Here is a 67,612-nt window from a genome sequence, read left to right as displayed (position 1 = left end):
GTGTGTGTGTGTGTGTGTGTCTCCCCATGTGTGTGTGATCCCTCTTGTGTCCAAGAGGAATCCTTCTCCCAAATCTAGAAGGGAGCAAGGAGGTGCCAAGGAGATGGAGAATCCATCTCCTTCCATCACTTGAGAAGCTGCCCCTGCTTAAGAGTTCTCAACCCCCAGGTTTGAGCCCCAAAAAGAAATGACAACATTGAGGGGTCTTAGCAAGTGGAAAAAGGATGGACCAGTATAACTGACACCTATCAAACAGAGCTGCGGGAGTAGGTAGACAACTTAAAACAAGGTAATTCCAATAAGAATTGAACTCAATAAGATAAGAACATAAGGAGATTTGAGTACAGCACCAAAACGCTTTATGTAACTAAACAAAAATGGAATAATTAAAAAGGGAAATTTTTCTGGTTGAATTAAAGAAGAGTGTGGTCACTGTCAGGAGCCTCATTAGAAGACAACCACGTGGAAGAAATCTCTCGAAGCAAATAGCAAAATGCCAAAAGACGAAAATTAGGAAGGAAAAAAAAGTTCATCTGAGAGCTGAGAGTCCCAGGAGATCTGACATGAGAATAATAGGGGGTTGGGAAGAGTAGGAGGCAGGCATTCTAGTTCCTTCTACCCAAAAAATCCTCCCTGCTGCAATTACCTCTCTTTCTCCCTTTCTCTCTCTCTCCCCCTCTGCCTCTCTCTTCAGTCAAAATTCTAGAAAAGTTGTTTATGCTCTGCTGTCCCCACTTCCTCCCACCCCCTCACTGCTCAGCTACTATGGTCTCATTTCTGCCTCCAACACACCCAGGAATGGCTCACCTTCCCAAATGCGTCCTCAGTGTTAAGGGTGGAGGTTTCTCATTCTCTTCTAACTTGACATTTGGGTCACAGTTGACTCCACTTGTCCTCTTTATTTTATAATCAAGTATTTTTTCCAGGTTTTCCAGATTTATTTTTATTTTTTCCAGGGTTTTTTTTTTTCCAGATTCATTGGCACCTCCTTGCTTCCCAATCTCCTCACTCCCCATTTTAATTAACAGATAAAAGTTGTACAATATTATGATTTGATCTGCATATGCATGATCCCCTTTTCTTCTGGAAGCTTTCTCTTCTCTTGGTTTTCCTGGGATTGCATTATCCTGTAAGGGCGGTCAACTCATCCCAGTCTGCCCAGCACTTGCCATCTTTAACACTGAGAGTCCCATGTCCCAGGAACCCCTCCATCCCAGGCAAACCAGAACCACAACAAAAGCCCATCTTCTCCTGTTCCAGAGTGTCTCAATTTGGGTTCCCCCAAGAGCAAACACTGAGACAAGGATTCAAGTGTAAGTAGTTTATTTTGGAGATAAACTAGGAAACACCAGCAGGAGGGTAAAGAAGTGAGTCAGGGAAAGAAAGGCAGCCAGTACAAGATGTGTTCAAAGATTTGTTATTGAGCAGGCTACCACAGTAGGCAATGAAAGTTCAATCCCGGGGTTGGGGTGGGGGAGGCTCTGGGTAAGTACAGGGGATACACCTCAAACTCATCTCATCTGAGGGGTGTGGGAGCTGGGGGATGTGTACACAGAGTCCAGGCTGTGGTTGAGAGCTCTTCCAGAAAGCATTTCTCTGCTGGCACTTCTCACTTGCCATGTGCCAGAACAGGAGGACTCTGGTGGCAAATGCTGGCCATTAGAAGTAGCTGAAAATGTGAGGATCAAGGACCTAAGTATGCCATGACCACCACATCTGCTGTACACAAGATTCCATTCTTGAACTTCAGCAAGAGTTCATGAACCACCTAAATCTAAATGCCTTCAGGGGCACCCGGCTGGCTTAGTTGGCAGAGCATGTGACTCTTGATCCCAGAGCTGTGGCTTCGAGCCCCACACTGGGTGTAGAGATTACTTAAAAATAAAAAAAATTGGGGCACCTGGGTAGCTCAGTGGGTTAAAGCCTCTGCCTTTGGCTCAGGTCATGATCCTGGGATCAAGCCCCCGCGTCGGGCTCTCTGCTCAGCGGGGAGCTTGCTTCTCTCTCTCTCTCTCTGCCTGCTCCTCTGCCTACTTGTGATCTCTCTCTCTCTCTGTCAAATAAATAAAAATAAAATCTTTTAAAAAATTAAAAATTTAAAAACTTAATAAATAAATGTATGGGGGCACCTGGATGACTCAGTAGGTTAAGTATCTGAACCTTCATTTCAGCTCAGGTCAGGAACCCAAGGTCCTGGGATTGAGCCCTATGTTGGGCTCCAAGTTCAACAGGGAGTCAGCTTGAGGTCTCTCTCACTCCCTCAGCCCCTCCCCCCTGCTTGCTTGTATACTTTCTATCTCTCTAAATAAATAAATCCCTTTTTTTAAAAATTTAAATAAGCAGGGACGCCTGAGTGGTTCAGTCGTTAAGCATCTGCCTTTGGCTCAGATCATGATCCCAGGGTTCTGGGATTGAGTCCGGAAGCAGGCTCCTTGCTCAGAGGGGAGCCTGCTTCTGTCTCTGCCTGCTCTTCTCCCTGCTTGTGTTCACTCTCTTGTTCTCTCTCTCTTTGACATATAAATAAAAACTTTTTAAAATTATTAAATAAATATATGTGTTCATAAGCATTTTTTTCTTCTTCAGTTCCAGATAATAGTAACTACATCTTTCCTGTTGATTAAGTTGAAAACTTTGGGGTAATTCTCATTTTTTTTAAGATTTTTATTTATTTATTTGACAGACAGAGATCACAGGTAGGCAGAGAGAGAGGAAGGGAAGCAGACTCCCTGCTAAGCAGAGAGCCTGATGCAGGGCTCCATCCCAGGACCCTGGGATCATGACCTGAGCTGAAAGGCAGAGGCTTTAACCCACTGAGCCACCCAGGTGCCCCTAGGGTAATTCTTTACTCCTCTCTTTCACACCCCATTATCTGATCCATCCACAAACCCCATTAGCTTTATCTTCAAATGGATTAAATTTCTTCCTAGCTGGTCCCTTTCCTCTCTCACCCGCATTATCATAATAGTCCCAGGAGAGCCACACAGATTATTATCAGTAGACCCAGAACTCCATTCCTAGTCTCCTACCTCAGCCCAGGATGTCTGTTCCACCACACCACCACACTTGTCCCTTCCCATAAGTGCCAGCCAAGATAAGAGCGACAAGATTGGAGTCTCAGGAATAATTCAGGTTTACAGACAATCCCCTGAAAGGCGGCATATGGTGCAGAAAGAGATCAAGTATTGTAGGCACAGACTGAGTCCATATAACAGCTCTGCAACATATTCACTAAATGGTGTGGTGAAAAAATAATGAATACTGTTTTTCTGAAAATAAATAAATTTAAAAAATTAAAAAACTATATTCATGGGTTGTTTTAGCCCAGGTAAAACACACACACACACCAAAAAAAAAAAAAAAAAATGACAATGGGCAAGCCACAGTTTCCCCAGCTATAAAATGGGGTTGGTAATTCTTCCAACCTCACAGAGTCATTGTGAAGATTCAGTGGGAGCTGTTGTGTCTATCTAGCACACCATACATGCTTAATAAACTGTGGTTTTTGTTATTTTTATCTACCAAGAATGCCCAACCTTTGCTCTCCTGGACCCAAAGTGGTAAAGGGAACCTCCCTCACATGTATCTCTCTACCCAAAATTAGACAATCATGAGAGATGTGGAAGGGAGATAGGTTTGAACCAGCTCCACTGTGGAACGCCCCCAGCATGACTCAAAGATGTGACCACAACCCCATTTCCCCATTTCTCAACACACTGGGGGAAGATGAAGTTTCCTCTTCTGAGACGCAGAAACTTCCCCTGACCCAGATAAACAGTCACTTGGACCAATGGCCCCCTTGGGTAGACGGTTTAGAACAGGATGCCCACCCACTCTGCAGTCTGTAGTCTACTTGGGGGGCTAGTTTCAGTACTGGTGAGTTGGGGCAGGTATGGAGGTGGGAGGAGACAAGGAAACGAGGTGAATGCTAATCTCCCCCCACCACCCCTCTGCTCAGAACCTCCTTGCCATGATCCCCGGCTCTTAGTCAATGCAAGAATTCTTCTAGTCATCAAGGATAGTTGTTGATCAATAAATTGATCAGTTTGGAGAATGTCAATCTACCTTTGGATACAATTCTGGGATTGTCCAAAGGGATTTCCATGTTGACTTCTGTTCAGCAGCAGGATAGTACCAGCCTCCTAGGGGGTGCTTCTCATTATCATAATCACTGGAGGAGCACCAGTCAACTAGTGGGTATTAGAGGCTGAACTGCATCTCCCCCAAAATTCATGTGTTGAAGTCCTAACCCCAGTATGTCAAGAATATGACTGTATTTTGAGGTAGGGTCTTTGAAGAGGTAATTAATGAAAATGAAGTCATTACAATGGGCCCTAATCTGATATGACCTTCCATAAAAGGAAGACATTAGGACACAGATACAGACAAGGGGAAGTCCGTGTGAAGACATGGGAGAGGAGGGTCATGTAGAAGTCAAGGAGAGACGCCTCACCAGAAACCAAGCTCTTCAACACCTTGATCTCAGACATCAGCCTCCAGAACAGTGAGACAATAAATTCCTCTCATTTAAGCCAGTCTGTGGTGCTTTATTATGAAAGTCCCAGAAAACCAACACAGTGGCCAAGGACCACACTGTGAGCTGACATTTTGAGTTCTAACATTGCAAGAGCTGATAGCCCAGCAAGGTCCGCTCAGAAGTCAAGTGAATTACTTCCTCAAAGATCTTTACAAACGACAAACAGCCTAAAGGCACAGGCGGGTAGATAGCTCTGCTCAGTCCTGGGAATCTGACCACACACTGGGCGCAGTCCTGCCTTTCAGCTGGTCTGCCTTTCTAGAAGTTTCATAGGACACATCTTGGCAGAGGCCTGATTCTGCCACATAGGTTGGGCAAACCGCATCTGAGACCTTGAGAAAGTTGCCTGTCAAGAATAATTTTTCCCCATCTGCTTCCCAGAAGCTGCTCCACATCAGACAGGCTCTCCTACTGGGAGCCCTGTCCAGGCACACCACGGTCCAGAAGAGTCAGGGAGTTTTCAGCTCCAACTCAGTCATTGTCAGACCCAGAGCCCCCAGGCCAGCACTGCTTCCTAAGAGCCATGATCAGGGACTTGGTGAGTTTCCTCAGACCCCAGAACTTGGAGACAATTTCTAAGACCTCGTCCCTCTCCAGTAAAGTACCTGCTACAGACTGCATTATGGGTCCTCACCCAATTCATTTGTCAAATCTGAACCCACAGTGTGATGGGCCTTTGGGAGGTGATTAGGGCATGGGGGTAGAATTCTTGTGCCCTTATAACAGGGACCCTCGAGAGCTCTCACCTCTTCCAGCATGAGAGAACACGGCAAGAGGGTAGCCATCTATGAGTCAGAAAATGGACCCTCGTTACACACTATACCTTGATCTTGGACGTCCCAGCTTCCAGAATTTCAATAAATAAATCTCTGTTGTTTATAAGCCACTCAGTTTAGTTTTTTGGTGCAGCAATCTGACAAACTAAGACACCATCCTATTGAAGAAGCCCATGGGCATCAGGGTGGTTCAGTCAAGTGTCTGCCTTCAGTTCAAGTCGTGATCCCAGGGTCCTGGGATCAAGTCCCGTGTGGGGCTCCCTGCTCAGCAGGGGAGTCTATTTCTCCCTCTGCCTCTGCTGCTGCTTGTGTGCACTCTCTCTTGCTCACTGTCTCTCCCAAATAAATAAATAAAATATTAGAAACAAAAAATAACAAGCCCTCAAATCCTCACCGTAGAAATGCTCTCACTTGCACCCAAGGGGCCTTGCAATATCCAAGCTCCTGGTTCCATCTTAGCTATATCCATGTTGGCTCATGGAAAGGCGGTCCTCCGTGGAAGGGCAGAAGGTTCTCACCCCTAAGAGCCAAGGAGCACTGGATAAAGAGTCACACCCACCCTCAGGGGTGAGGTTCAACAGGAACATTTCCGCTCACAGATCCAATATGTAGTCTTGTCACAAGAGAGGTCATTCCAGGTGCCACCTTTGTTCATGCTGGCACAGTCCTCATCAAAGAGGTTGTTGGGTTCCTCTGGGTCCCAAAAGCTGGAGGAAGGAAAAGTGGGTATGGGGAGGGATGAATAGGTGGAGCTCAGGGGGGTTTTCAGAGCATGATATGTGATACTGTGACAGCGGATACATTATGTCACACATTTGTCAAAATCAGTAGAATGACGGGGGGAAAAAAAAAAAACAAAAGAGTAAAATGCACCACACTTAGAGTAAACCCTAATGTAAACGATGGACTTTAGTTCATAATAATGTATCCATATTGGTTCATCACTTGTAACAAATGTGCCACACAAAATGCAAGGGGGTAATAATAGAGGAGACTGTGCAGGAGAGAAGGAACATAGGAAACATTTCTCTGTACCTTCTGCTCAAATCTTCTGTAAAAAACAAAGTCTATTAATAAAAGAAAGAATATGGTGGGGCGGGGGAGAGGAGGAAAGGCCTTCATGGTTCACGTCTCTTCCATCCTAATCATCTCTTTGGCTTTTCAGAATTACCTGAAGCTACCACATGATCCCCTTCAGCCCAGCTTGTCCGCCTTAACTCAGCCCCGCCTCCCGCTCGCAGGGGTTAATCTCCTGCTCCTGAATCCCTTTCCCGCATCTGGTCAGTTTCTGCCTCTTACAAAGAATCCTTCCTTCGCCCCTGCAATCCTCCCAACCTTCCAGGTATTGTAGTGTCTTAGATCACATTCCCTTAAAGCAGAGCCTGATTTGATGATTTAGGTGCATGGGATTTATTAAGGGATGTTCTCAGGAGAGGACTGGGAGAAGCAGGATGAGGCAGGAGGGGGTGTGGAGCTGGGATGTGGGTTCAGTCTGATCTAGCCCTCCCTAGCCTGATCCGACAGGGAGCTCGGGAATAGGAATAGCACCACCGAGTTATCTCAGTGTGTGACAAGGGATCCAGGCTTCTTTCATTGGCTATGGGCTGACCCCACTGGGAGTGGAGCAACCTTCTAGCTGAGCAGGCCCCCATCACCTGAGGACAACTCTCTAAAGAGCATAACCCTGAGCCTTTAGCAGTCAGTGCCCCCTGCTGGGGGAGGGCTGCACCAGCCCATATGAGTCGTCTGAGCTGAGCACCCACAGCATCACACTTTGCCTTCTCTATTCACAGAGCGGTGCCTTACTCCAGGAAGTTTGTTTGTTTGTTTGTTTGTTTGTTTGAATATTTATTTATTTATTTTAGAAGGAGAGAGAGAGAGCATGAGCAGGAGAGGCAGAGGAAGAGGGAGAGACAATCTCAAGCAGATTTCAAACTGAGTGTAGAATCAGACAGGGTGTTTAGTCTCACAACCCTGAGATCATGACCTGAGCTGAAACCAAGAGTCAGATGTTTAACCAATTGTGCCACCTAGGTGCCCCATTCTTCCAGGAATCTTTAATAAAAAATGAGATCCCCATCAGGACACTAATATCTCTAATATATAAAGAGTCCTTAGAAATCAATAAGGAAAAAAATCCCAATATAGGGAAGCCTGGGTGACTCAGTCAGTTAAATGTCTGCCTTTGGCTCCAGTCATGATCTCCAAGTCCTAGGACTCAGTCCTGTGTCGGGCTCCCTGATCAGTGGGGAGCCCACTTCTCCCTCTGCCTGCCGCTCCCCTTGCTTGTGTGCAGTCTCTCTCTCTCTCTCTCTGACAAATAAATAAAATCTTTTTTTATTCCCAATATAAAAATATGCCAATGATATGAATAAACATGTCACAGAAAAGTTAATACCTGTGGCTATTAAACATATGAGAAGATACTCCCTCTCAGGCATTATAAGAGAAATGCAACTTAATACTATATTGTGATTCCATTTTCACCTATAATTAAGCTATCAAAAATTACAAAAGCTTGATGAGCTCTTGGAGAAGAAAAGCGTAGTGAAGCCAGTGAAAGAATAAATTGGTATAACCACTATGAGGGGCAGCTTGTTAACATTTACTTAAAATACAAATACATACACTCCTTGAAAAAGTAAAGTATAATGGCTAAGAGTATAGACTTTAAAGATACGTTGGTTGGCAGTGCCACCTGCTAGCTCTCTGACCTGAGGTAGGTTGGTTAACCTCTCTGTACCTCAGACTCCTCATCCTGAAAATAGATAATGATAAGAAAATGGAAAATGACAAGAAATAAGATAAAAATAAAATGGAGTTGATAACAGTACTTTCCTTACAGGATTATTAAAAAGATTAAACAAATGGGTTAATGTATGTAAAGTCCAGAGAGTCAGAGACAGACACAGAGATCCTGTTCATCCTCTTGGCATATCAAAAACTTCCTCTTCCTCCTGCCCTGTCACCACCCTTCCTTTGTTTTTTTCCCCCTTAACCACTGGCCTGGGGACCTGATGTATGTGAGCAGTTGTGCCAAAAGGAGATGTTGCAATGGAGGAAAATTTAAAAGGTACCGGGACCAGAAGCCCTATCCGCAAAAAAGCACCCTTAGGCTTCCACTATCCGCCCTCGCCTAGGATTCTAGAGAATCTTCTGGCTCTAACTGCACAAAGACCCACAGGGAGCAGAGACCCCAAGAGCCCTCAATACTTGCCTCAGAGTGACAGGTGACCCATCCAGCCATTTCCAGTCCCCTTCGTGGTCCCTGTCATTCAGCCCCAGCCAGTATACCCGTGGAGAGCCATGAGCCTTAGCCACAAAGTTCTGCAAGTACAAACTCCATTCAGCCATCAGTTTAATGACATCAAATATAAGTAGTCTAAAAACACCAACGAAGAGCTAGAAATTGTCAGATTGAATTTAAAAAACAAGATCCAACTATATTCTGCCTACAAGAAATCCACTTGAAAATAATGACACAAATAAAATAAAATGATGGGGAAAGATAAACCATGCAAACATCTGGGCTCAAATCCCAGCTCTGACACTCACTAGTTGTAAATGACCACAGGCAAGTTTCTTAAATGTACTGTGCCTCAGTTGCCTCATCTGTAAAGTACAAATAATATGTACTATGTACAAAGCATTTTGCTATCTAACCATGGTAGCCTCAAATCATTGTAATTGCTTACAAAATGCCAATTCTCCTCCACGGGTGGAACTATTTCCCTACCACCTAAAAGCATAGGAGAACCCATGTGACTTGCTTTGTAAGTACAAGTAAGTGGAAGCGTTCAGAGTTGCCTCTTCCATTTTCATCATTGAGCTACGGGGACTGTGTTACTTTAGCACAACATAACCTCTCCTGACTCACACCCTAACCTACAGGGTTGTAGCTATGTTAATGTAAGATATAAGATGTTTGGAATAGAGCCTGGAGAATAGAAAGTGCTAAGAGATAGCCATTATTGTATATCCAGGTTAGAGGAAAAAACTGATACTTAGCATAAGAAACACAAACAGGATTTAAACTCAAGTAGGGCGTGTCCTCACAACCTTGTTATTAAAAAAAAGTCTTAGTGGCTCAAAAGCAATTCCAATTTCTCTCCATCCAGACCAGGGAAGGATATGTGAATTCCAATGATTCTCAAGGGCTTGGAATAGATAGATCACCTGTTCAGCAAAGCTACTGATGATGACCAAGTGAGAATAATTCTCCTGGCAGAACTTCCGGGCTTCATCCCATGACTTGGTGGTTGGGGAGAAGTAGTAACACTTTCCTTCAAAAGGGACCCAACCCTCCGGGCAGGTGACCCTGGTACAATCTGGAGACAGAACAGAATGCTGTCAGAATGGCCCCAGAGCCAGGGTCATGTACATGGTGTGCCATATAAAGTTGTGCAGGCTGTGTACTGCTCAACTCCAGGTAGCACCATTCAGATAGATGGCAGTGTGAATCACCCCCATGGGTTTGTGCAATGTGCCAGCTCTGTCATGCCCCCCATCTCAGGGCAGTTCCCCAAGTTCCACTCACCTAATAACCCCCGTAGTTCTCGGAGGGACTGGTTGGTGTTAGTTCTTATGTGGTCAATGTCTTTCTTCAGGCCAGCTATCCCTGCCATGCCAGTCACTGTTAGCAGAGATAGGCTGGAAGGTTAGAAACCCAAATCCCCATCTACCCACCCACCCACCAATGACTGCAAACACACAAGACACAAGCAAGATCAGTGCTCCCCACTGCACCCTCTTTCTAGTAAGTGGTGCTAGAACTCAAAATGGCATGTGCAGTGCCTAGAGAGGGTCCTAGAGTGGCTCAGGGTCCTAGAGTGGCCCTCGATCAATGCCTAGAAGGCATTGATCTCTGGGAGTTGGGGAAGAGTGGAGATGGTGGACTTCCTGGAGGAGGTGGGTTTTGGAGGGAGATGGTGACTCAGTATCTGTGAACAGAAGAGGGAGGCTCCATTGGCAGGCACCACCTTGGAAGCCAAGGTACAGAGGCAAGTGTTTTGGGGAAGGCTGCTGTGGTAGAGATCAAGGTGAACCTCATGGAGCTAAAGCTTAAAATAGGGTGAGGTCCGATGTCCAGGTCCTTGAATGCTAAGCCAGGAGTTTCGTGTTGGACTCTGGGCAGTGAGAAGCCATCACTAGGTTTTGAGCAGAACAGTGGCTTGATCTGAGATGTTCAGAGAAGGCATGCACATAGAATGGAACAATTTTCAGACTTCAACAAACATGGTGAAGGCCATGTCAACCCAGAAGACTTTGCTACAACTAATGTGTGTATTCTCCCTACTCCCACACAAACATGCCCTCTTCCAGCTTGACACCCTTCCCTCTTACTCACTGCCATTCCTGTCCATCTCCAGGTCTAGTCACTTTTACCTCCTAAAAACTTTCTGCTCCACCCACTTCTCTCCATCCTCATGGCCACAACTCTCATTCAAGCCACCATCCTCCTCCCTTGTACTTATGATGTTGCCTCCTACCACTGGGCCTTTGCATATACCTGAAGCCCTCAACATCTCACTTGATCAATTTTTTCTCTTCTCTCACTCAACTATAGCACTCTTTCCCTAGAGAAGCCCTTATTGAACCTCCCAAAGATAAGGTCAAGATCCCTAATTAGATTTTTTTTAATAGAATGATTTTCCTTTGGCCAATTCATTGAGATTTGAAATTTTATACTCATTTTTTTAAAGATTTTATTTATTAATCTGACAGAGAGAAATCACAAGTAGACGTAGAGGCAGCCAGAGAGAGAGAGAGAGATAGGGAAGCAGGCTCCCTGCTGAGCAGAGAGCCTGATGCGGGACTCGATCCCAGGACCCTGAGATCATGACCTGAGCAGAAGGCAGCGGCTTAACCCACTGAGCCACCCAGGCGCCTTTATTTTTTTTTAAAGATTGAAATTTTATACTCATTTGAGTGATAATTTGGTAAATGGGTCTCAATACCTGACTGTGCTGTCCAACAGAAATAAAATATAAACCACATACATAACTTTAAATGTTCTAATGGCCATGTTTTTAAAGAGTCAAAAGAATCAGACAAAATTAATTTGAATGTTATTTCTTTACTTATCCCAATATATCCAAAGTATAATTTCAATGAGTTATCAATATTAAAGATTCTTGTTATTAACATTGTTAAGATATCTTACATTCTTTTTTGTAGCAAGTCTTTGACATTGGTGTGTATTTCACAATTACAGCACATCTCAGTTCAGAATGACTGCACTGCAAGAGCTCAATAGCCAGTGACTCAAGACTAATGGCCACCATATTGGATGGTGGAGGTCTAGACTCACATGCACAAACACACACCACACACTCCACAAGAACAGGATCTGGGCCTGAGGTGCTCACTACCCTACCTATGCCCCCAAAACCTAACACAAGCCTTGGCAGAGATGGGATTGGAAGTGGTCTTGGAGTTGGGTTTGAGGACTCACATTGAGTGTTCAATATGTGTGGGATGAAGGGACAATTGGAACCACTTACCATTTGCTTGCCATGCCATCTGCTGAAAGGTTAGTATCTTCAGCTCTTCTACCATCTCCTGGTCTATGAGGAAGAATCCATCTTGAGCTTAAGTCCTCCCATGATCAATGCTCAGTTTCTCCCCATGCCCCATCCTCTTCCTACTCACACTTAATCAGGGTCACAGCCAGACCAGTGCAGCCCAGGACCAGGGACACCACCACCAGCAGGCACAGGTACACCACCAGTCTCTCCTCCTGATAGCATCCAGGACACCTGGACTTCTGACTGAGCTGGGACACTGGAGTTACTGGGGGATGAGAATGGAGACAGAGAGACCAGCATTAGTGCTTCAGAGAGTGAGGAAGAGACACTTGAGCCTCTCTCCAAAAGCAGACAGACAGAGATCCATGGTCATGACTGTATCACCAGATGGGGTCAGCAAGAGAGGATCAGGGGGAAAGAACTGTGAAGAAGCCCAGAAGAGCACTTACTGTGCTCTGGGGCCACCCCTTCTCCAAATTATAGCCGCTCTCCATCTCCAAATGAAGCCACATCTCCATTCCTATCTCCATTTCCAAATCCAGCACCATCACCGTAACCTAACACAACTACAACCTAACCTAGAACACTCAAGAGAACTTACTGTATGCCAAGCAACCTGTCACATCCTTGTTATCTTATTGGATCCTTATGACACAGATGTAATTATTATTATTCCCAGTTTGCAAATAAGTAACCTGAGGGCTTGGAGAGGTCATGCATGACTTGGACCCAGTACTGCTTCAAACATTTATGATGCTTTTCTTATACTCTTCAGCAGCCCCTGTCCAAGCTGCTCCCCATTCTAGGACCTTTGCTTCAGAGGCAGAGACTGTTTCCCATACCTTATGCAAGTAGGAGGTGGAACCTGAAAATTATCAGTCAGGCACCCTGCATCCCTCGGGGTCTGGTCTAGACTCAGAGGGGAGGAGCTTCTGAAAGGACACATTTCTCTGCCCCCAGGGTCTCCCTCTGTGGCTAGAGGTCTGACTCAAGCATACATGCGACCATGAGAGGGAAGATAGGGATCCACAGGGAGGACATGAGGACTTACTAGCTAGGGATGGCTGGAACGGAGGATGCTCCAGACTGACACCTGGGAGAAAGGGGGGAAAAGGTTGATTCAAAGTTGCTGGGGAAAAAAAGCTGCTGAAAGACTGTCTTCCAAGATCAACACCTCCCTCATCCCATCTGATTTGTTCTCTAATCAGAATTGGGGAACTGGAGGGAAGACTTCCAGGTGTCTCCTCTCAGGCTTCTTAAAAGGTCTTCCCACTGCTCACCCAGTTGAGATGTTCGGGGGACAGGGGTGAGGTCCAGGCCTAGAAGAGGTCAGAAAGACAATGGTTATGCAGACCAGGGCTTCATCCAGGTAAGCCAAAAGACCCCAGCCCTAGATTCTCACCTTTGATCTTTGGGGACTTGCAGGGAAGTGGGGGGTTCTCCGTTTTATTTCCTGGGGGGGGAGGGGGAAGAATGGTTGCTCAGGCCCAGAGCAGGACAAAGCCAGCACTGGTTTCCTGTACCCCCAGCCCCAGCTCACCTGCCCTCGGAGGCCTGGGTGGAGCCATTGAATCTGCAGAAGAGAAGTTCAGGATTAGAGCTGGCATGAGGGTCGGAAACGTATCAGAGGCAGGGATGGAACCAGGACTGGGATGAAATGGAAAGCTAGGGATAGGGTTGAGCATAAGAATGGAATTGAGGGTAGGGATGGGGACAGGGTTAAGACAGAGTGACCAACCATCCTGGATCATCCAGGACTTGCCCAGTTTTAAAACTGAAGTCCCACATCCCAGGAAATCACTCATTTCTGGGCAAACTGGGACAACTGTTTACCTTAAGTTAAAGACAGGTGAGTTTGGGCTAGTGTTGGAGTCAAGGCTATGGTTGGGATAAGAATGGGGTTGAAGATGGGCTGGGGACAGTGATGGACATGGCAGTAGGGTTGTGAGTCAGGATGTGATGGAGATAAAGATTGGGACTGGAGTTGCACTGAGTTAGGGGGAAGAAGTTACAGTTAGGTTTTAGTTCTGCTGGAGTAGGGTGATGACTTTGGATTTGGAAATAAAGATGGGGTAGAGATAGGGCTGCAATTAGAGATGGGGAGGGGGCTAACTTTGGGGAAGGAGTACTACTGATGGTCAGATGGTGAAGTCATCTTGGTGGTGGGTTTGAGAACTGTATTGGTACCAAGTGGGACCCGGGAGACAGATAAACAGCCAAGCGAGTTCACCTCCTCCCTCTGTCTGAGCCCCATGGTGCCTAGGGACCTCCCAGGTTGGTCTGATTCTGGATTAAGAAGTGGAGGATGCAGCACCCCACCCCACATAGAATGGCCCCTCTTCAAGGACACCAGCACAGCACAGTCAACCCTCAGAGGCCCTAGTGGGATTTGGCTCGGGGAAACCACAAAGCCTTCACTTTTATACCCACTTAATCAGATTCTTGTTGAGTCCCGGTCCAGGCACGAAGCACCCAAGTCTAAGATCTAGGTCAATCTGGGCCCAGAATGTGAATACGAAGATGCTGGGGAGCCACTGGCCCACTCACAGTTTTATGAAACACCAGGTTTCATGTCTCAGGACCTTTACAACCCACCAGCTATCTACTGGACATCTCTTCCTAACAAACTCCAACTCATACCTCAAGTCGCACTCCAATAGCCCCTCCTCTGTGGCCAATCCTCCCAACACTCAATTCCCCCTAGAGATTTCCCCATTCTCTTTGTCCCTCCCTTCTCAGACCTGCTCCCCTGAGGCTGTGCCCAGAACTGTCTCTCCCCTCAAACAGAGAGATCCTCAAGGGCAGCCAGAGACACAGATACTCCCACCAACATAGTGCCTGGCATGAGCTGGGTACACAGGAGGCTCACTGTGTGTCCATAATGTCCAGCTAACATCCTCTGGGGACCCTGATTTCCCCAGGCTATGAAACACACATTCCTTAACCCTGGCCTCAGAGAAGTCATCTTACCTGGCTTGGGAGGAAGGTCCTTGTAGGGTGGCGCCATATTCTCATAGTCATCACCGTCATCCTCTTCCTCCTCTCTGGTCCCTTCCAGAGGAAAAGCAGGTGAGAGTCCAGCCCATTCCCTCTTCTGTCCCTCAGGGCCCCGTTTCCAGCCACAGGGTGGGGAATACTATAATCTGGGTCCCAACCATCCCTGACCCCCAGGTCAAGCCTGGCCAGGGCCATACCTGGCAGATACATGGCTGCAGCTAACAGAGGATCCTAAGAGGCAGAGCCAGGGATGGACAGCTTCTGCCTCCTATGCCTCCTGCTCAGGTGCCTGTGGCTTCTCTCAGTTCCCTTTTTCATCAAAAGTCAAGTACATGCAAATCCACCTTAAGGGGAACCACCCAAACCACACACACACACACACACACACACACACACACACTCATACACCTTTTTCCCAGTTTGGATTCATGCACAAATGTGACAATGACAGCAACCCCTGCATTCAAGTACCAGGCCCTGGGTGGAAAAGATGGATAAGCTCCTTCCTTCATAGAACTTTCCATCAAGACAAGACACTGAACTAGCCTAAACATAGAAATAAACAAATACAGTTTGATTTTTTATTTTATTTCCAGCAGTCACTAAGCACTGTTTAAAAATAAAATGGAGTAATGCGATAAGATAGGGGCCAATGTAGAGATATAAAGAAGATACAAAGAGGTCTCCTGGAAGTGACATTTGCAACAAAATGTTGACGTGATAGGTGCTAAGTACTCCCGCATTCCACAGTGAGGTCAGAAGACACTGGCTCATTTCTCTCTGACTGCATAAGGACAGCAAGCACGTATTATTTCACAGTTTCTGTGGCTTAGAGTTCAAGAGTCGCTTGTCTGCGTGGTTCTGCCTCGGGACCTCTCATATGCAGTCAAGAGGCTCCCTGGGGCTGGGTCTCTGACGGCTGGGCTCCAGCTGAAGGATCTGCTTCCAAGATGAAGTGCTCTCCAGAGGGCTGGTTGAGCATCCCCCACAGTGTGGCAGAGGCCAAGATGGACGCCATTGAGCCCTTTCATGATTTAGCCACCCAAGTCACAAACTATATCCTCTACTATTCTTTTCACATGGACCAGCTCAGAGTCATGGCGGGAGACAGCACGAGGGTGTTCACAACAGGATGTAAGGATCACTGGGGGCCAGTCACCACTGTCATATACACAGAACTTGCAAAAGCAAGTTTTTCACCCTGAGCTTGACATTGACTGGAAGTTATTTAAAAAGTGAAAATTAAAGACAAAAGTCTGTTCACCCCATGGGTAATGCAAGGGATGAGGTTTTGACTCATATCTAAAACAGCAAGAAGCAAAAGCATGGACTTGGGGGGAAGGTCTACAAGAAGAGTGGCTGCTTCTTTGGGTTCAGCACGGATGTGGGAGTTTCCTGTGAGCCAAGTGAAGGCGGTAGAATAACCAGGCTGGAGCCATTTGGAGAACTATTCCCAAGAGGGTAGCCTGCCTGTGCTTCTCCAGAGGACCGCCATCAGCCTTTGGGGCCAGCGGCCTTAGGATATGCATCAGTCCTCTATTCTCTCATTCCATGACTCTGGCAAATTGAATTTTTAGAAGATGGCAGCAGGGGCACCTTGATGGCTGTCATTAAGCATCTGCCTTTGGCTCAGGTCATGATCTCAGGGTCCTGAGATCAAGCCCCGCATCAGGCTCCTTGCTCAGCGGGATGCCTGCTTCTCCCTCTCCTACTCCACCTGCTTGTGTTCCCTCTCTCGCTGTGTCCTCTCTCAAATAAAACAATAAAATCTTTTTAAAAGAAAGAAGAAGAAGGCTGCAACAGTATCTCTTTGTGCTACATGTTCTTATGCAATGTGGCCTTGCCACTCCGACAAGAAGTAGAGTCCAGGGACTACTGTCACTTGAGCACCCAACTCTTGATCTCAGCTCAGGTCTATGATCTCACAGTTATGAGTTCAGGTCCCACATTGGGCTCCATGTTGGGTGTACAACCTACTTTTTTAAAAAATGTTTTTAATTAAAAGAAGTAAAGTCCTGTTCTCCCCACCCCCACCCCTTGAATCTGGGATGATGTTAGTGATTCTCTTATAACCGACAGAATGTAGTGGAAGTGATAGCTGGCATGCAGCCTCCACCTAGCTGTCAGAACGCACACTCCTTGCCACCATGTTGTGAGGAAGCCCAAGCCACATCAAGGCAACCCACTCAATAGTCCAAGCTGAGGCCAGACTTCAAGTCATCCCAGCCTAGGTGCCAGGCATATAGTGAAGGCACCTCCTGATGTTTCCAGACTTCAGGACAGTAGAGTCACCTCCAGCCCACTGATTCTTCCCATCTGAGGACCCAGGACATTGTGGAGCAGAAACCAGCTCTCCTACAGAAACTGTGAGCATATTGAATGTAAGGACCTAGTTAGCCAGAGCGACTCCATCTTGGTTAAAAGCCATTTTGTTGTTTGTGCAGTAAAACTTAAACTGACCCTGCCCCCCTTCCCCCAGAGAAACTTACGTTCCCCCCAGGGAAACCAGTAAAATATGGTCAACTAGTTCCTAATAACAGAGCCCAGAATACAAGGCCAGGTTGGCCAGTTCTTGATAACAGAGCCCAGAATACAAGGACGAGTCAGGCCAGGTGGAGACATCCAATCAGTAAGAAACACACATACTTTTTCCCTAACCACCAAAGAATGTAAACCCCGCCATTTGGGCGCCAATCTTGAGCACCAATTCTGACCAGAGTAATAGGTTAGGTCGAACAGCTACTATAGGGTAAATTGTAATTCAATTGGCCACCTGTGTGTGACCTAACGTAACTACAATCTCATTGGCCACCTATCTGTGGCCAGACTTTTGCTCTATAAAAGATAGTCTGTAAGATGGGGAAGGGTCGCCCTCTTCAGAGGTGGCCCTGACCGGTCAGTCAGTCAATTCTTGAGTCTGTAAGCTGGGAGTGATCACTCTCTTCAGAGATGGTCCTGACCGGTCAGTCTGACTTCTAATGCTTAGCATAAAATAGAGCTTTGCATAACTTTCACCTTCAGTCTTGTTCCCCTGATCAATCAGTCTGACTTCTAATACTTATCATAAAATAAAGTTTTAAATAACTTTCACTTTGTCTCAGTCTCATTTCGTTTAATAACAGACCTAACACTGAAGTGATTTTTTTTTTTTTGCCACTAAGTTTGGGGAGATTTGTTTGATAGCCTAGATATTGGAAATCTGGCAAATCTGTTAGAAATTCTGGTTAGCTCTATCTTCATGATATACCCAACATCTGAGCCTCCCAGTCTGACCTTCAGCAGCTTTCACTGGGATTACAATAATAGCCTCCACCTGGTCTGCCTGCTTCTGCCTTCTTCCACATAGCAGGACCCATAGAAGCAGACAGGTGGTCTCCAGAAGCTGAGGAAGAGAAAATTGGGCAGATGTTGGTTAAGGGGCATAAAGTTTCAGTTCTGTAAGATGAATAAATTCTGGAGGATTGGTGTACAAGAATGTGTACTGTGTACTCGAAATTCACTGTAAGGGTAGATCTTGAATCTTCTATGAAAGAAAGAAAAAAAGAAAGAAAGAAGAAAGAAGGAAAGAAAAAAAGGAAGGAAGTAGAAAGAACGAATGAACTATCAGGCAATGGGTATGTTGATAGCCCCATTGTGGGGAATATTTCACAATATACATGTATATCAGATCATCAGTTTGTACATTGTGAAATATTCCCCACTCAAATTTCCTGGCCCCCAGCCAGAAAACACCAGAAGCCCTGGAAGCAGCCATGTCCTTTCAGTGCCTGCCTCTGTGGTCACCCTGCTTCTCCCTGTGTGTGCCTGTGTCTCAAGCCTCTCTCTCCTTTCTCTGAAGTTTTATACCACCTGGTGGCTTTGGAGATGGAGGAAGGGGCCACAAGCCAAGGGATGCATCTCTAGAAGCTTGAAAAGGCAAGAAAACGGGTTCTCCCACTAGATCCTCTGAGGGAATGTGGCCTTTCTGATGCCTGGTTTCAGCCCCATCAAACAATTTGAACTTCTGACCTCAAGAACTATCAAAGAGTCCATTACTGTTGTATAGCCACTAAATTTATGGCGATTTGTGATGGTAACCACAGGAAACTATTCCATACTGCAAGGGGCAAGACCCCAATTCCCCCTCCGAGGGGCTTTCCACTAAAAGTAAATCATAATCACAATTCATAATGGGCTGAGCAACATGGAAATACCATCAAGACCGTATACACATTAGAATATTAGGCTGAGCTAATATTCTGTTCTGTTGTTCTGTTGTTCAGAACAAGAGCAACTTAAAATAGAATTTCTTGCCTCACAGATCAATATAAGCAACCCACAGTCTCCACAAGCAGAAAGTCTTCACCAGCACATGAGGAAGGAAAGTGACATAGCCCTTGTTGAGGTTGGGGGGTGGCGGGTGGCAACAGACCAGCCTCCCTCTGCAGAGAAAGCTCACCCCAGGGGCTGGGCTTTCCCCTGTTAACCCTGCATGATGTCACGTGCAGAACCTCCCCAGCCTGCCTGAGGCATAGATGCAGCCGTTCCCATTCTACAGACGGAGAAATGAAGACATCGAGAAAGAAGGAGCCTGTCTGCTGAACACACATAGGACCATCAGGCTCCAGATGAATGGGGGAGGGTGTTAGAGGGGAGGGAGCGGATGGAGGTGGGGTTATACCAGCCAAGTAGACTGATAGCATCTCTGTCCATCAAGGGCGCCCCTTGAGATGAGTGGGCCCAGGGCAAGGAAGTGCAGTGATGGCTGGATGGTCTCACTGTGACTGGGTAATGACCACAGCCAAGGCCATCCTTCAGGACTTGCCACACAGTAGGTACTCAGGAACTAGCAGAGCAATCCAGTCCCATCAACTAGATATAACATAAGGCTGACCCCAGCTCTGCCCCATTCTTGCTGTGTGACCTCAGGGGAGTAGAACAACATCTCTGAGCAAAGGTCCTCTGATATGTCCATGGGAAGTGTCACGGGCAGCTCGACAAATCGACCAGGAATGTGAGGGTAAGAGGATGGTTAAGAGACAAAGAGATGGGGGCAGGAGGAGCACTGAGGATGATGTCCAAGAGTACTGATTTTATTCCACATCTTATAATCATTTATAAGGCAGACCACAATAGGAGGAGTAATACATCAGTATCTAGTCAGATGACCGCAAGTTTCTATAACAAGTTTACATTAACTATAAGCAAACCTTGTGATGTCAGGTAGTCTCGGCTAATGCCATTAGCAAGACAATCAACCAGGGAGTGGGTTATGGGAGGTACAGGAACAACAAGGACCAACTAAGAATTCATGCCCCTGACCACATTGTTCCCTTCTGTAGGGAGAGCGTGTGGGAAGTCACGTAGGTGAGCCCATGACACGTAGCACAGACCCTTCCTCAGTGTTACTCAACTTTCCTGTCCTTAACCCCTTATCAAGGCATCAGGACTTTAAAGGAGACACAAGTCAGGTCCTGGTTTGATCCACTACTCCAACCATGCCGTAGCCTCCAACAGGGGAGTGGGGATTCAGTTGTGCATTCATCCATTCTACAGATTGTATTGACAACCTATTATGTGTTAAGCTCTGTTCTAGGTAGCAGGGATACAGTGCTTAACAAAAAAAAAAAACAAACAAAAACAACAACAAAAAAAAAAAAAAAAAAAGGAAAAAAATCCCTTGCAATAAAAAGGAAAATCGCAGAATGGAAATCTTACTAGGCATGTTCTCAGACTAGAACCAAATTAAATTAGAAATCACAGAATGATATCTGGAAAATCCACAGATATTTGGAAATTAAATAACACCCACAGATCAAAGAGGAAGTCAAAAATTAAAAATATTTTTAATTAGGGGCTCCTGGCTGGCTCAATCAGTCAAGCCTCTGACTCTTGATTTCAGTAAGGTCATGATCTCAAGGTCGTGAGATACAGCCTCGTGTCAGGTTTCGTAGTGGGCAATGGAGCCTGATTAAGATTGTCTCTCTCCTTCACCCTCTGCCTCTTCCCTCCACTCATGTGCTCAATCTCTCTCCCTCTTTCTCTCTTTCTCTAAAAAGCATATGTTTTTAATTGAATGAAAGTGAAGGTGTACCATATCAAAATATGTGGGTGCAGCAAGAGTCATGTTAATGAGGAAATATAGGACACTAAGTCCTTATGTTTAAGCAGGTGATTGAGTATATTTGAAAACTGCTAAGAGTCCTTTTGTTGTTGTTTTCAAGTAACACTCTTAGAAACATCTGTTTTTACATGTGTCTTAAACAGTTCTACATTCATTACAGAATTGCCTATACATCCATTCACTAACACAGTTCACAAGTGACCAAAGAGGGAACACTCATAAAAACACATCTTTTCCAAAAACAAACAAACAAACAAAAAACCAACACAAAAAAAATGAATTAAATGGCCCAGAGTGGATACTGTGGTGAAAACACACACACACACACACACACACACACACACACAAAACATATCTTTTCCCATGTGTCCTTAAATACATCTCTCCATGAATTACAAAATGGTCAGTACATGCATTGGCCGATGTGATGCTCCTTCTGTTCTCCCTGAACCGTTAACACTTCCAGAACCATCTTTTTCGAATGTGTCTATAAACATTTCCTGACATGCATTACAGGATGTATGCCCAACTCATGCTCTGAAATAAGTCTGTGTTCAGAGAGTAGATCTTAAAAATTCTCATCCCAAGGGGAAAAAAAAAAAAAAAACATTGTAACTCTGTGTGGATGTTAACAACACTTACTGTTAATTGCATATTTGCAATATAGACATGTGTGGAATCAATTGCATATTTGCAATATAGACATGTGTGGAATCATTACGTTGTGCACCTGAAACTAATATAATGTCATATGTCATTTACAACTCAGCTTTTTAAAAAAGAAGGAAAAGGTGATCTAGAGAAGCCTGACAATTGAAATAGACAGGGGGTTCCTGGGTGGCTCAGTTGGTCAAGCATCTGTCTTCCGCTCAGGTAAAGATCCCAGGGTCCTGGGATTGAGCTGTGTGTCTGGCTCATAGTGGGGAGCCTGCTTCTCTTTCTGCCCCTCCCCCTGCTCATGAACTCACTCTCTCTCTCTCTTTCATGCTCTCTTTCTCTCTCAAATAAATAAATAAAATCTTAAAAAGAAATAAAGGAAAGAAGGAAGGAAGGAAAGAAATAGACTGAAGAGGTTGAGGAAGGCCATGGATAATATGTGGATATCTGGAGGAAGGGCATTCCAGGCTGTGCAAAGGCCCTGAGGACAGCAAATTCCTGGTGTGAAAAACAGGAAATGTCTCCTTCTCCATGAGATTTTCTAAAACAACCAGCCCATAAACTCCATTCATTATAATTCTCCTTAATAGTTATTATCATCTGCCGTTCCATATATCTCATTTCTTTATCTTGTCTATTGCCTGTCTTCCCCCCCATTAGCAGCTCAGCTCCACTCCCTGGCACACAGTAGGTGTCAAATGGGTGTTTGTGGAATGAATGAGTAACTGTCCAGCCTGCCAAGCTCTAACTAAGGCCACCCACAAGGCGAAGCCCCCCAGGCTCCCTCATCCCTCCAACACCAACCAGCCAACCTCAATACAGGCAGCTGCCATCCCAAGACAGCGCCCAGGCTAGATTAGATGCACTGTCCTGTCTGCCCTATAGGCAGATTAAGGCCTTCCCCAGGGGCTTTCTAGGTCTTCCTGATCTTGTTTTTTTTCCTCCTCCCCCCTGAACTGAATTACCCAGAGCTTCCGATCTCCCATCCAGCAGACCGTGGTAAAGCGCAGATGCCACTCAGAATTTCCTTCTCCGCCCCCGGTCCCACTTGGGCCGAGGGTGTTCTGCTCACAAGATGTTAACACGGCACCTGCCTGGGGGCAGGCCAGATGGGGCCAGAGCCGAGGGCGAGGGAAGGAGGAAGGACGGGTGGGGAAGTTGTGAGCAGCGAAGCAGGGTATGCAGGGGGTGTGGGCAGGGGACACCGGAAAGTCTCCTTGTCAAACGATTGGTAGAGGAAAAAAAAGGAAGGTTGAGTGGCACAGGTGACCAAGGCCCAGCCCCTTCCTCCACCCGGGCACAAACTGCCTGAAACCACCCTCACCCTCTTAGTTAGAGCTTGGCAGGCTGGACAGTTACTCATTCATTCCACAATATCATCTCCTCCAGGTCCCAACTCAGAGTATGGACAGGACAGACTGAGGCAAGGGAGGGAGTCCAGGGACCTCAGGACAAAATGGGCCACGTCCTGCCACCCACCCAGAACCATCCGTAGCTTGGACCCCTTCAGCTTCTACCAAAATGACTGGTCCCAGGAGCATCTTGCTGTCTTGGTTGCCTTCAGGTTAACCTGAAAAAAAAAAAAAAACAGCCCATTATTTCACAAGCAACGTGAGTGTGTTTGGGAATAGCAGAGAATTGCAACCTAAGATGAGCAAGCTGTGGTCAAACCATAGGCAAGTCCAGAGAACCAAGTTGAAAACCACCCCTTTATAAAGGAAAGAGGGAGTTGGGAGGGGCTGTTATGAACAAAACTCCACTGGAGGGGCACGTGCACCCCAGTGTTTATAGCAGCGATGTCCACAATAGCCAAGCTATGGAAAGAGCCCAGATGTCCATTGTCAGACGAATGGATAAAGATGTGTTATAGCTATACAATGAAATATTATGTAGCCATCGAAAAATTGAAATCTTGTCATTTGCAACGACGTGGATAGAACTAGAGGGTATTATAAGTCAATCAGAGAAAGACAATTATCATACGATCTCACTGATATGCAGAATTTTTTTTTAAAGATTTTATTTATTTATTTGACAGACAAAGATCACAAGTAGACAGAGAGTCAGGCAGAGAGAGAAAGGAGGAAGCAGGTTCCCCACTGAGCAGAGAGCCCGATGCGGGGCTTGATCCCAGGACCCCGGGATCATGATCTGAGCCGAAGGCAGAGGCCTTAAACCACTGAGCCACCCAGGCGCCCCTGATATGCAGAATTTAAGAAACAAAACAGAAGATCATAGGGGAAGGGAGGGAAAAATGAAACAAGACAAAGCCAGAGAGGGAGACAAACCATAAGAGACTCTTAATCTCATGAAACAAATTATAGGTTGCTAGAGGGGAGGGGAGGGGGGATGGAGTAGCTGGGTGATGGACACTGGGGAGGGTAGGTGTTGTGGTGAGTGCTGTGTGTTGTGTAAGACTGATGAATCACAGACCTGTACCCCTGAAACAAATAATACATTATATGTCAATTTTTTTTTAAGTCCACTGGAATGAAATAGGAGTTCCAAGTAGTAGTGGCTTCTGAGGGGCTGAGTTGTGACTGTGCTTCACTGTCTGGGCTGTTGCCTCCACCCAGATGGGGTGGTAAATGCAAGATACCTCTTTTCCAGTATGGTCTGCAATTGACCAAGGATGATAGGACATGAGAGCTCCCCCTGCTGGCCTCACCACTTCATTTTATTCAGCCTCATACCTTTTAGTTAGAATGCAACCTGGACAAGAGAAAGAACAGCAAGTATGTGTTGGGCGCCTACTATATGCCAGGCAATGAGCGCTTTTCATGCAACCACCTAACTGATTCCCCAAAACCACTTCATTTATTCTTTTGTTGACTTGATAAGTGCTTACAGAGCACTCACTTCGAGCCAGCTCCCTTCTAGGTGCAGGAATACGACACTGAAGAAGACAAAATTCCCTGCTCCATGGAGTTGACATTCAAGAGGAGAGACCGACAGTAAACAATATAATCCAAAGGGATCTCAGGTTAGATGGGGCTAGTATTATTGATCCCATTTTACAGATGAGTAAACTGAGTTTCCCAAGGTCGTGCAAAGAAAGCAAGCTGGGATCTTAATTTGCCCTCCTGGATCTCCTCCCAGCTCTGACCTCTGGGTAAGCAGCTGAAGCACAGAGAAAGGCGTGGGGGGGGGGGGGCGGGGAGGAGAGACATCCAGAACAAGGCAGGGCTGCCTGGTACAGCTGTGCAGATTGTGCACTGCACAGTTCCAGGAGTGTCATTCAGAAAGACTACAATGTGAATGCTGCCCCCTGGAGTCAGAAAGAGCACAAGAATCACAAATCTATGTCATGGTCTGGGGTCAGGTTCCAAGTAAGACCTGGAAAGAAAGTTTCATTCACCATTGGTCCATTCTCCATAGGGCGTTTTTTCCACTTAATATTTTGTGGCCACTTCTCCGTGTCAGCACATGAAAATCTAACTCAGCAATTCTCCGAAGGGTGAACCCCAGATCAGCAACATGACCACAACCTGGAACTTGTTAGAAATGCAGATTCTGGGGCACCTGGGTGGCTCAGTCTGTTGAGCATCTGCCTTCAGTGGAGGTCATGATTGCAGAGTCCTGGGATTGAGCCCCACTTCGGGCTTCCTGCTTAGCAGGGCTTCTGCTTCTCCCTCTCCCTCTGCCTATTGCTCCCCCTACCTCTGCTCTCGCTCTCCATCAAATTAATAAATAAATAAAATCTTTTTTAAAAAAAGAAATGCAGGGGCGCCTGGGTGGCTCAGTGGGTTAAAGCCTCTGCCTTCGGCTCAGGTCATGGTCCCGGGGTCCTGGGATCGAGCCCCACATCAGGCTGTCTGCTCCGCAGAGAGTCGGCTTCCTCTTCTCTCTCTCTCTCTGCCTGCCTCTCTGCCTACTTGGGATCTCTGTCTGTCAAATAAATAAATAAAATCTTTAAAAAAAAAAAAAAAAGGAAAGAAAGAAATGCAGATTCTGGTGCTCTACCCCATACCTCCTGAGTCAGACACTTTCAGGCTGGGTCCAGTTTTTATTCCATATGAAATGGGGACCCAAGGGAGGGTTTTAGCCAAGGAATGACATGGTCTAATTTCCTTTCTGAAAGGTGCACCCAGCCCCGCCAAGCACCAATTGAATGGTTTCTCTTTGTGTCCCCAGGCAGGTTTCCGAAGAGTAATAAATTAACACACCATTTGTTACAGTTGAATACTGAGGCTAAGTCCTATCTGGTAGTACTAAACAACGTGCTATACTCTAAAATTTGCATATATGTAAGCCCTAATGTAACAAGTGTGAAATGTAATACCAATTCTTTACAGTGGCAATTAGAGGGATAGTAGAATTGAGTCTTATTTTTACAAAAGTACCCAAAAGGACTTAAAATTTCAGCTTGTTAGAAGTCTACCTTTCAGCTTTAGGGGCCCAGGGGGGGGAGCCTCGGTCATCTCAGCGTCTGACTCCGGCTCAGGTCTTGATCCAGCGCTCCTAGGTTCAAACCCCACATAGGAGAAGTCTGCTTCTCCCTCTCTCTCTGCCCCTCCCCATGCTTGTGCTCTCTTTTTCTCTCTCTCAGAGATAAATAAATAATCATAAATAATAAATAATTATTATATAATATTATATATAATATTATATTATATTATTATATAATATTATATATATTATTATATATATTATATATTATTATTATATATTATATATATTATTATATTATATTATATATATTATATATTATATTATATATATTATTATATATAATATTATATATAATATATAATGCAATATATATTAATGCAATATTATATAATATATATAATATATATATTATATATTATATATTATATATAATATTATATATAATATTATATTATATTATTATATATTAATATATTGTTATATTATATAATAATTAATATTGTTATATTATATAATAATTGTTATTATAATTATTATTATATTATAATAATTATAATATATTATAATTATCATTATATTATAATAATTATAATATATTATAATTATCATTATATATTAATTGATTTTTAATTATGATCATTATCATAATTATATATCATAATTATATTATCATATATCATAATTATATTATATTATGATAATGATCATCATTATAATATATAATAATATATTAATTATGATAATAATATTATATCATATATATTATATTATATATGATATATGATATAATATATGATATGATTATTATATATTATTATATATTATTATATAATGATATTAATAATAAATAATATTATATAATAATATATAATTATTAATAAATAATAATAAATAAAATCTTTAAAAATAAAATAAGGGACACCTGGGTAGCTCAGTCAGTTAAGCGTCTGCCTTCAGCTCAGGTCATGATCCCAGGGTTTTGGCATGGAGACTGAATCAGGCTCCTTGCTCAGTGGGGAGGCTGCTTTTCCCTCTGCCTGTTGCCCCCCGTGCTTGTGCTCTCTTTCCCTAACAAATAAATAAGTAAAATTGTTTAAAAGTAAATAAATAATAAAAATAAAATTAAAATTCAGCTTTAAATAGTTTTATTTATAACTTTAAGTATTTAAATTAATCAATTAAAACATTTATTTTGAATAATTGCATTTAAACTTTTGATGTTTGCTAATTATATCATCAGTACTGCGCAGGAGTTTTTTTTTAAGACAAATTCGAATGGGTTTTTTTTGGTTATTATGTTAAGTTAGCCAACATATAGTACATCATTAATTTTTTTTTTAAGATTTTATTTATTTATTTGACAGACAGAGATTACAAGTAGACGGAGAAGCAGGCAGAGAGAGGAAGGGAAGCTGGCCCCCTGCTGAGCAGAGAGCCCGATGTGGGGCTCGATCCCAGGACCCTGAGATCATGACCTGAGCTGAAGGCAGCGGCTTAACCCACTGAGCCACCCAGGCGCCCCAGTACATCATTAATTTTTGATGTAGTGTTCAAATCTGCTTCTCCCTCTCCCACTCCCCAGGCTTGTGTTTTCTCTCGCTGTCTCTCAGTCAAATAAATAAATAAAATCTTTCAAATAATAATAATAATAATAATTTTCGTTTGTGCCTAGGGAGGGTGGGAAAATGCCCCTGGTCGACCCCTTCCTCATCGCCCGCCCAGATTGTCTCCAGAAGCCGGAAGACCCTTTCTGGAGTCCACCTGATCTCTCGAGGGCACTGCTGCGCCTGTGCGGTCTCCGCCTGACCGCCAGGCGGCGCGCAAGAGAACGGAAGTCCTTCTGAGCCGTTCGTCTCCCTGATCACGGCAGCAGCCTGTGCGACCCGGAAGCTGTGGCTTGCAAGGAGTAGTGCTTCCGGGTAGGAGCGAGGTGACCCCCGGCTGCTGCGGGAATCTGCGGCGACTGCAGCCATGGGGGCGCATCTGGCCCGGCGTTATGTGACCGATCCATCGGGGGAGCCCGACCCCCAACGGATGCCCACCTTCCCCCCCGACTACGGCTTCCCGGGGCGCAAGGAGCGCGGTGAGGCCCAGTGCGCAGGCGCGGCCCGCGGGAGTGGGACGCGGACGCCCAGAACTCCCGAATCGCGGGGTACCCAGGGTTGGGCTCGGAGTCCCGGCGCTGTGTCTGGGCTCAGCCCCGGCAGCGTGGCTCGGAACAGTGTAGAGGACTCCCGTGAGCCTGGCTGAGTATGGAGGCATCCCAAACAGAAGTCACAGTTGAAGCAAAAACCCCGGGGGCGAGAGTGGCAGTCTGGGGCCGAGAGGCGGTCGGAGCCGGGCTTGGTCCTGGAGGCAGTGGGGAGGCAGAGCAGAGTGTATCACGGAAGGGACGTGTCCGCTGTATCTCTGTCCAGATGGTACTGCTTTTCGGGTCATACACTAAACACAAAAGGGGCCCCCTCACGCCGCACATGTCCTGCTCGTTGCTCTTTTTATGTAGCATTATCACAGGCATATCGAGAGCCAGCCTGGCCAAGTCTCAAGTTGAGCACGGTCCATACAGCAGACACTGACAAGTGGGAACTCCAGCCCTGTGGGAAAGATAGCGGAACCGGGCATATCTCGAGGGGGCGGCACCTGGGGTATCAAGGCAGGCTTCCAGGAGGCGGTGGCTGGAAGCGACATCTGAGAGGGGATACGTAGGAGTTGGCCAGATAAAATACAAAGAGAGGGGAGAGTCCCTGCTTCTAAGCAGAGGGACATGACCAGACTTGCTTAGTCAAAAGATGCTGGCTGCTGCGTGGGGAGCGACAGGGAGACCTCTAAGCCAGTGGTGTGCAGAGAGAACGTTAGGAGGTGGTGGACTCCTCCAGTGTCCCAAATCCTAATGGTCCGCCAGTCCCACGTGAACCAGCATCCTGTCAGCCCCCCACCTCCTTATCCTGTGAATCCTTTGCCCATAATGGCACAGGTCCCTGCTCCTCTTTCTTGCTTGGCTAAACCAAAACTGGGGTCAGACTGGGCTTTCCTTGGCATCTATCCCTGCGCAGCCGAACATTACAGGAGAAAAACACGCAACCTGGCTGGCTGCTCTCCACATGCCTCCCCTTGCTGACCCTCACGCGACTGGTTTTCCTGCTACCTTCTGTGGCACTTGGCTTGTTCTCGTGCCTTTCTAAACCCCATACCTTCTCTCTCAGAATTCAAGTACCTCCCTCCAGCTAGTCACTTACATCTCTTATTAAGAAAATACAAGCAACCAAAAGAGCTCAGCTTCCCTGCATCTCTGTGATGGCCTTCTCTCTTGTTCCACCAGATGATCTGCTCATGCACTAGCCGGGCGTGCGCCCCCGCCCTCTGCCACTCCAGACGGACCCTTTGTGCCACCTGTCACATCCCCTTGCCTGTTGTCTGACCCAACCCTTCTCCTTGTGTAACACTGGTTTTCTCATCATCATGCAAACACTTATTTCCACCGTTTCAAAATCCCTCCAGCTGAATCCCCACCACTTCACAGAAGGGGCTCCTGTCCAGCTTCCCACCCAGCCCCCACTCTGTCTGTATCCCTGAACCGGTTGTCAGTTCTCTGTTCTAACCCACTGCAACTGGCATCGAAGTTGATCGCTACCACTTCCTGGAAACCCCTCTTCACCTGGTGCCCAGGTGCCCACATGCCCACACACCTCACTGATGGGCCCTCAGGATTCCTCCCCATGTCCCTGCCTTATAAATGGTGAGGTACCTTGCTGCTTTGACCTTCCATCTCCACGCACTCCCACCCAGCCCTGGGGGTCTCTGCCAGTCCCCTGGTTTTGGGTGCCTTGTGATGCTCTCAGTTTTTTATCTCCAGCTGGGCCTAGACCCTTAACTCCAGATTCGTGGGCATCTCCCACTCAGCAGGTCCAGAACAGAATTCCTGACTTCCCCACCAAGCTTGCCTCTGGCTCTAGCTCCGGCCACATGCTTGTGTGGGAGGCCTAGATCCCTGGTGCATCCTGAACCTTTTCTCACCTCGGGGCCTTTCAACCTGCTGTTCCACCACTGGGAATGCTCTTCCCCCAGGTATGACTCACTTCCTCACCTTCAGATGCCTTTCTAAGGGACGCCTGCATCTAAGGGGTACCCCAACACTGCCCCCTCTCTCCCTTGCTTTACTTTTCTCTCTAATACTGAGCATTGCCAGACATTCTGTGATAAGCTGGTTCCACCTACCTGATTGTTGTGTCTGCCTCCGAGGGCAGGCACCCTTGTCTAGCATGTTCCCTGCTGTATCTCCAACACCTAGCACACAGTAGGTGCTGTGTGACTCCTGCCTGACACCAGAGACCCCACTGCTGCAGGTGCCACACTGCAGGTGGATACCCAGGCCTGGGGCTCAGATGAGGTTGGCGGGACCAAGTTGGGGCCCATCCACCTGTGAAGCGGGATCGAGCCATGGATGAGAATGAGCAGAGAGCTCCTAGCAAGAACCACTGGAAGCCACCATTTAATGTTTGGGCAGCCAGAGAGTGGTCCCAGGGAGCAGTGGGGAAAAGAGCATTCGAGAAAGAAGCAGGCAGGAAGTTGAGGAAGCATGAAGCCCTGGCATCTCTGGAGAACCTGGTGAAACCATGTGTGGGCAGCATGAGGGCTGGAAGAGCATGGGTGCAGGGGCAGGAGATGAGGTCCGGCTGGGAGACAGAAAAATGGGACTGGAAAACAGAAGGGAAGGAAGCCCGCCAGGGGAAGGTGCAAGATCGCCCTGGACACCTTTTGGGGCTGATGGGGAGGCCCCTGGACCAAGAAGATGTTGAGGGGAGTGGGGCTGGTCCTGAGGATGCAGGACGCCTGTGTCCAGGGCCCCATGTTGGGCTGAGGAGAGTGGCTGGTCATAGGCTGGGGTAGGTGTCCAGTCCTACCAGCCCCAGTCAGCCTCGTAAGGGTGATTTCACCCCATCGGATATGCCCAGTGGCCACGGCACCAGGACCAGGAGCCAGTTCAGCTCCTCTGAGGCATGCGCCCAAGTGCTTCACATGTATTCGCACACTGTTGACTCTGTAGCTGGGAACAGGACTCCACTTCTTAGCAGAGGAGGTGGAGGCTGCTGGCAGGGCGGGGCCAGGATGCAGGTGCCCCAGGCAACGCTGGGGAGTGGCCCTCCGCTGGACTACACAGTGAGAGAAGGTAGAAGGTAGTTTCCGAGCATGGGCTCTGCAGGGTGGAGCTGTCTGGAGAGTGAGCCTGGGGGAGGGAGCCCCAGGGAAGGGGACGCAAGGATCCAGTACAGATGCGGAGGCATCCTGGGGTGATGGGGAGAGGGACCCTTTCCATGTTTGGGCCTCAGCGTCCTTGTGGTCTTCGCACACATTAGAAAGGACACTGATGGAGGGTGGCTGTACTGCAGGTGCCACATGCCAGTGGGGGCTCCCGGGAGTCTGGTGTGAGGGTGGGGGACGGGTCTCGGGCAGTTCGAGCCCAGCAAGCCTGCCCTCCTTGCAGAGATGGTGGCCACCCAGCAGCAGATGAACGATGCACAGCTGGTGCTGCAGCAGCGGGACTACTGCGCCCACTACCTCATCCGGCTGCTCAAGTGCAAGCGCGACAGCTTCCCCAACTTCCTGGCCTGCAAGCACGAGCAGCACGACTGGGAATACTGCGAGCACCTCGAGTGAGCCCCAGACCCGCCCCCAGCAGGACACTGCCCCACAGACAAGACAGCCAGCCGGCTCTGAGGTTCTGTCCAGGCCCCAACTTGGTTCGGAGGAATCCCAAGGGGCCTGCAGGAGGGCTGGATGGCTCTGAGGCCCCTGGAGGAATGGCCAGGCCGGGTTCCAGGTTGGAGGCCCAGCTTCAGCCCTGGGCTCACTGGTGTCAGCCAGGCAGCTCTGGCCCAGGCACACCCCACGCTTAAGCCAGGCACACAGGTCTTTCCCACTCAGAGGCTTCCCAGAAAGCTGTGGGGCACCTATTCCTGTCCCTTCTGCCCGGGGCGTGGGAGGGCCTGGCTGGGGAGCCTGACCGCTGTTCACGTGCTCTGTTTGCAGCTACGTGATGCGCATGAAGGAGTATGAGCGGGAACGTCGGCTGCTCCAGCGGAAGAAGCGGCGAGAGCAGAGGGAGGCAGATGTGGCCCGAGGCCAGGGGTCCGGTGAGGTGGCCCCTGAGGTCGCCCTGTAGTGGGTCTGCCCCCACCCTGTTGGACAAGTTGATAAATAAAAGCCTCCAGGCCCCTCAGCTGGAACCGGGCCTCTTTCTGTGGTGTGGTCCCAAAACCACCACCACCCCACCCCCACCCCCCGACCGCCGCCGCCGCCCCAAAGAAAGCCTGAGTCCAAGTTTGTCAGGGAGAGGCAGGTTTTATTCCAAGTGCTGGAGAGCATAGTCCCCCACTCCTCCCCCAGAATGACCTCAGAGCAGGAAGGGGATGATGGGCATGCGCAGGGGCGGGTAGTCTCGGAACTCCTTCAGGTAGCTGCGGTGCTTGCCCTTGGCCCAGATGGTCATCTGAGTGAAGCCCACCAGGGAGAAGAGCGCCACTGTGGGGCAGAGCAGGGGCATCAGGGAGGGGCTGCACAGCCCTAGTAGGCTGGGCCCCAAGGAGCAAGGGACAGTGGGCTCACCTGGGAGACACTGTGTCATGATGGCAAAGCCAATCCAGGACCCCACCTGTGGGGAGAGCGGTCAGGGGTGAGGGTGGTTAATGCCTGCTGTTGTGCAGACGCCTCGCCACCCCCCGGGGCCAACTCTTCCCCCCAACCCTTTCAGAGTGAGGAGGTGGAGACCAAACTCCAGTGCCAGAGAGGCCTTGAGTAAACAGGAACCTTATGAAGCCACCCCCAGACCCCTAGAGCTGCCTTAACCACGCCCCAACACCCAGAAAGGCCAGCTTGTCCATCTCCATATGCTCCAAATGGCTAAAGCAGTTACGGAGCCAGGCACCTCTATTAGGGGCTGGCCCCTCCATGTGGGTGGGACCCCAGCCCCTGGAGGGAGAGGAGAGGAGAGCAGGGCAGACCCTCACCTCGTAGGTATAGTTGGGACAGGACACCAGCAGGAAGAGCCAGGTGAAGGGATTCTTGGTAGGGTAGGGGATCTTCCTGGTTTTGGACCCTGGCAGGCAGGACAGGAGGGGCAAGTGAGACCCTCTGGAGCAGCCCGCTCACCACCACCCTTTGTCTGGGACAGGCCACTCACCAGCCGGCCGCAGGTCCCGCAGAGCCATGTGGATGGAGAAGTTGCCAAGCTGGCAGATCTGTTGGAGCGGCAGGGTCAGCCCGGAGCCCCCCAGACTCCCCGCCCCACTCCCCTCCTCCGGGCCTGCTTACCACGAAGATGGCGAGCGCCAGTTTCACCTGCTGAGCTCCATAGGCTGAAGGGGAAGCAGAGAAGGGAGGCCTATGAGGGGAGAGCCCGGTGGGGTGGGAGGCGCCAGGGTGGGGCAGGGCAGCTCCAAGGCCACTTACTGGGGGGTGTGTAGAGAGGGTGGTTGATGTAATAGGCCATCCAGGCAGCGAAGCCCCAGTAGTAGGTGCAGTTCTGAAAGCAAGCAGGGCTGGGATGAGGCCTGGCCCAGCAGAGGGAAGGACGGGACATGTCCCACAGCAGGGAGCGGGGTGGGGGGTACCCCAGGGCGCTCACCTTGAAGATGTTGCGCAAGGGCATGGTGCCATGGGAGAAGCGGTGCACAAAGAGCGTCTCCAGCAGACGCTTGACGTAGTGGAATGAGTGGCAGATGCAGGCGAGGCTAGGGTGGCGGGGGAGCTGGCTCAGCTGGGCAGGTCCAGCAGGCCTCTCCCCCCTCCCCCACTGCCCCCTTCCACCTGGCCCCACTCACTGCACCACTGTGTGCCGGCTGGACGTGAAGTCGTATTTGTGGCCGTAGATGAAGGGCACCCGGAAGTAGAAGAGCAGGTAGATGAAGAGGGGCCCTGCGTACTCGGTCAGGAAGACCTGAGGGTATGGGGAGCAGGTGAGTCACCCCAACGTGGCTGACGGGAGAGGAGGCCACAAATAGGTCTGAGACTCACCGTCACCCAGCTGATCTGGGCCCCTAGGTCCCGGAAGTAGAGTGTGGCCGTGGTGCCCACGGGCAGCTTTTGTAGAACATCCTCATCCTTCAGGGACTTGCCCTCTGCAGAGACAGGCCAGGGCTCAGGGCTGCCCAGACCTTTGCCCACCACCACCCGGGGGCCTAGGGGCAGCCGAGCAGACAGCTGTACTCACTGGGGTCCAAGCGGAGGGACTGGCGGGCAGGGTACCACTGTGGATCTGTGGGGAGAGCAGGGTATCACATCACATAGCATAGCAGAGCCCAGGGACCCCACGTCTCCAGTCCTGGGACAAGGGCTCTGAGGCCTGTGCCTCAGCTGGAAACAGCCCAGGCAGAGGCAGGATGTTGCCCTTCCGAAAGCCAGCAAGGGCGTTCCTGCCAATGGCCACGCAGGGACACCTGCCCCAGGCAAGCCAAAGAAACCTGGGCCACACTGGGGGCATCTCTGCAGAACCCTGGGGGAGAGGAGTGCAGAATCGGGTCCCACCCAGAGGCGCCTGCCCAGAGGGGTCATGGAGGGCAGCGCAAATGGGCCCTGGACTTACGGGTCTTGGTGAAAAGGTTCTTGATCTCGGCAATGGTGGCATGGGGTTCCACCTGGGGGAAGCACAGGCCGCAAAGAAGTTGGGGCAGGGTGGCATATGATCAAGGACCCTTCCTGATAAGGGGGTTGGACCGGGGGCCTAGGAAGCTGCTACGGGAGGGGGACGGGTGGAGTCCAAGCCCCCCCCCCAAGGCCGAAAGGAGCAGCAAGGGCCCTACCAGAGCGGGGTAGCTGTAGGCCTGAGGCTTGGTTTAACCAAAGGCGGCCAGGATATCCCTGCTTCACCGGGCCTGCTTCTCTGCCTCTCCTCCTCACCCCACCCACGGCTCCCCTCAGAAAGAAGGCCTCTAGGGACCAGAACTCCCTGCAGCAGGTCCCAGAACACTCGCCTTCTTCCCAGGCCCCAAAGCCCTACAGGGTCCACCAAGGCTGCTTCGTTTCCTCCTACCAGGAGCCAGCTCCTGGCCACACCCAAGGGCCATCGCTGCCCACTCCACCCCAAGCTGGCAGCGACAGGCCTGGGGACAGTGTCCCTTGTATGCCTGAGGAGCAGGTAGGGAGTCAAAACACATTGGAGGGGCACAAAGGGTCCAGCTGGACAGCTCCCATGTCCTCAGAACCAGAAGCCCCAGGAAGTAATAGGGACCCGGGCCCAGTGCCCTTGGCCCAGTACAGCTGGCACCAGGGTCCTACCTTGTCCAGGAAGCAAAGCTTCTCCCGCGTCTTTGCGTCCAAAATCTCCACCTCGAAGAAGAGAACGGCCTTTTTAGGTTTTTTGGTCACTTTGGTGGGTGCGATCCGGGGGAGGCCATTGAGGCCGAGGCTGGGGCCCGGGCTGAGGCCCTGGCTGGCCTCCCGGGCCACCATGCTCATGTTCAGGTCCATGCTGCCCTATTCTGCCCACCGCAGTCGGCGGCCCCAGCTGCCGGCCGTCAGCCCCCACCGCGGACCTCCCCACGCCAAGCGCTCTGGGCCGGGCCGGCGTGATCAAATTCTGCCGCGGTGCTGGAAGGGAGCCCGCGCCTGCCCTGGCACCGCTGCCTTCTGTGCTGCTGTAACCCGAGTGCCCCGCAGCCATGGCCCAGCTAAATATAAAACTGCCCCAGACTCAGCCCCCCAGAAGCCGGGCCACATACCTCCTGGGGGCAACCCCCGGGGGCTGGGACCCCTGAAAGTGAGGCTCTCCAGTGGACACAGCCCCCAGGGGGCAGGGAGACCCCAAGGCAGGCACAGAGGCGCCTCCCACCTGGGCCCAATACAGGGTGGATTCAGGTATGGGAGGAGGGTGAACGGCCCGCAGGCAGCCCGAGCCCCGGCGCCCAGCTCCAGCCCACAGACTTCACTTGGCTTGGAGAAATCCCAGCTATTTTGAGAATCCGAGAGATAGATCATCCATTTCCCCTTCTGAGCTGTAAGAGACGCTGCGGATTATTTTCCTTGTGCATTTATGTTCCCAGGGAGGTGACAGATTCCGGAATTATTGGTGCAGAGAGCCTCTCCCTAAGTATGGAAAGGGTCAGGAAACCAGGAAGTTTCCAGCTAGCATCCGGAGCCTGGACTGATGAGCCCTCGGCCGCTGCCTCCCTGACCTCCCTCCTCTCCACTCATTTCTCACTAGGTTCACCCAGGCCTTGTTCAAGGCCACCTTTGGGGCAGTCTTCCCACTGCATCAACCCAACACAGCACCCCTACCTAGGCCCCAAACCCCACAAAGCCCAGAGCACAGAGCCTGGCCACCCCACCCCACACCCCCCACTGCTCTGCTCTGAGCCTCCAGAGAGTGACTGGTCTATAGCAGAGCAATGGAGCAGAGCTGGCGGGGAGAGAGCCCTCAGGGGAATCTGACCCACCCGTCCCTAGCAGGTCAGAGAAGGCGCCAGAAGGACCAAGACGAGCAGTGAACACATGAACTGCTGGAGCTGGGGGGAGGCCCAGCAATGGCCAGCTGATCCCAAAAGGCCCAAGTGCTCCCGTGGAGGGCTTGGCACAGATGCTATTAGACATGGGGCCATGGCTGACAGGGCTGGGTCTGACCTCAAGTCAGCCACTGGCCAGCAGGTGCTGGTAGAGCCCCTGTAGCCTCACCCCTGGTAGAGCCTCAGTCAAAGGCAGCATGGGAAAAGGAGCAGGACCAGAAACCCGGGGCAGGGCCCCAGCCAGGGCTCTCTGAGGGCACAGCCCCCATCCACAGCCCAGGCAGAGGGGCCCACCGCAGCCAGCACCCCCAGAAGGAAAGGGCTCCCCTTATCCATCCCCCAATGACAGGAGGTGTGGTGGGCAGCAGACAGGACTGAGTCTGGCCCTGCTGTGCAGTCCCTGGGTGACTAGACCCTCCCTTCTCGCTGAGCCTCAGCAGGGGGCAGGTAGGAAGGCATGTACCTCCAGGAGCTATAAGTCTCAAGAGACAATTCGAGTGAAGCACCAGCATGGTGCCTAACAGGGCCCCAAAACGTGGGGCCATAAGACTGGGCATGAGGAGACCCGGTAGGAAGGGCACAGGCCTGGGTGCAGATTCCAGCCCCCCTAGTGGCTGGCAGCGTGTGGGCCTATTGGCCCACATACACTATGCCTGCCCCACACCATGGACAGGAGAGGGCCCAACACCCATCCCTGGCCTATGCCGCCTACTGATGCTGCACCAGATGGAGGGTGCCTGCTGCCAACTGCAGGCTCGGCCCGGCTGTGTGGGCTTGGGGGGCATGTTACTGAGCCCCTCTGAGCCACACGGATAACAAAACCAAACAGAAGGGCCAGAAAAAGAAAATCGGTCCTACCGCCCAGAGTGCCAGGCCCCACCGAGGGGACTTATGGGAAAGGGAAGGGGCACATGCAGAATGTGCCAGAAAGGGCTAGAATAGCAGGGCCTTGGGCAGGCATAGGGCCTGCCCTGTGGCTGCAAGTATATTAATAGTTCCTGGGTCCCAGGGGGGCAGTGCCCACATGCCTTTGGAGCCCGTGTGGGGCGGGAAGGCAGCACTGAGCCTCCTGGGAGAGGAGGCCTCCGAGTTCCTGCTGAACCACTCAATAGCTTAAAATACAACCAGCCCCTCTCCCTGCTGGCCAGCTGCTGGGGGAGGGCTGAAATCCTACTCTCTCCCCCAACCTGGGCACCAGACCAGGGTCCCAGGGAGAATCGGGGGCCCCCGACTGGCTGCCGGGAGAGGAAGCTGGGTGGCGGGAGGGGTGGCCGGGAGAGGGGCACACTCCCAGCCGCCGCAGCCACAGACGCGCCCAGGCCAGTCCCAGGCTGGAGGAGAGGAGACTGCGCCCTCCCAGAGGTAAGTCTGGCCCCTGGGGCGGCACCCAGGGGCCCAACCCACCAGGGTGAGGGCTGCCTCTGCTCAGGGCCACTTTCTTGCCCCCAAATCCCAGGATCCAGCAGCCTTCACCCTGGAAGAGGTCTGAAAGGCCCTGAGGGGTGAGGGGAAGTGCGACACAGGACCTCGTTGTACAATTTCTGCAATTCCCCATATGTCTATAATTATTCCAAAATAAAAAGTGAAATTTAAGTTATGCTAGATGGCAAAAAAAAGAAAAGGAAGAAACTTATGCTAAGTAAAAGAAGGCAGACACAGAGTCACATATTTATGTCAAGTGTCCAGAATCGGCAGACACAAGGAGACAGAAAGACTGCATTGCCAGCGGCTAGGAAGAGGGCAGTGAGGAATGTTGCCTAATGAGAACCTGGTATCTTTTAGGGATGACAGAAATATTCTGCAACTAAATCGAGATGGTGGCTGCAGTGGGGCAACCGACAGTGTGAATATACTCGATGCTGCTGAACTATCTTCACTTTTAAATGGTTAATTTTATGTGAATTTCACCTCAATCATTTTTAAGAGGAGGGCTAACAAACAGGCCCCAATTACCCATCTAAAAACAGGTCCCAGGGCAGGGAGCAGCAAGGGTTCCTCACCCACATCCACCCACCCACACACCAAGGGCCGAAACATAGAGGACCTGGTCCTGTGCTTCCCAGGCTCCAGTCCCAGAGCTTACCCGCGCACTGCACCCCCTCCACCCCACTGCGAACCCACCCCCTGCCCCATGCTGAGCATGCCTCCCATGTCCTATGCTTCTCTCTCCCTCCCCCGGCTCCCTCGCTCTCTCTCACACACACACACTCGCCTGCCAGGCCTGACGCCAGCCCGGGATGGGAACCCAGGGTAGGCCTAGCCCAGGTCAGAGTGTACACACAGCTGCTGAGCACAGCCACTAGGCAGAGTTCCTGAGCAGAAAAGGCAAGGTAGCAGGCCTAGACCTCATCCCTGGGGAGAAGATAGGCCAGGGGAAAGGAGAAATCTGCCCTCCTAAGAGAGCTAGAGGCAGGGTAAGGGCTAGGTAGAAGGGGTGTTACATTGGATAGATGGGTGAGGAGGGTCACTGGCCCAAGGTCCCAGCACTGACCACAAGCAAGGGGTGTGGCACCAAAGCCTCCGGCACAATGGACACAGAGGACAAGGATAGGGCAAACGTGCTGGCCTGAGACACGGGAGCGTGGCTCTGCGATGACAGTTCCACTAGCCTGGGAGGAATTCTCACCCAGGCGCCTGAGATTCCAGGGTCCAGCCAAGAGCAACTCGTGGCATGCCATAAGGTCAGGGCATGGGGGTGGGGAAAAGGAGCAGGGCAAAGGGTGGGGACACAGCCCACCCTGAAAGAGCCGTGGGGACCAGGCTGCAACGTTCCCCAGCCTGGAGAGGAGCACTCAGAGCCACTGCTGAGCAGCAGGGCCCATGGCCTTCACTGTCTTCATGGAAATAAAAGATGTTGCAGATCAGCACAGCACTAGCAGAAATGAGGGTGACATTTTCTGAGCCCTGTTCTGAGCCAGTACTGATGCCCACGGCAAGACTCAGGGATGAACCCCATCTAACAGATGAGAAACCCAGAGCAGTGGGAAAGCAGAGCAGTTATGCAACTACAGGAGAGGCTCAGGGCCTTTGCACATGCTGTTCCCACTACCTGGACTCCTTGCCCCCCAGACCCTACAGGCCTTCTTCCTTTATATCCTCGGGCCTTCAGACAAATTCCCAGGTGAGGTCCTTCCTCAGAATAGCAACTCCCACATACCAGCTCCCGAGGGCAAGGACTCTTCTCCATCATTTCCCAGCAACCAGAACAGCCCAGCAAGGAGCTAGGCTCAGTAAACAGCTGCATGAGGCAACTGGGCTTGCCCAAGGTCACACACACCAGGACCTAAAGCTCCCTCCCCACTACCCTCCGAGCCAAGGCCCTTCCCTGCTCTGCCTTTACCACAAGCCAAGGAGCCACGCCCACCTTGCCAAACCCCAGAGCGGAAGGGTAGAAGCTACTGCCTGGAGCTCTCCCTATCCTAGGACAGGACCTAGCTCCAGAGAAGCCTCTGTGAGGCCCACAGACATGCCCCTCCAACTCCAGTGACCCTGGGGAGCCCCACATTCTGACAGCTGGACCACCCCCCCCCCAGGCTCTGGGGCACTGCTCACCAAGGGAAAGGGTCAGTGACCAAGCCAGCTCCAGCTCCTGGGAAACCCTGCTGTCTTTCTTCACCAGCAACCCCAACACAGAAGGGGATCCATGCTGACAGGCTCTACATGGCCTGGGCCCTTAGAGGCACTACCACAGGCCCAATGGCCCCCTCACAAGGAAGGCTCAAGGGCCTTCTTGGCCATTAGCACATTCCCCAGGATCTGAGGTCCAAAAGATACACCTATTTCCTGGCTGTGTGGCCTTAGACAAGTTATTCAACCTCTCTGAGCCTCCATTTTCTCATGTATAAAGTGGGCTGCCCTCACCTGCCATCTCACAGGATTACTATAAGATTTACAAAGCTAATAACAACCACAAAAAGTACATAAACTCGCCCAGCCTAAAAGTCATCCTGCGAAGAATAAATACTACTAGACCAATACTGGCAAATAGTACAGGCAAATAATCCTGACCAGGCCATGAAGGGGCCCAACCACAGGACTCCAAGGTCAGAGAGGTGGTGTGATAACGCTCCACCCAGCTGGTGACAGTATCTGGGAACCCTAACAACAGCAAGACCCCAGGGCGGGAGAGGGGCGGGGCTGCAGTGCTGTCCCTACAGTGGTTCCCAAACTGCGCTGTGGAGGCGGCCCTGCTCTCCACTGCCCCCTTGTGGCCGTAGACTCCACTCCCACCTGCTGGAACTCCAGGGCAGGATGGGGGCAGGATGGGACCAGGACGGGACCAAGAGAGGGAGCACTTGTTAGGGCTCTGCCACCTACTAGCTAAGAGGGTCTTGGCAGCCACTGTCCCACATCCATTCATTCCTTCCTTCATCCATTCCTGCCTCCCTTCCTCCCGCATCTCAGGTACTGCAGTGAACAAAACCAAGCCCATGCCTTCACAGGACGGCCCCCCAGACTGTGCATGCTGTGAGGGAGGGGGGACAGACAACAGTGACATGTTCTGTCACCAACAGTTGTGGAGAAAAGCAGAATGGAGCAGGGGATCCAGGGTGGGGGGAGGAAGGCCATTTCCCACAGTGGTCAGGGAAAGCTTCCCTGAGGAAAGGGCATCTGAGCAAAGGCCAGCAGACGTGAGAGAAGAAACTGTGCACACGAGGCAGAGGGAACACCAAGTACAAAGGCCCTGTGGCTAGGCCGGGCTTAGCACATTAGGAGCAGGAAGGCCCAGGTGGCCAGAACTGAGTGAGCAAGAAAGAGTAGAATATGAAGCCACAGAAGGGATGGGGCAGGTCACAAAGGGCCTTGTGGGCCACAGGGAGGGCTCTGGCTTTTACCCAGAGTGAGGTGGGTACCAGGGAGGGTTTGTGAAGAGAGGAAGGTGGGGTCGGGTGCTCGCAGGCATCCCTGGGAACCGGCAATAATGTGGACGGGAGCACGGAAGTGGCCATGGAGGAGTGAAAAGTGCTGGCGTCTGGACAGACTGTAAAGGCAGAAGCACAGGGTCTGCTGATGATCTGAAGGGGGACGGCGTGGGGGGAGGCTGAAGTTTCTGTCCTGAGCCCCAGAAGGAGGGGCGGCAGGAGGAGTAGGCATCACCCCAGCCCAGGTGTGAAGAGCCAAGTTTTGCAAATCCTGCTCCTGCAGGAGCTGGGGAGCCCAGGCACCACTGCCCACAGGGCCTGCAGCCCAGGAGGAGATCAGTGTCCCTCAGTGAAGCCTCAGTGTCCCCATCCCTACCAACACAGCCAGGCCCACTGCTCCCCAGTCCCCTCCCATGTGCGAACAGGACTCAGCAGCCTCAGGGCAGAGTCCACATCCCAGAACCCCTTGGAACAAGGGGCAGGCACAGGCCTGAGAGTCGCCTTGGCTTCCAGATCGCCCTCATCCACTCCCACTTACACACCTGGAGCTTCTGTGCCTCCTAAGATGGGACTTGCCCAACAGGTCTGTGTCAAGAACAGCAGGCCTGGAGCTGCAGCAGCGTCCCAGGCCCCTCCCCTCATCCTCCCCTTCCAACCGCACAGCAGCCGAGGGAGCAGGGGCTGTGAGCTCCACTTCTTAGACCAGGAAGCTGAGTTCCAAAGGGTGAGGGGCACACCCACCTCAGCCCAGATGCACACTCCTGTGTATTCAAGGATGGCCAGTGCCTGCCACAAACAGGCCTCTGGGGCCACACCCCCACCCCCACCCAGCACACACTCTGCAGGGGCCCCGCGGAGAGATGGCACGAGGCAGCACACCCTGCCTCCAGCAGGCTCTCTGGGACCCCACAGGGGTCTGCCTGCCAGGAAAGGGCCATGCATCTGGGCCATCTTGTGCGGGGCAGCCAGGGCTGTGAGGGAGTGTGTGCCCTGGTGGATGACATCTCCTGGGCCCAGGGCACAAGAGGGCTGCTGTGGGTGCAGGCCCTGCTCAGTGCAACTTAGGACTCCGGGCAAAGATGCAACGGTCCTGACAGGTCCTTCAGCTGACTGGCCCAGGCACTGGTGGCCCCCACAGACCCCCACTCAGGGTCCAAGGGCTGCTGCACCCAGAGGATGGAGGTCTGGCCTCAAGCAGGAGGGCACCCAGCCCGCCCACCCATTTCACAGATGCAGAGGCTTGGACACATTTGCCTGGACTCAGTGACTCAAGACCTGCAGCTCATTTTCCCTTCCACTTTCCAGAAATATCAAAGTCACACTGCTCATGCCAGGGTAGCTGAGAAGACCCTGGGCTCAGCTGCCAAGAAGCCAGCACAGGCCGCACCTGCTCCGCCAGAAATACCTCCTTCCCCAGTGGCCTCAGCTCATGACCCCATTTCTGAGGTGCACAGGGCAGCTGCACCAGCCTCCCCAATGTGCCCCAGTAGGAACAGAGCATCATCAAGGCTGGGAAAGGCTGGGAGACCCTGACTCACTCCCAGGCCCTCAACCAGCCAGTTTCCATCTCCCACCCCCACTGGCCAGACAAGAGGAGTCAGTGTGTGACTGCCAACATCCCTAGGTTCTGGGATGGGGGCCATGAGACGCTGGCAGAGCCCATGCAGCCCAGCAGCATCCTGGAGAGCATTCTCTGGGTGCTCGTGTGACCACAGGTTGGTCGCTGCAACCACACAAAGCCCCACCTGAAGGGGACACTGAACCAACATGTCAGGGACTCGATCTCTGGCCTGTTGACCAGATGCTCACTGGCACCCACAGCACACGCAGCTCCCTGAGCCGGCACAGGCCGCATCTCTCCAGCCTCCAGGGAGTGCTAGCCCACCCAGAGCAGAGCTGCTAGGGCCTGTGCCATCTGGAAGTGCCTCTGGAGTAATGTCTATCAAATGCCTACTTGTGCCAAGGACTACGCAAAGACCTTCCCGTGCATAGCACACCCAGCCTCACACGGTCTGAAAGCTAAGGACTGTGACCCCCGTTAGGCAGCTCAGAAACAAGTGGGCCCTCCCCCAAGGCATACAGCCAGGAAGTGCCAGAGCCAGTGCCAACCCGCCGGCTTGGGCCCAGAGCCCCCACTCACCACCACGATGTAATACCACGGCCACGGTGAAGAGCAGGGTTAACTGCTAACAGGGGAAAGGGATAGAGGGGCCCCTGGATCCGATGATCTGAAAGGCACCTCCCTCCCTGCTGATGCTCCAACGCCAGCACACTAGTCTTGGAAGGTCCAGACCCTACAGAACGTGCCACCTCCACCAGGAGTGTCCCCCCAGAGATCCCAAGGGCTGAGACTGCTCCTCCCCAGGCCTCAGCCTCCCGTGGCCCCAGCACACTCAGGGTGCCAAGGCAAAAGGCCTGTCGCCTTCTGACATCACAGGGAAGGGCTCAGGCAGGCTCGGCAGCTGTCTTAATGCTTCCCGCACGGTTTCCTGTAGTGGGTAGAGGCCGTCAGGGGTGGAAAAGCAGGGCCTAGGAGGGAGCAGTTCCCAACACTGAGCAAGACATAGTTCTGCAGAGGCCTGGGGCAGCCCAATCTTCCCTGCCTGAGCCTTGGCTTCTCCATCTGGTCAGTGGCAATGTGAGAAAGAGGACCTCACACAGATGAGTCTCGTGGCACATGTGGCAGAAGTTCTGCCCCGCGGTCCAGAAGCCTGCCCGCGCATGTGACTCGGCTGAGGAGCCCTGGCCGGGGCAACCTAGGAGCAGCACAGGGTCTCCGACAGGGGAGCCGGCACCCAGAGCTTCAAAAGCTCCCAAGTGACTGATGGGGACAGCCACCTCAAGCAGGCCTGCCTTCCTCAAACAGGCCCTGCCCCCTGGAAGAAGCCCAACATCAATCCCTTGAGGCACTCAGCAGGCCCAGCCCCTCCCAGTAGGGCCCCAGCCTTTTCCCATAGTGGCTCCCCAACCCCTCCTTGCCCTGCCTCCTGGGGCTGTTAACACCAAGCCCCTAGCCATCACCAGCTCACACTGACTCTGTCAAACTGCCATTGTTACTCCATTTCATACACAGGGAGGATGAGGCTCAGCAGCACAAGTCCAGCCCAGTGAGCCCTGGCTACAAGCTCCAGCAGCAGGACCCCATCTTTTTGCACCCTAGAACTGAACGTTCTTCCTCCAGGGCTGTCCCTGGCCCCAGACCCTCAGGGAATGGCCCAGGTCTGCACCCCTGCACCGCCTGGCCAGTTGAAGTTGGTGACCATGTCTGGTCTCTGCATCTCTTGATCAGGAAGGTGCCATCAGGCCAAGAGGCCGGACGTGGCAGGAGACACAGCCCTGCAGACACAAGCCGATGGGAGCAGCAGGAGGAGTTCATCCAGGCCGACCCCCAACCTGCGTCCAGCACTTCTGGCCCAGTGGGGCAGGCAGGTTAGTCCACCCCGGAAGCTCTTCTGGAAGAACCCACTCTAGGATCCCCAGGGCCAGCCTTACAAACACAGCAAACAGCTAATGCCTCCTGCGGGGAGGAGACATATTCTCAACACAAATTATCTCTTTTACTACTAATCTTTTGGGGAAACTGAGCCTCATTCATTCAGTGCATAAATATTGGCTGAACAGTGGCTACATGTCGGCACTGCTAAAGGTTCTGGGGATTCAGCTATGGAAAGAGATCTAAAACCTTGCCCATGTGCAAAGGACATTTTTTGCGGGGGACAAAGATAAATAAAGTTACACGTAATATTAGAAGATGCCCTTGCCCCAGGGAAAGCAGCACAGGAAAAGGGGACAGGCAGTGAGAGGGGAAGGGGGAGTGTGCAGTTTTATATCAAGTGATCATGAAAGGCCTACAGAGGAGACGTTGAGACAATTCCTGAACGCACTGGGGAAAGAGCTCCTGAGAAATCTGAGGACAGCATCAGGCAGAGAAAGCACCTGTGCCAAGGCCCTGAAGTACAGCATTCTTGGTGTGTTCAAGCAACAGTGCAGAGGCCTATGTGGCTGGAGGGAGTGAGCAAGAAGGGGAATGGGGCAAGGTGACAGGTTGTGCAGGGCCTCAGAGGCCACTTTAAGACTTTGGCTTCTATTTCAAGTGAGATGGGAACCCTGGAGGGCTCTGGGCAGAGCAGGGATATGACCTGACTTAAAGAATCCTTCTGGACTATAGGGGAATAGGGTGGAAGCAGGGAGCCCAATAATATCAAATTAAAATAAAAGATGGCTTATACCAAGGGGTCGGCAAACTATGGCCCACTGGCCAATTCTGGCCCACCGCCTGTTTTTGTACAAGCTAAGAGATCTTGACATGTGGAAATTACATGAAATTCAAACTCCAGTATCCACAAAGTTGTATCGAACACGGCCACATTCATTGTTTAATGTATCATCTAGAGCTGCTTTTCTCAAAATGATTGAGTTGAGAAGATGTCACAGGGGTTGAATGGCCCACAAAGGCCAAAAAAAATATTTACCATCTGGCCCTTCATGGATAACGTTTGCCGACTCCAGACGTGGGCCGGGGGTTGGGGGGGGGGGGGGGGCTGCATTCCAGAAGTACTCTGAAGGCTGAGCTACAGATTTGCTGACTTCAGGACGCCAGGCATGAGAGAACAGAGTCAAACAGCCTAGGAGTAGGGTGATTAGAAGGTTGGAAGTGCCATTAACAGGAATGGGGAAAAGCAAGTTTGAGGGGGAATCTGGAGCTCAGGTTTGGATATTTAGTCTGAAACACCCATTAACAGCCCCCACGGAGCACTCCAGCTCACTGAGAAAGCACGTAAGGCAGAGGTTGGGGGTCCTCTGAAGTTCTACAAGGCTTTTCTGTTGACTGAGAAGTTCCCATTCACGCTCTCAGGAAATGCTGACTGAGCCCCTCAATGTGCTGGACCGGTGCTAGGTGCCGAGCTGCTTTTCTCAAAAGTGTCCCTGGCCCCAGCAGAAGGAAAATGAAGCAAGGGACAACGAACCCAGGAGTTCTGTATGCACGTCCTTCCCCGTGCCTTCTCTCTCCAGGGTGCATGCTCCCAGGCCGAGTCAGGGAGCCTGGCAATGACTGCACTTCTGTGTGCCATCCACAGACACCCCAGGTGAGCCAGAATGTGGCACACAGTAGGTCCCTACGCCCACTCCTCAGACCGTGCCCAGGTCTGTTGGTCTGTGGCTTAGCACTATCCATGGGATCCCCACCTTATCCTTACATGAAAACTCAGAATTCAGGTAACTCTGAGCCAAAAGGGGGGGGGAAGGGTCAAACTCCAGAGCACCAAAAGATGAGCAGTGACCAGCTTCATGACCCCAGGCCAGGAGCCCACTGGAACTGCCAGCCCCGAGGAGCAGGCATCATCATCGGACAGCGGTGCTATGGGGGGTGGGGGCTGGGGGCGGTGCATCGGGGATGTTGCAAACTGCTTGAGCCTGCCCTGTGCCTTGCTCTGTAGGCCAGGGTCTCTAACAGACATGCACATCATCACTCGTTCCAAGGTATGTGCTGAAGTCCGCACCAGGGGCCCAGGCTTACAGAGATCGAGGGGCTCCCACACACAAACCCTCAGTAGGTGCTAAGTTTTACGTGCAGAGAACTGAAACAGGAGAGGCCCCAGGGTGGTGAGTGTGGCCTGGGTGGGTCAAGGGGAACCTCTTAGAGGTGACATTCAAGCTCAGCCCTGAATGACGGGATTCCCAGATGGGAAGGGCAAAGCCACCTCTCCTGAAACACTGATATTCAGGACAGGGGTTGCACAGCTCAACCCAGCCCTGCCCTGCGGTAGATGGAGGGCGGATCCCCATCCCCAGCCAGGAGATTAGTTAGACTTCAGTCTCTGCAGTAAATAGTATGCAATAACATACTGTTTCAGACTACATGTATCTCTTCAAGAATTCTGATTGATCCGCCCCCACTCCCCACCAAGAGATATGTTTCCCCAATCCCACCTTCCCCCAATGGGGAGTCAGACTCCTGAGGGGTCCTGGGAAACAGCTGCTCCCCACAAGAAGAGTGGAGGCTCCAGCTCTGTGAGTCCCTCAAGCTCCGACCTGCTTCCTGATGCTGACACTCCGGTGCCAGTGCTCAACCGCCCTCCCCCAAACTCGGCCGACCCGCCCCACCCCGAGGAAAGGCCCATTCCCATGGGCCCCGTCACAAACTGGCATGGCCCCAGCCAGTTTTCCCTGGTCCCTTTAAGAAGGAAAAACAGAGTTCGGAAGGACCCAGACAATGACACAAGCCCTGTAGTCTACAGGGCCCACTGAATGGCCTAGGGACACTGCTTACATAAGAGCCTGGTTCGAGCAGGGACAGGGACAGGGCTGTGCCAGCATGCCAGTCACTGTGACCTACTGAGAGGCCCTTTATCCCTCAGAGGGCTGGGAAAGGCTCGTGGCCCATCTCTAATGAACCACGGGACTAGAGGAGGCGGGGTGGGGGAGCCCCAAACACCATCCACCACCCATTAGTCAGTAATAAGGAAAAACTACTCTGTGCATTTATGTAACAAAAGCCTAACACAAGGGCCCCTCAAGGACTTATAAATAAACCACCCTCTGAAAATTTTAAATCTTAGGCAAAATCAACAGAAAAGGGACTTCATCACTCTCAGGATAAAGTCCACAGGTCTCTGCCCTGTTGACCTCACCTCTTAACATGGGACACCCACAAAGTCTGGCCTCCAGGCCTTGGCACCTGCTGCCCCTCATCCCTTCCCTAAAAACCTTCTCCTTTGGGCCTCAGCTTAGATGGAAAGACCTTGAGGGCAGACACTGTGGCTACTTCAGCCCAGTATTCCTAGTACAGTAAAGGTAGAGAGAAATACCCCGGAACAAATGAATGAGTAAATGACAGATGGAAGCAGACAAGTGGAACCCCTCAACACGAGAACGCTCGGACCAGGACAACCTACCAGCACCCTGTGCGGCCAGGGGCAGGCCGCCAGCAGATGCAGTGCCAGCAGCTCACGGGGAGAGCGAGTGTGACGTGGCTGGGCTGGACCTGTGGCTCGAGGCCAATGGGCCATAAGAAGCCAGCTTCCCCCAATCAGGACCACTAAGGACTGGCTCAGCCCAACCCATGAGACCGAGTCCTCAGCCAGGTCCCAGCAGCAGCCCCACACTCACCCTTTGGCCCTCCAGGATCCTGACCACAAGGAGAAGATGCGTTCATTCATCCAATCATTCATTCAACAAGGACGCACTGGTCAGATGCTGGGGAAGCTGCAGGAATGAGACACAAGGAGTCCCTGCCCTCACGGAGCTCACAGTCTGACCGTGAAGTACCTAGATGAAAATGCAACCACAGCCAGAAGGAGAGGAACGGGGTGCTAGGGGAGGGGGCAGAGGTCATACCCCAGGGAGGATGGTCCAGGAAGGTTCTCTGCATGACTTTGAAGTTGAGCTCTCAACAGTAAAGAGTGACCAGAGAAAAACAGAGGAGAGCATTTCTGGCTGAGGAACAGGCATGTGCTCAGGGCAGGAATGTGGCTGCGGGTGTTTAAGGAGATGAAAAACAGAGGTGTAGTGATGAATGAGGACAGCAGGGGACAGAAGACGCCAAGAAGTCTCTGAGGGATGGTTTTGAGCCACAAGTGCTAAGATCCTCCTACTTACATGGGGAAGCCCCTGCAGCTCTGCAGCAGGGGGAGGGCGGGCGGGGGGGAATGGGGCATGGCCGGGCAGGGCAAGAACAGAAGCTGCCCGCTTCTGAGTGAGGAGGCTATGACTGACATCAGACGACCAGGCCCACCTGAAACACCCACTTCTTGGGATGGTTCTTGGTCACAGTAAGGCAAAAAGTGGGTTCTGACTGTGATTCCATTCGGCCAGGGATCTTCCCAAAGAGAAAGAATAGATCGTCCCAAAATGGGACTTCAGCGTGTGTGACAGCGTATCAAGACTGATCACTGATCACGGGCTTCTTCCTCCACCTTCTAGGCATATTATTTAGCATGAACCCATCTCCAGCAGCACGTTCAATGAACCAAGCCTCATGGCCTGTTCACAGGCAAGTTTGAAGTCATTCAAAAGAGGTCACATGCAGAAAGCATTTCAGATAATTTGACTGACCATCTGTCCGATGATTTGTCCTTAACCACCTAATGCTCTGTATCTTGACTGCGGGCCACAAAGTGTGCTGGGCACTTTACACCCCACAGGTAGCCCTCCGAGATAAGGGTCTTTATTCTGCCTTCTCGGGTGAGAACACTGAAGCTCAAGGAGGTAAAGTGTCTGTCCCAAGGGCAGACGTGGTGGTCACCGAAGACCACCATGTCCTTCCCAACCACATACTTCATTCTTCCTCAGTGCACAGGCACCGGGGCCCACCCACAGAGAAGCCCACTTTGGTCCAGCAGAACCCTGGCTCTGCCACTCGCTGTGGGACCAAGGGCGCTTCGCTTCACTTTTTTTTTTTTTTTAAAGATTTTATTTATTTATTTGACAGAGAGAGATCACAAGTAGACAGAGAGGCAGGAAGAGAGAGAGAGAGGGAAACAGGCTCCCTGCTGAGCAGAGAGCCCGATGCGGAACTCGATCCCAGGACCCTGAGATCATGACCTGAGCCGAATGCAGCGGCTCAACCCACTGAGCCACCCAGGCGCCCTTCGCTTCACTTTTTTGTCAGTTTCCCCATCTGTTGAGTCCCTATCTCATAGATTCACTATGAGGATTAAGTGAGTTAACAAAGAAAAAGCACTAAGAGTATTACATTAGTAGTGGCTTGACAACAATGATGATGCTCTGGCTGTCCCTGGGTATTAAAACCTCCTCACCTGTCACTGGCAACATCAGCTAGAAGGTGTTAAGACAGAAGCTGAACTCAACCAACCAGCCCCAGGTCTCTGGCCAAACCTGTCAGTGAAAGCACAGGGATTCCCAACCAAACTCAACCGTGCTATTGAGTCCCCTTCTAGCATAGTCCCCACTCAGGGCTGTCAACTCTCCACTTAAACTCTCCTCAGGAACCTGCTATTCAAGGGGTTCAAGGGAGTCCCACCACCCGGCTTGCACCCACACCCACACCCACCACTCCCACCACTCAGATCTTCCCACTCACCTCCCCGCCTCAGCTCCGCCTCCACCCCGCCTCCTCTGCCTAGGCTCCGCCCCACCCTCCCCACCCCCCCCACCCCGCCGCCCCCACACGCCCTCACACCCCCATCTCCCCACCCCTCCCAACCCCAGGCTCTTGGCCTGAAGCACACCGACACAAGGAAAGTCTTTAAACTTCTCCGTGGTTTTCCGGGCTTGACAGTACGGATGGAACTCTCACCTCTAGAATTCCGAGGGTCAAGTCCATCCAATTTTAAGGCCGAGGCAGACCCGCTGTCAGCAGCCCACCGTGTACCCTCCCATTCTCCCTCCAGGGATGTTCTGTTCTTAGAACAATGGAAGAGCCCAGCCCAGCCCTGCCACCAGCAGCCTCTGGAAGCATCAGCAGGGCCAGAAACAAAACAGCCAAACTCAGGGCTAAAGCCCAGCTACACTGCAACTTAATTTGTTTCTCTTATGTGTAAAGTAGAAGTAATACTGGTGCCCACCTGATTCCTCTTCTATGGATGAGGACTCAGACAGACTTGGGTCCGGATCCCGTCTTTACCACGACAAGATCTTGGGGCAAGTTCCCTCACCCTTCTGGGCCTCAGGTCCTTTATCCACAAATGAGGGGACAAAGAGGACCCAACCTCTTAGGTTTCTGGATGGACACAATAAATGTGACCTGTCCCTGCTATTAATCCAGCAGGATTATCCAGCCCAAGAAGAGGGGATCACAACCAGCATCCCAGCCTATCCGCAAATGCAAAATCAATCCAAAGGCATTTTTGGAAGGCCTGTTTCTCTGCAGCAGGCAGAAAGATGTTTAGAGTGAAGTGGCCAAGCAGTCCCTGTGTCAGAATACAACACCTTTCTGCAGACAGGCACCAAATTGAAAGTACAAAAGTCAAAGAGACACACACATTAAATTGGGTTCAATAACAAGAAAAACCCTAATTAACCCTCACCTATTCCAAAAGTACACAAGAATTCACAAGAAAAAAAGTACAGAAAATAGCAGACACCCAAGATCCCATCTCCCAAATTTAACAGATATTTACATTAGATTCCTTTTTTTCCCCCAATAAAACAGACATAGCTGAAGCCTTCCCCAACCTCTCTCTCCCCAATCCCTCCTTCCCCAAGCAATGGTTCCTCTGTGTAATTCCCACATATTTCTGACATCTAACTGCAATTTATCATTTTATTATGTACATATTCATGAACATTACATATAAAGCTCATTTGGTACTTTTTTAAACGTATAGAATCTTTTGCGACTTGCTTTTTTCCACTCAACAGGATGTCTGGAGATCTATTAAAGGACTGGGTAATCAAACAAGATTTTCTTTCATATAATGGAATTGTGCATTTTACGCATACCCTTTCATGATAGATTCCCTGCAATTTCGTAATGTTCTTTAATACTGGCCTTTGCTTTCCCAAATACGTAGGTTTCACCTGCCCTCAAGGAGCAGTCACAGAGAGGCTCAAAGAGGATAATCAAGCTGTCCTGGTCACATAATCATTTGTTAAGTGGCAGAGCCAGGATTCCACCCCAGGCCTGTCCAGAGGCCACACACCTATGACATAATGACAGGTCAGTCTACTTTCTCCTTAATTTTTCCTTTCCTGCCCAGTTTTCTGACTCTAAATAGAGTTCGGGACCAGAACTCTACTTTCAGAACTTTCACATACTTATTCCTGCAGAGAAAGCTGAAACAAAACTTGCCTCAGACAGGGTACCATGTTGGTCTGGAATTATTTGCAAAATAAGCACCAACAGAATTACCCTTTTTGTGGGGGTGGAAGATCCTAAATGGGGGCAGTAGGGACCCCAAGGGGATGAGGCTTCATCTCCATGTACCCAGCTAAAGGGAATGGGCAGTGATCTAGGCTCAAGGAGACTGTGAGGCACTGATCCTCCCAGGAATTTACAAGATGCAGCAGCTGTTTCTCCAGTTACTACTGGGATCATTACTTTGACCCCCCCATCTGCAATGACAAAAACAGCAATAAAAAAATATATATATATCCTGTAGCCTGGGATAAACAGGATAAGCAGGTTCTCCTATCAACCCTGCTCTGAACCCAAGACAATCTCAAGGCCTGCTCTGGCCTTCCAAGGAAACGACTTCAGCCAGGTCCCAAGGGTGACCTGTTCTATCTGCTTCATCTCAGTTAGCTGAAGGGATACTTTTTCCTCCCGGATCACAGAGGGGAGACTAGCAATGATGCTAAACTGTAAATGAAACAGCAACAAATCTGCCCTCCAGCTGGAACCCTACCTGCCATAACATCAGACACAAGCCCTCGTGAATTCACTGCGTGACACGTGTCACACCTCATACGGTTCAAGCATCACTTCTATCCTTTGTAAACTGCACTTCATAATCTCGAGGTCTCTCTCAGAGCCACAAAGGTCTTTTGAGGGAGGCTATGCCCTCAGTAGACAGGGGGATCACTTGGGGTGGATGGGGTGGAAGGATGCATAAGATCCAGAACAGAAATATACTCTTTGATGTAGATCACTGAAACTTTTACTCAAACTGTTAAATGTTAGTGAAAGCACCCCTGCTATTTTTATTGATCTGCAACAAACACCTGGAGTAACAAGAATCTGCTTGCTGTGAAACTGGGCCAGGACACAAGGGCTCCTCCCACACAGAAACTGTAGCTATCACCTCAGACACTACTTGGCAAATGTTAGCAAAGAATAATTGAGAACACAGCTAAATACCTAACTTTTTTTTTCCTCCAAGGTCACTTTGGGGATTTTATTTATCTGCTTGTTTAATGTTGTTTTTAAATATTTTATTTATTTATTTGACAGACAGAGATCACTAGTAGGCAGAGAGGCAGGCAGAGAGAAAGGGGGGGGAAGCAGGCTCCCCGCTGAGCAGAGAGCCTGATGGGGGACTCGATCCCAGGACCCCGAGATCACGACCCGAGCAGAAGGAAGAGGCTTAACTCACTGAGCTACCCAGGTGCCCTGTTTAATATTTTTAAGATTTTATCCATTTGTTTATTTATGAGAGAGAGAGTGAGCACATGCAGGAAAGGGGTGCAGAGCAGAGGGAGAAGGACAAGCAGACTCCAGGCTGAGCATGAATCCAGGTGCAGGCAGCCTATCCCACAACCCCGAGATCATAATCTGAGCCAAAACTAAGAATCAGACACCCAGTCGAATGAATCACCCAGGTACCCCTCCAAGATCACTCTGAACAGTGGGTTTGAAGCTCCACCTTCCTTCTGGGAGGGAAAAGATTTCAGTAAAGTAAAACATGTTCTCCAGTCCAAACCATGGGCCCTCAAGCTGTTCTCAGCTTCTGGAACAAAAGTGATGATGTCAAGGGTCCTCAGAGGCTTAGTTTATCTGAGGCTTACTTTATCTGACTGCTAAGTAAGAAAGCTAAAACTACATTTTGCAAACTGTCACATGGATGTTCCATCCTGCATCTTTTGAACTGTGGCTTTTTCTCTAGGATTATAAGAGGGTTTGAGAGGAAAAACTAGATTACAACTTTATTCTATAATCAGAGTTGAATGGGGTAGCAGAGACTATTGAATTCTACCTCCTCATTCTTGGTATTATGTCAAAAATGAGTGAGAACTTCTGGGATAAATGTTTCAAAGATTCTGGGTAAATTACCAAAAATAATAATTATAAAAGGGACAAACGAGGTAGTGGTATTCAACTTGTAAATAAAAACAGGGAATCTCTTTCACTTATATGTGAGACTATTAATGTGGTCAACTTCACAGAGACAGAAAGCAATATGGTGTGGGTGCCTGAATGGCTCAGTCGGTTAAGTGTTCAACTCCTGATCTCAGCTCGGCTATTGATCTCAGGGTCACGAGTTCAAGCCCAGTACTGGGCTCCATGCTGGGTGTGGAACCTACCAAAAAAAAAAAAAAAAAAAAGAGGGAAGGGAAAAAAAAGAGAAAAAGAAAGCAGTATGGTGGTCGCAGAGGTTGTGCAGAATGGGGAATAAGGAATTACTGTTTAAACGGGACAAAGTTTCAGTTTTGCAAAATCAAAAGGAAAGAATTCTGGAACTGTATAGTGGTGAGGGTTGCACAACAATGTGAAGGTACTTAATGCCACTGAACAGGACAATGAATGAAATTAGATGGTAAATTTGATATTATGTGTATTTTGCCACAGTTTTTTAAATTGAGGAGAGAAAAAAGATATCTCTACCTGCTAACTTTCATTTGAGAACCAGCATGGCCTAGGAGCTGGCAACTAAGACTCTGGAGTCCTGAATTCATCTCTCTGCTCTGCATTTACCATCTGGGGGCCTTTGGGCAAGTCGTTCGACGTCTCTGAGACTATTTCTTTACCTATACAAATGGGAATAGTAACAGCCTCCAATTTCAGAGGCCTATGAGAATAACAAAATCAAGTAACAGAATCTCGTAGCACAAGAATAATCCCAAACTGAATTATTATTATGCGTATAAGTAAAAGTTTATTACTTAATGTTACTTAAAAGTCAGTAATGATCAAATAATTAAGTTATTAATATTATATTATCAGCTAGGTCGCTAGGCGCATTAGAAGACTTCGTTTTAAGGGGAAAAGAAGCCCAAGTTAGGAGTCAGAAGACCTGGGCTTCCAGGATGGCTGTGGCCATGAGATTTCTCCCGGGTGCAGGGGTTGACTAAGATGATCTCTTAGATTACCAAAGCGCAAGATCAGCTTTGCTGCTCGGCGGGGGCCAGCCCTGGAACCTCCCTCACCGCCTAAGCTTCTCGGGGACGTCCAGGTCGAGGGAAGGGGTCCAAAGTTCGTGCGGGAGAAGGCTGACTGCAAAGCCCCTTCCTAACTAAACCTGAGGAGGTGGCATGGTACAAGCTTGTACAACACACCCACGAATAGGGAGCAAGCGTCCCGTACTTTGTTCCTCCCCTGCCAAGTCTGTCCCACCCCGCTGGGGGAGCTACAAGGAAGCTGCCAGCCTCCCGGATCCTGCAGAGACCCCAAGAAAAAGAAACCCTGAAAGAGCCTGGGTTGCAGAATTATAAATACCCTTTTGCACATGCGCACTGCAATTTACGAGTGGCCCGGGGCACAACGCGCGCCCATTGCGCCTGCGCCGTCCCGGTCGCCCTTAGGGGCACAGGAGCAGAAAAGGGGTCCCGTGGTTCCGCGAAGAAGAAAAATGAATTAATCTGCGGCGGCCGCTCAGTGCGGGTTTCCTCGTTCCTTACCTCATAGTGCTTCATGGTTCCCTCACACGGCCCCTACTGCGCCTGCAGCCGCTGCTGACTACCTGCGCGCAACAAGGAACAGACTCCCTCACGCGCTCGCGACAGCCGCGCGACACTAACCTCGGTTCTGCGTCGGCCCCGCCCCTCCCTGCCGCGCGCGCCCCTACAGCCAATCAGCGCGCGGGGAGCTCACCTTCGACCCCGCCCCGTGAGGCTGGTCTTCAGCAAGACCTAGCCGCTCTCGCCATAAGGCTGGCCAATCAGCTTGCAGAACACACCGAGGGGGAGGAGCGCAGGCCGGACAGGGACTAGCAGAAAGGTGCTTGGCCACCCACCAATCAAAGTGGGGCCCCGGAGCCGCGCGCCCCTTCCCCGCCCCTTGGTGGCGTCGCTGTGGAAACCAAGGGAAGCGTCGGTTACCTTACAGGTGGGGGCGGGAGCAAAAAGTTGAGTGACAGGGAAGACAGCATCCGCATGGCGGGGGGCGCGACTGTGTGAATTCCCAGGTGGGCAGCCCCCTAGGTTATGGGGAGCAACCTGAAAGGGCTAGGTGCTGGGGGCGTGTGCTGGGGCGCCTGGACGGAGAGGCCTCTCCGGCGAGGGGACCCCCATCTGTCATGAATGGAAGGGAAAGAAAGGGGACATGTATGACGAAAAGCCCCCGGGGATCCCTCAACTTACAAACCGAGTCCTCGCCCCATTCTGGGGGGTGCAAGCCCAGCCCCGTAGGCCAGGGGCCCACACCTGTCTACCTGTGCTATCCAGTATGGTCACCACTGGCCCTGGGTCTAGTGAGCCTAGAAACGTGGCTGGTACAAATCAAGATGTGCTGTAAAGGTAAAACACGCACCGATTTCAAAGACTTAGTATAAAAAGGAGAATGTAAAAAAAAAAAAAAAAAAAAAAAAAAAAAAAACCCTCATTAATAACCTTTTATGTTAATTAAAAGTTGAAATGATATTTTAGATATATTGGATTAACGTAGATTATTACAATTAAGTTCCTTTTTTAAAATGCCTATTAGAACATTTAAAATCAGGATGTCTGGGTGGCTCAGTCAGTTAAACATCTTCCTTAGACTCATGTCACAATCTCAGGGTCCTAGGATTGAGCCCCATCCATTTCTTCCTCTCCCTCTGTGCTCTCTCCCTCTGTCTCTCAAATGAATAAATAAAATCTGAAATTAATTAATTAACTAATTTAAAATCGCAGACCTGGTTTGCATTTGTGGTTGTCTGTATTGCGTCACACTGGCTCTACTGGGCAGTGCTGGTCTGGAGTCATGCCATGCTTTTGCTCCTTTGATTATTTGTCTTGAGCAGGCTGGAGAAGTTGGATGCCACCACACACACACACACACACACACACACTCACACACACAGCCTCCTGCACACACTCAAGATTTCAGGACAGAGTTAGGAGCACCTGGCACACTCCCTCACCTTCTCTACTTTCTCCTCATTCCAGACCCCGCCCCTGAGCCTTCATCAACTGTGGAACCCTCTGGAGCTTAGAGGCCTGACATCAGAAATGTGGTGAGAAGTCATCAAAGGTAAATCACTGATTCACAGGGGAGCAGGGTGGGGCAAGGTGAGTCAATGCTTAACACTTAGTCATCCAGGTTCAGTTCTGGAAACTTCTAAAGCTACAGCTTTTGGGGACCTGTGACTTCCAGTAAAGGAATCCAAGGCTGTGGTCTTGAGAAACTCACTGTCTTTTTCGCCAGGCCTATCTGGGCAAAAGAGATGAAACCATAAAAGCGGTTTGTTTGGTTTTTTTAAGATTTTTATTTATTTATTTGACAGAGAGAGATCACAAGTAGGCAGAGAGGCAGGCAGAGAGAGAGGAAGGGAAGCAGGCTCCCTGCTGAGCAGAGAGCCGGATGCGGGGCTCAATCCCAGGACACTGAGACCATGACCTGAGCCGAAGGCAGCAGCTTAACCCACTGAGCCACCCAGGCGCCCCATAAAAGTGTTTTATAATTGTGCTTTCAAAAACACAGATCTTTTCTCTGTTGGCAGTTAGTGTTCACAGTATTTTGAGATACTTTGTGGCCTGACAGGCTTCACTCCTCCCTGCCTTCATTGAGGGGGACAGGAGGAACAATCACTTAGAAACAAAAAGTTAAAATCTTACCAAGTTGACTTACTTGAGACATCTAATTGTGAAGTACTGAGAGGCACAGTTGAACCCCTAAAATCCACCCAAGTTTTGCTACTTTGCCCTGTCAATTTCCAGCTTCTGTAATGTGGGCTGGGTCGGTCAGTGTGTCTTCTCTGTTGCTGTATTCCAGCTAGTTAAGGTGTGTGGGATCCAAACTGATGTCATTCTAGACAGAGGCCATGTACATCCCTACAGACTCAGAACATTCTGGAATTTACCCTTCAATACTGTTTTCCTGAGCCCCACACTCACTCAATAGGCACAAAATCATTCTGTGAACCTACTCTGCTGTGTGCCAAAAAGGGCATACCAATAATTTCCACCCTCTCCTCACCCACAGGAAGCTCATAGAAGGGCAGGACCCAGCTCAGAAAGGACAATACCCCCTTGTTTTAGATGGATATTGCAGGTGCAAGCACTCCTTATTGGTCTCATCTGGCTTCCAGTAACCAGGTTGTCAGCAGAAATAATATCCACCTTCAGAATGAAGACTGGCCACTTTGTTCAAACCATTCATGAGTCTGGCTTCTTTCACTAACAGAACCCCCGTTAGGGACAGCTAGACCCTGCTTCTGTCCTCATCACCCCCAATACAGTGGCTAATTCATAACAGTCACAGCTAGTTTGCTGAGCCAACTGCCAAAAGCCCTTTATGGCAATTTCCAAGACGGAAATTCCAGAAAGGTCTGGTGCTGTGGCAGTACTGAAGGATGAATGAGTGGGGAGCTCCTTTTATCTCAGATTTGGGGGAACCCATGATCATTTGAATGTTGAAGTTCTGGTGTGTCTATCTGTCTCACAAGCTCCTTTTGTAGTTCCCATGTGCAGGTAAGGTAGGATCTTGATTTCTCTGGGAACCTGGCTTGGCTTGTTTTGGGGTATGTGATGGAGCTGGTTCGCGCTGTGTGAGAGAAAGTAAAGCCTAGACCAGACAAGCCAGGGCTGAGTAGCAACTTTCCACTATGTCAGGAACCCCAGAGAGAGGCTTCCCAAGTTTTACCCAGTCTTACCTTTTTTGTTTTTAGGTCCATAGAATTTTTTTTTATTGAGCTGTAATTTACATACAGTGAAATTTACCTTTTTTAGTGTACAGCTCTGAATATATACAGTTGTGTAACTAACATAACAGTCCAGATACAGAGCATTTCCATCATCCCCCCCAAATTCCCCTGTCTCCCTTTGTAGCACATCCCAGCCCCCAGTGATCTGCTTTCTGCCCTAACACTTTTACCTTTTCCAAAATGCCTTATAAAATGGAATCACAACAGTACGACTCAGACAGCCTTTTGAGTCTGGCTCCTTTCACTAACATAATGCATTTGAGGTTCGTCTGCATTGTTTTCTGTACCAGTAACTCAGTCCTTTCTTATGGCTGAATACTATTCCATCATGTGGCTAGGTCACAGTTTGATTATCCCCCACTGAAGCACATTTAGGTTTTAATGGCTGTTGATAATTACAAATCAAGCTTTGATAAACATCTGCTCATGGGCTTTTATGTAAACACAGGTTTTTATTTCACGTGGGTATTCCAGCCAGGGGTGGAATTGTTGGTTTATATGGTTGTAGTGCTTTTGAAGGTCTTTTTGATGAAGAGAAGCAGAGTTGAAAACAGTAGTGATCATTTATTTAAAATGAAGGCTTTATCATCATCTGAATCACATTGTACACAAGCTGAGTGCTTACCATAAATACTGAGTGTGCTAAACACTTTACATTTCAGCATTTTGCTCACGGTGACCTCATGCAGCAAGTCACATGACCTCTCAGAGCCTCAGTTTTCCCACCTGCAAAATGCAAGTAACATTAGGCCAACCCCACAGGATTATTGCAAGGAGTGAATGAATTAATACATATGGAACACTTAGAGCCAGACTGGCACATAGTAGGGTCGTGTCAGTGTCAGCTGTCATTATAATGTTCATATGGTTGTAGTGTAATGGCCCCTCTTAATTTCATCCTCATAGCAACCCTGGGAGTTAAGATCTATTCTTATCTCCATTTTATAGAGGACACACCTAATGTTCCAAGAGATCAAGCACATTACGCAAGATCACACAGGCTGTAAATAAGTAAATAGTGGGTCCCAGATTTCAGCTGAGGCTGAATGACTCCAGACTCACCTGTTTTGTTCCTACATCAGTCAGGGTTCTCCCAAAGAAACAGAACCGGGATATACGTGTTTGTGAGTATGTGTGTGTGTGTGAATAAAAGGTGTATTTCAAGGCATTGGCTTACATGATTAGGGGTGCTAGCTAGGCAAGTCTGAAATCTGTAGGGCAAAACAGCAGGCTAGAAACTCCTGGCCAGGAACTGACATTTCTTCCTCAGAGAAATCTCGGTATTATTTGCTTTTAAAACATTTCCACTGATTGGACAAGACCCATCCCCATTATCCAAGATCATCTACTGTACTTAAGTCAACTGATTATAGACATTAACTTAACCACATCTACAAAATACTTTCACAACAACACTTAGATTTGTGTTTACTTGAACATCTGGGTACCAAAGCCCAGCCAAACCGATGCATAAAATTAAACCATCCCATCTTCTCTGAGTTGAGAGCTCAGGATCTGCTGAGGTTTCTGTGGAGGCCACTTTTCCAGTAATGTTTTGAAGTGTCCAGTGAATATCCAGGGCAAAAAAATCCTAAGGAGAGGTGTTGGGGTTATACTGTGTAGTTTGGGTGGGCAGACAAAAATTCTCAAACATGACCCTGGCTTACCTAGGAAGGGGGAGTTCCCAACCCTAAGTTTGCCTCCAAATACAAAGATGCCCAACACCTTTGGAGGTCTTCACATCTGTAACTCTAGATTAAATTTATACCATAAAATACTAGCATGTAACCATGAGGAAGTTCACAAATGCTGGGTTTTCCTTCGTAATAAGAACTCTTCTGCTATTTATTTATGTAACTTATTTTTTATTTATGAAACTTTTAAAAAATTGAATTATTTTCCCCTTATGATGGTTCAGGGCCCCTGCTGTACTATAGTTATGGATGCCCAGGCCAGACCCATCATCCTCCCAGGTTGGCCAGTGTGTGTACTAACCCAGTCCTTACTGACATGGTTACCGTTGGTGAGGTCAGTGAGTGGCCAAGGATCGCCAGCACCCCCCAACTGGAAAGCGGGGGGAAATCCATGGTCTTGTTTCTCAGAAGTCTCAGCTTACACCAAGGCAGCAGTCACCAGAAGCATTTTGCTGTGGTGCTGCCAGGAAGGGGGTGGCTCAGTAGCCCATCATTCACCGAGATGGTTAGTCACCCCTTCGATAATACTTCCTCTGTGCCAGGTCTGTCTTGCACACTACAAATGTCGACTTCATGAGGCAAGTACAACTGCTATCCTTATTGTACAGATGAGGGAACTGAGGCCCCAGATGGTTCAGTAACCAGCCCAAGGTCATGCAGCCAGAAGTGCTGAACTGGGAATGAAAACTACTGTCTGGCTCCAGAGCCAGCATCACACCACCCTCACCTCCCAGGCAGCTCTTCCAGGAACCTCCCACCCCAACCACCACCACGGCCTACCCCTTCTTCCCTATGGCTTCCTCCGTTGGTACCCCTTTCTGAGCCTCCTGTCCCCATCAGTCCTGCCTTTGACCACAGGCACCCCAGACTCTCAGAGCCAAAGGGGAATCATAGACCCTGAGAGGTGTATGACACACCCATGCCGCCCCCCAAATCATAAATGTAGTGGGGAGAAAAATGAAGCAGGTGCATTAAAAACAGGCAGGAATATTTATGAAGTGTCCACTGCGACTGGATGCCAGATACTGTTCCAGTATCTGGGTTCTGGCAACTGCAGGCTGGGAGGGAGATGGATTTAGCATGAAAACCAAAGAACAGGATAATTTCAGATTTCAGTGACAGGTGTTCTTGAGAAAAAGGTAAAGTGAAAGGCATAAGGAGCCTTTTCCCCGGAGAGAAGATCACTCCGGGGAGGTGAACTTTTGTCCCGGGGCCTCACCTTGCGTTATAGGAACCTGTATGGTGAGGACAGGGACGGTTCTGGGACTCATTGCATTCTCCCCACAGCCAAGAGAAGAGGGCGGGTGGGTATTTTTCTTCCCTTGTTACAGAAGTCGGGGTAGGGGGGAACTTAGGGCAAGGCAAGGTTAGCCAGCTTTCTCAGAATCACCCGGAGAGAGAACCCTCATTCCCAGAGCCCGATGAGAAGCCGGAGAGCAGTTCTACTGTCACCGGGGGAAGAGCGGGGCAGCCCTAAGGGGAGGGGCCACATCCGGCCCGCCCCTTCCCGAGAGGTGTGCCGTAACCTATTGACCCAGGCTGGGGACAACACACGCGGCCGACCGGGGTCCGCGAAGGCAGTGAAAAAAGGTCGCGATTGGCTCCCCGTCAAGTGGGCGGGGCCCTCGTCGCTCAGTGCGCGCGCCGCGGGGAGGCGTTGCCGGGGGCGGAGAGGGAAGGGGCGTGGCCGCGCGCGGGCAGCCGTTGGCGGCTAAGCCCCGCCCCGGACGTCGCGCGTCGCCGACTGGGAGGCGGCGATTGGTCGGAGCGGTGCGGAGGGCGGGGCAGAAGGTTCTGGAGGGGGCTGGCGGGCTCTGGAAGCTTCCGCCGGACGGGTATATAGAGTCCGGGACGGGGCGGCGGCGAAGCCGGGGTACGGCGACAGCTGGGCGGCGGGCCGCAGGCGGGGACTATGGGCAAGGACTATTACCAGACGCTGGGCCTGGCCCGTGGCGCGTCGGACGAGGAAATCAAGCGGGCTTACCGCCGCCAGGCGCTACGCTACCACCCGGACAAGAACAAGGAGCCCGGCGCCGAGGAGAAGTTCAAGGAGATCGCCGAGGCCTACGACGTGCTCAGCGACCCGCGCAAGCGTGAGATCTTTGACCGCTACGGGGAAGAAGGTGCGTGCGCGCGCGGCTAGGGGCGCGCCCCCGCCGTTTGACAGGAGGGAGAACCGAGGCCCGGCGGCCGGGCTGTAGCGTCCCCAGGGGACGTCCCGGGCCCGGTGGGCGAGAGGCCCCCGCCCTCCGGCCACGCGGGCCTCCGCCCTCGGATTGGCGGCCGCCGGATGGGAGGAGGAGTCCTGGCAGCTCAGCTCGCCCAGAAGCTTCTAGCATGTCTGCGGTTGCCCCTCCCTAGGCTCCTCCACCCACGTCCCCAAGCGGTCCCAGGGGTGCGGATGCGACGCAGTGGGGACCGAGGCCGAGCCGGGCCGGTGTCATCGCGGCCCCGGCAGTCCGGAGCTCACCTGGCCCGAGGTGGCAGGCCTAGCGACCAGGGTCGCAGAGTGGGGCTTGTGGCTGCGCGTAGGGCTTGACCTGCGATCGGCGAGCCTGCGGATGAGCGCACCGATTAGCGCCGACCTCACTCCGGGGCCCCTGTGAGGGCGGAGTGAGATAATTCCTGTAAAGTGCTTATCTAACCTGGTGCCAGGCACGTAGATGGCAGCCAGCGCCCGAACGCAGTCCAGGTGTAGAGGAACCCGCCTCGGCCCGGCCGCAGCGGCGCAGGCCTCTGAGGCCCAGAGAAGGAAGCTGTCTTGTTGTCCAGTTGCCCGTGGATGACTCAGACTGGTTTCTGTGCTGAGTCTTAAGAAATGAAGTGGGTTTTTATGTGAGGATGGTGGCAATTAGTGCCAGGATGTGAGAATTTGAAAAGCTGCGTTTATGGTTTTGCTTTCATTTCTGCTCCTCACACATTCCTAGCTCTTGAGTATTTCTGAGAGTAAACACTTGCTGAGCGCTGATCGTGGAGCGTGCCTTTTTCAGCTGATCTCTTAATAAATTTTTTGTAAATCTTAATGTATTTGTAGGGAGAATAGGTTAGTCAAGAAGTGCTGGGAATTCCGTGTCCTCTAGAGAGGGCGCTTGAGTCCTTTACCCCTGTTCTGGCACGCTGAAGCACCTGGAGGGGGGAGTCTAACTCTGACTTAGGGTTCTTTACTCTTCCTGACAGGCTGAAAAAAAAAAAAATTCCTCCCACCCCCCCACCCTTAATGGTTCTCAAGTTTTTTCCTTAGTGAAAGCACCTAGAGAGAAAGGGTGGGGGAGGCAGGGGAAGAGAAGCTCACCACCATCTCATTTCTTCTGATTTTGCTTTTCAGGTCTAAAGGGTGGTGGCCCCAGTGGTGGCAGCAGTGGTGGTGCTAATGGTACCTCTTTCAGCTACACATTCCATGGAGATCCTCATGCCATGTTTGCGGAGTTCTTCGGTGGCCGAAATCCCTTTGACACCTTTTTTGGGCAGCGGAACGGGGAGGAAGGCATGGACATTGATGACCCGTTCTCTGGCTTCCCCATGGGCATGGGTGGTTTCACCAACATGAACTTTGGCCGTTCCCGTCCTGCCCAAGAGCCCACCCGAAAGAAGCAAGATCCCCCCGTCACCCACGACCTTAGGGTCTCGCTTGAAGAGATCTATAGCGGCTGTACCAAGAAGATGAAAATCTCCCATAAGCGGCTGAACCCCGATGGAAAGAGCATTCGCAACGAAGACAAGATCTTGACCATCGAAGTGAAGCGGGGGTGGAAAGAAGGGACCAAAATCACCTTCCCCAAGGAAGGCGACCAGACCTCCAACAACATTCCAGCTGACATTGTCTTTGTTTTAAAGGACAAGCCACACAATATCTTTAAGAGAGATGGCTCTGATGTCATTTATCCAGCCAAGATCAGCCTTCGGGAGGTAGGATACTAATAAGTATGGTAGTATGTATGGAGGGAGATTGTTGGATTTTGAAGTCGTTGGATGTTTGCTTGACAGATATGTCTGAGCACTTTGGAGCCAGGCTTGGGGGTTATAGCAAAAACGAGACTGACCAGGGCTCTGTTTTTCCAGAGTTTTCCATATCTGGGGGCAAGGTCTTAGTTACAGGGGCCTGGTGGTGCTTCCCCCTACATTAAATGGCTTCTGGACGGGAGTTGAGCATCCTAAATACCTTCCATCTAACGTTCTGTCTTTGCTCTCTAAGGCTCTGTGTGGCTGCACAGTGAACGTACCCACTCTGGACGGCAGGACCATACCCGTTGTGTTCAAAGATGTCATCAGGCCTGGCATGCGGCGAAAAGTTCCTGGAGAAGGCCTCCCCCTCCCCAAAACGCCCGAGAAACGCGGGGACCTCATTATTGAGTTTGAAGTAATCTTCCCTGAAAGGATTCCCCAGACGTCAAGAACCGTACTTGAGCAGATTCTTCCAATATAGTCTCCTGTGTTTCCCAAGGACTGACCAGGGACCTTTCCAGAGCTCAAGGATTTCCGGACCGTTCCACCAGTTGTGGACCCGTGAGAGGGCGGGAGGGCCCAGGGAGGGCTTTCGTACTGCTGAATGTTTTCCAGAGAATATATTACAATCTTTCAAAGTCGTGCACTAGACTTAAGTGGTTTTTCGAGCGATAGGGCAGCTGGTGGTGGGGACAGCAGGAAAAGGCATTCCAGTCTGTCCCACTGGTTCCAGCAGCCCTCCCGGGATGGGCCCGTACCCTCCTCCAGGCCCCGCCCACGGTCAAGAGGCAGACCCACAGCTGGACTTGATGTGTCTGTAGTCCCTTGACTTGTGGCCATTAGGTGGTGCCAACCTGCCATCTTGGTTACCAGACCCTGTACACTCCTCAGTTTCTGTTGTGTGATCAGTTAGTGTTTTATTCTGTATTTGTCTCCCCTGTCTTGCTCTTCCCCTGAAGAATCCTGTTTTCTCTTTTGCCATCTCAAATTGAGAACCAACTTCGATTATTTTTGCAAAACTGCCTGGCTGGCACCCACAAGCAATACCTCTTGTTCCAGCAGGACCAAGGGAGCCAGCCTCATGTGAATGAGTTGCACAGATGCATCTCCCTAGAGGGTCAGGGACCCTGGACAGAGTAGGGGACCTTCTCGACCCCTGACTCTGAAGCCACGTGCACTCACTTATGGGTCACACTCTTTTTTTTTTTTTTTTCTTTTATCTATAAGGCAATCTTTTGGCACACCTGGGGTTTACAAGTGCCCAGGTAGTTTTTCATTTAATGGACTCTGGACTCTTTCAAAAGGATCTGATCCTTTTGAATTTTGCACAGCTCTAGATATAATCCCTTTTGATAAAAGGGTCTTTGCTTCTGATTACAGGAGCACTGTGGAACGTCTGTAAATATGTTTTTATAATTCTGTGTAATGTTGGTGGGCCCTCAAAGGAAACCAGTCCATGGCAGCTGCTGCTCTCTGTACAGGGCCACGATGGAATTCAAAAGGAACCTTGGGAGTTGGGGAGGGGGGCCGGGTTGGAACAAGTGTCTGTTCCTTGCAGGCCAGTCTGGTGCTCAGACCTTTAGACTCATTGTAAGTTGACACTGCCAACATGAGACCAAAGCGTGTGACTTGTCAATGTGCAGCACGACAGCATTAAAGACTGATGCTAAACCTCAGGGGAGCAGTCCTGCGACTCTGTTTGAGGGTTTTGCTGATGGGTTGGGGCGGCGGCTGGGTGTCCCTCCAGATGCAGTCAGGGTGGAAGGGAAGGGCCAGGGAAGGCTGGGGGTGGGCACAGGCAGGAGAACTCTGCAAGGGAGAGATAAGTCTCCCTTTCTGGGCTGCATTGCAGAGTAGAGAACGTCAGCCCACCTGGACCTGACCCAGGCACCCAGAGAGCCCTGTGGATTTCAGAGCTGGTTTTAGGAAGGGTGGGCTCGAGTTAAGGAATTCCCTTTCCCGTCCTGCAGGGCCCAGTTTCTGGAGCCCAGGGGAGGTGCATGGTCTGCCCTTATGATTCCCCTCTACTCCTTTCTTGCTAGAACAGGCTGGGTGTCAGGCAGGCTCTGGCCAAACCAGACTGGAATTCCAGCCCAGGACTGACCCCACCCTGGAGAAGACCCATTTCCTGCCCTGGCTCCATTGGCAGGACACTGAGGCTGCCTTTCCTTTGTTACTTTTTTTAAGGAACTGGTTTTATTACAAGGTAAGTAATTACATAGGCTTAAAACAACGTATTGCTACTTTGCTACAAAATGTCTTGAAGTAAAAACTTAAATGCCAGTGTGTTTAAAATCAACCTAGGGGTGGCTTTCCCTTCCCACTGAAACAGTTTAGCCACTGAAAATGGTATAGGATCTGTGTTGTCAAAGAGAAGTTTCTGTAAGTGATTAGAATGTTTTCTGTCATCTTTAAATGGAAGTGCTTTAAGATTCAGTAAACTAAATTCAGTTTCTCAGTTCAGTCACATTCCAAGTGCTCAACAGCAGTCACACACAGCTAGTAGCAGCTGTTGGATAGCACAAATCCAGAGGGCTTTTCCCCAGATGTAGGATGTAGGTTTCTCCCTAGACAAGCATATGCAGTGAGCCCAGAGGATGCCATCCTAGTTGGGAGGTGACCCCACATATCAGCCAAAAGAGGTATGCTGACCTGCACCAAGATGACATTTACTACAGAATTGGCCCTGGGCTCCGTTGGGGTCAATTGGTCAGTGCCACCTCTGTGCCCCAATCTTATGTAGCAGGTCCCTGTGACCTTCGTATCAAAGTCACCAACTCAGAAGTGGACAAAGCCTGTAAACACACAGTTCTGGTAACTAGAAATTCCCTACCTAGAGGTGTGTGTAGGGCAGTGGGTTTCTTTAGGCAAATGTTCATAGTGGAAAGGACAAAGAGGACTTGGGTGGGCAGAAAGCCAGCCCCTCAGACACGTGTTTGCCGCACTGGACCGAGTGTGTGTCCAGCGGTGTTTGGGGTACGTGCTGGCAGACTGCTTTGCATCCTTGGCTTCAATTTAATGGATTTGCTTTACTTTCCCATGTGGACTCTCAGCACATTTCAGAGCCCCTCCTGTGTGGGTAAGTATGGAGCTGCCTCTCTAACCCACCTCACCTGAATCCACCACACGAGCAGGGGACACATTGTAACATGATTTAAACAGTACAAAACTCA

The 67,612-nt window shown here is 50.3% G+C and overlaps 4 protein-coding genes across 7 annotated transcripts; 2 read left to right on the top strand and 2 right to left on the bottom strand.

Moving 5' to 3' along the window:
- Positions 1 to 4,523: 4,523 nt before the first annotated feature.
- On the bottom strand, positions 4,524 to 22,711 carry CLEC17A (C-type lectin domain containing 17A). 2 transcript variants are annotated; one of them, XM_059160258.1, is made up of 12 exons: positions 22,560 to 22,711; positions 14,808 to 14,888; positions 13,378 to 13,410; positions 13,240 to 13,290; positions 13,118 to 13,156; positions 12,889 to 12,930; positions 11,962 to 12,102; positions 11,814 to 11,876; positions 9,848 to 9,943; positions 9,487 to 9,638; positions 8,528 to 8,637; positions 4,524 to 6,017 (listed from the first exon to the last, which is right to left on the bottom strand). In XM_059160258.1, exons 2-12 carry the CDS (start codon positions 14,842 to 14,844, stop codon positions 5,885 to 5,887), a joined length of 897 nt encoding a protein of 298 aa, XP_059016241.1. In that variant the 5' UTR covers positions 14,845 to 14,888; positions 22,560 to 22,711; the 3' UTR covers positions 4,524 to 5,884. The 2 variants fall into 2 exon arrangements, with proteins under 2 accessions (XP_059016241.1, XP_059016240.1); XM_059160257.1 differs by lacking the exon at positions 22,560 to 22,711 and adding an exon at positions 15,032 to 15,124.
- Positions 22,712 to 27,877: 5,166 nt separating this feature from the next.
- NDUFB7 (NADH:ubiquinone oxidoreductase subunit B7) lies at positions 27,878 to 32,210 on the top strand. The gene is made up of 3 exons (XM_059160244.1): positions 27,878 to 28,069; positions 31,469 to 31,637; positions 32,014 to 32,210. Exons 1-3 carry the CDS (start codon positions 27,958 to 27,960, stop codon positions 32,144 to 32,146), a joined length of 414 nt encoding a protein of 137 aa, XP_059016227.1. The 5' UTR covers positions 27,878 to 27,957; the 3' UTR covers positions 32,147 to 32,210.
- Positions 32,211 to 32,305: 95 nt separating this feature from the next.
- Positions 32,306 to 55,730, bottom strand: TECR (trans-2,3-enoyl-CoA reductase). Its single transcript, XM_059160243.1, has 13 exons — positions 55,580 to 55,730; positions 35,257 to 35,307; positions 34,565 to 34,616; positions 34,193 to 34,237; positions 33,997 to 34,100; positions 33,804 to 33,919; positions 33,608 to 33,713; positions 33,433 to 33,505; positions 33,295 to 33,338; positions 33,164 to 33,221; positions 32,991 to 33,079; positions 32,590 to 32,635; positions 32,306 to 32,505 (listed from the first exon to the last, which is right to left on the bottom strand). Exons 1-13 carry the CDS (start codon positions 55,592 to 55,594, stop codon positions 32,378 to 32,380), a joined length of 927 nt encoding a protein of 308 aa, XP_059016226.1. The 5' UTR covers positions 55,595 to 55,730; the 3' UTR covers positions 32,306 to 32,377.
- Positions 55,731 to 57,046: 1,316 nt separating this feature from the next.
- DNAJB1 (DnaJ heat shock protein family (Hsp40) member B1) lies at positions 57,047 to 66,115 on the top strand. Of its 3 annotated transcripts, none has more exons than XM_059160242.1 (3): positions 57,047 to 57,131; positions 63,823 to 64,403; positions 64,690 to 66,115. In XM_059160242.1, the coding sequence occupies exons 2-3, from the start codon at positions 63,912 to 63,914 to the stop codon at positions 64,918 to 64,920; spliced, it is 723 nt and encodes a 240-aa protein (XP_059016225.1). In that variant the 5' UTR covers positions 57,047 to 57,131; positions 63,823 to 63,911; the 3' UTR covers positions 64,921 to 66,115. The 3 variants fall into 3 exon arrangements, with proteins under 3 accessions (XP_059016225.1, XP_059016222.1, XP_059016224.1); XM_059160239.1 differs by lacking the exon at positions 57,047 to 57,131 and adding an exon at positions 62,295 to 62,620; XM_059160241.1 differs by lacking the exon at positions 57,047 to 57,131 and adding an exon at positions 62,716 to 62,977.
- Positions 66,116 to 67,612: the final 1,497 nt, after the last annotated feature.

This window comes from Mustela lutreola, chromosome 2 (assembly GCF_030435805.1).
Source record: "Mustela lutreola isolate mMusLut2 chromosome 2, mMusLut2.pri, whole genome shotgun sequence".
NCBI classification, from domain to species: Eukaryota; Metazoa; Chordata; class Mammalia; order Carnivora; family Mustelidae; genus Mustela; species Mustela lutreola.
Note: the sequence above shows the minus strand (reverse complement) of the source record. Positions and strands in the feature narration are given on the sequence as shown.

What these genes read in the sequence shown, in the direction of transcription:
- DNAJB1 (XM_059160239.1), top strand. Translation starts at nt 62,410, where the DNA reads ATGGGCAAGGACTATTACCAGACGCTGGGCCTGGCCCGTGGCGCGTCG. An exon ending in TGACCGCTACGGGGAAGAAG is followed by an intron (nt 62,621 to 63,822) that starts GTGCGTGCGCGC and finishes TTTGCTTTTCAG; the next exon opens with GTCTAAAGGGTGGTGGCCCC. An exon ending in CCAAGATCAGCCTTCGGGAG is followed by an intron (nt 64,404 to 64,689) that starts GTAGGATACTAA and finishes TTGCTCTCTAAG; the next exon opens with GCTCTGTGTGGCTGCACAGT.
- NDUFB7 (XM_059160244.1), top strand. Translation starts at nt 27,958, where the DNA reads ATGGGGGCGCATCTGGCCCGGCGTTATGTGACCGATCCATCGGGGGAG. An exon ending in CCCGGGGCGCAAGGAGCGCG is followed by an intron (nt 28,070 to 31,468) that starts GTGAGGCCCAGT and finishes CCCTCCTTGCAG; the next exon opens with AGATGGTGGCCACCCAGCAG. An exon ending in GAATACTGCGAGCACCTCGA is followed by an intron (nt 31,638 to 32,013) that starts GTGAGCCCCAGA and finishes CTCTGTTTGCAG; the next exon opens with CTACGTGATGCGCATGAAGG.
- CLEC17A (XM_059160257.1), bottom strand. An exon ending in ACCCAGGCCTCCGAGGGCAG is followed by an intron (nt 13,291 to 13,377) that starts GTGAGCTGGGGC and finishes CTCCCCCCCCAG; the next exon opens with GAAATAAAACGGAGAACCCC. An exon ending in CCCCCGAACATCTCAACTGG is followed by an intron (nt 12,931 to 13,117) that starts GTGAGCAGTGGG and finishes CCTTTCTCCCAG; the next exon opens with GTGTCAGTCTGGAGCATCCT.
- TECR (XM_059160243.1), bottom strand. An exon ending in AGCTTTGCTTCCTGGACAAG is followed by an intron (nt 34,617 to 35,256) that starts GTAGGACCCTGG and finishes TGCTTCCCCCAG; the next exon opens with GTGGAACCCCATGCCACCAT. An exon ending in GTCCCAACTATACCTACGAG is followed by an intron (nt 32,636 to 32,990) that starts GTGAGGGTCTGC and finishes CTCTCCCCACAG; the next exon opens with GTGGGGTCCTGGATTGGCTT.